Here is a 72,089-nt window from a genome sequence, read left to right as displayed (position 1 = left end):
ACCTAAACTTCCCCTGGAGCAGCTTGAGGCCATTTTCTCTTGACCTATCGCTTGTTACTAGGGAGAAGAGACCAACCCCCGCCTCGCTACAACCTCCTCTCAGGTAGTTGCAGAGAGCGATAAGGTCTCCCCTCAGCCTCCTCTTCTCCAGGTTAAACAATCCCAGCTCCCTCAGCCGCTCCTCATAATACTTGTTCTTTAGACCCTTCACCAACTTTGTTGCCCTTCTCTGGACACGTTCAGCACCTCAACGTCCTTCTTGTAGTGAGGGGCCCAAAACTGAACTGATTCAGCCATGGTGTCAACTTACCTTTGTGCTTGGAGTCATAGGAAAAGTCAGAATATTCAGGAGATTCTTATTCACTTACTTAAAAGAAAAATAAAATAATTGGCTTAAGCAAGTACTCTTGCACCATAGTGTCTCTCTTTGGGGAATAGGAATAGAGAAAGATGGAATTGTGGGTGGGGAATTCTGAGAAGTTTGCATCTATATTTTCTATGCTGCAACCCAAAGACGTTCCCTGGGAAAAATAAACAGAGCACAGATTGATAAACTTCCTACTGTGCCTGCACAGGTACTGTTGCTCATTGCACTCCCTGGGGTGGAAGGCTTTTACTAGAACTGTCTTAAGTAGCCTGAGAAATTAATTTTCCTATAATGGAGACATCTTTAAAAGCATGATCTTGCTGTGCAGTAAATCAATTCATGTGACAGATTTATTTTCTTATTGGTAATTTTCTCAAAGCGTTTTGAGAAAGGAAAAACCCATTGAGATAAAGTAAGGACTGGCTGAAATATCAGAAACAAACAAAAAAAACTCCTACAAAAAAAAGCCACTTTGGAAGTTCAAAAAGTTTGTTAAACTTTTTGGCAGAGTAATTAATCTTCACTGTCAGCTGAGCTGACAACTTCAACCTTTATTTGTATACATCGTCCTTTTTAACTTGTAGGTGATTCCTGATTTCAGAAAGACAGTGTAATAAGGCCAGAATACATCAAAACAAAAGGTATTTTAGGTATTTTCAGGATGTTTCCAGTCCACTAGAGCTTAGAAAACCTGGAGATCTCTTCATCAAGTTTCAGCTATGTGTGACCAGCTACTGAAAACTCTACATGAATCACAGGCTTTTTTTTCCCACTTCTGTTATGTGTTTTCTGTATGATGTCATGAGGGCTGTTTAACCTATCCTTGCTTCCATTTCTTCATTCTTCATTCCCTCCAAAGTGAGATGCCTCATCTGAGTTATCTGGTAAGAAGTTGTGGCTTTCAGAAATATTTGCCGCTTAGTACTATCTGGGTTTTTATTGGTTGATTGGTTTGTTGGGGTTTTTTTGGGGGTGTGGGGGTCGGGGGATGTGTGTTATCTTAAAGGAAGGATGTTTTTATGCAGAGAATCCCTTTCTTTCCAGACAGAAAGACTCCAGAGGAGAGAAAGCTGTATGAATAGCCATCTGGATAAGGTGGGAGGAGAAAGGCAAGTAAAAGAACTGTGGTTGTTAGTCTAGAAATGCAATGAGTAGAATAAACTGGAAGTCTTTAAGTTTATAAAAACATTTCTGTATAAAGCAACTAAATATTTTTCATGTCTACTGAAGGCAGAATAAGAACAAAAACAGCGCAGGAGATTAAATTCAATATTTAGAAAGGCAAGAACTGGAATAAATGAATTGAATTGTCAAAGAACCATTCTGCCTCTAAAAGCAGATGGTTGAGTTTTAGTTATTCTCACTTTGACTTCTGGTTAAATGATATCTCCATATTCTTTTTCCTTTTATGATTCCACCTTTACCAAAATTGGTCTTCTAGTTTTGTTTTGGCAAGACAGTTAAACACAGCATATTTTGGCTAAAAATTTAACCAATATATAGCCCATTCAGAACAAGGGACAGAGTCTGATTTTCTGAATACATATTGCTGGATGCATTTTTTGTAGCTAAACATTCACACTTCAAAACCAAACCTCTGATTTTCACCATTGTTACTTAACAAAACAGACTCACTGGATTGGAGTTTTTCTTGGCACAGAGCTGCATGCAATTAAGAGTTCCACTAGCTGGGTTGTTCCTGCCTGCAAAAATGAATAGTTTCTGTATGAGTTTAAAAAAAAAAAAAAAAAAAAGGAACTTATTCAGCAGTTGAAATATACAATAAAAATGTCACTGCTATCTTTGCTTTAATTATGGAGCTCACATTGTGATTATACTCTATACCAGTTTGTCAGAAAATGAGACTGTAACCATTATTGCTAAGCACTGTAACATCTCTTCTCTTCACTGAATTTGTGTGCCCTCATTTTTATTCAGTCATATTCAAACCATATCCTTTTCTCACAGGTTTGCAATAACTAGGACATTTTTCTAGCTCATTCTGCCTGTTATAAATGAATAGCCTGGAAATTTTCCTTCTCACTCCCATGTTTAAAGGCACAGATGAAGGACAAAAAAAAAACCTCTCTGCTGCCATTGTACAGGAGGCCTTCCACTATTGCAGGGGATCTATACGGTATATTCTGTGCTTGAGCAGTAACCTGATCTAGCAGAGGGTAGTGAGATTGCAGCACATTGACACAAAGGCCTGGAAAGCGAGGAGAGACATGAAAAGCAGATAGGAGAAAGTGATGTTGCCCCTAGTTTTTCTTCCAATCAGAAGGGACCCTGAAACATGTAATCATCATGGTTTGAAAGGACTCCTCCTCTGGTCCAAGGAGATCAGTTTTCAACTGGGTGACCAAGAGTGAGCTATAAACTGAGCTCCACTTGTAGGACTTTCTCATGAGGGTTCCGAAACACCTCATCTGAGGATTACATTGAACTGAAAAGATACATTTTTATTGCAAGTTTACATTTTTCCGTGTGTTTTTTACAGACCTCATGTAGAGTTTTGGCATTTGTAACTGTTGATGTCAAACAACTTTTTCTTTCTGGTCATCTTTTACTATAGTCTGTAGGATTGGTACCTGATTACATAAAATAAAATAAAATAAAATAAAATAAAATAAAATAAAATAAAATAAAATAAAATAAAATAAAATTAAATTAAATTAAATTAAATTAAATTAAATTAAATTAAATTAAATTAAATTAAATTAAATTAAATTAAAACACAACACCAATGAATGCTTTCTAGAAGGCAAATTCATTCTACATCCAACTCTTGCCTGGATCTTGGGCAGCTGCTTCTGAAAATCTCACAAGACTTTACAGTATCTAATTTAGTCTGCATAGAGTAGATAATACAGATCATGTCTTGCTTTTGCCATGCCTAGTAATACTGCTGAGAAATCCTTTCTGAACAACAGTAGGTAGAAGATATTTCCACAGACTTCTGCTGACAGAATGGTTTTCTGTCAGACAATGTAATTAAGACAAGGTCTACATACTTCTCAGAATTGTGCCTATTTTGTTGATCTTTTTCTTTCTTTTTAGACTAAAAAAGTGGAAATAATCCTTAAATTTTAATAGGCTTGAAACATCTTGTTTTGACAATTTCAAAAATACTTTTTCATTTTTCAAGTGTTTTGTTTTGAATGTTTTATGTATGAGAGATTAGGATATAAAACATAGCAAAACAAACCAAAACATTTCAACCCAACAAAAGCAGCACTGTTATCCTCCCTTGAACATTTTATTGGTAAAAATATGAAAGTGTATTGCCCTGTTTCAATTCAGACAAAGACAGACTGGGAAATAATTAAATTCTGTGTAAATGTATATACTTATAACCTGGCCATTCATGCTTATTATCAGAAACTGGCAAATTCTTCTGACTATATTGGACAAATATGGAAAAATGCACTTTATATATTTGTTTAATTTTTATTGAATTCACTAAAACTGAAGAAAAAAGTAGGCTTTTGTTTCAAGTTGAACTAAATGGAAAATCATAATAAATTAATAGTGTCTAATAAAAAAAAAAACAAACTGAACAAACAAAAAAACTCCAAAACCTGCTGTTTTTCCAAGTACTTTGAAGAACTCCATAAAGACATTTACAGATTTTCAGTATCTCTAGTGAGCTAAATTATAAATTGTTTACTTCTTTCATAAAAGGAGTTAATAAATAATCCAGAAATATTTGGTTCTAAAAATTCTGGACAGATATTTCCACTTCTAGAATCAGAATAGAGGCATCCATTTAAGTACCATATTTATAAATAATTACCTGAAGTGATGTGAAATATTTCTTGATTATGCAATAGATGTCTATTTATGTTGACATTGAGAGAAGCCCATATGAGAATATACACTCCTCTGCTGCTGGGCATTTCCCTGCAGATGAAGGATATACAAATTTGAATCCGTTTAAGTCAGAAAAAGAATTAATTCCAAGTACAACACATATGATTTAAATATTATTAGCTTATAGAATGCAAGATGAAACCTTGTTTGCTGATTTTTATAGCTGGTGTCTATGATGTCTTATGACTCTGCTTTGAAAAGCAGAAAAACATTTGACATTTTTGTTTCTCTTGACTACTGTTCCAAATTATTTCCTGGATTTAACTTCACTTTGGAATAATTTCTACCACACTACAGTTGGACTTTTAAGATGTCCTTTTCTAGTTTCCTTCCCCCCCTAAATAAATGAGTCTCTTAAAAAAAAAAGAAAAAAAAAAAAAAGATAATTGCAGCTCTAATGAGAACCACAGAAGTATTCAGAATAGTAACTGTCTTTTATACATGAGGAACCTGAGAAACAAAATAAGTCCCTGCCATTGACAAAGCATTCAATAGTCTAATCTTCACTATGAGCAGAATCTATCAGCTCACCTTGTTCATGGACCTCTTACACCACAGAGGGAAAAAAGCCTTAGCTGTAGTGTCCTCACCAAACAATTAAATCCTCTCATTGTTGTCCCATTATTATATTTGTTCTATGTCATTAATTTTAACGCAGCTGTACACTGGTGTCCTCTTATGCTTGACTTCGTAGCAAACACGGCTTGTTTTGTGCATTGTACTCGATGTAATACAAAGAGATTTCTATTACTATTACTTTCTTTTCTTTCTAGCTTTTTTAACCTACTGGTGACCTGAGTCTTCAGGTTATATTTAGATGTAATTATGTATGTGACTTCTAGTTGTGACTCCAGGGAACTGAGTAATATCCTCTTGGATTTATCTTACCTAACTGTAGACAGGAGACACTTACAGCATCATGTTCCTTTGAATGCATCACCCTGGCCTCTCTTTTACTCCACAGAGAGTGGTAGGAGCTTTATACAGTCTGTTTTATGTATCTATTTTAGGGTGGAAAGATCATCCTCATGACTATAAAGGGACTCTCAGGTAAGTAGGCCAGAGGTATCTTCATGACGGATATCTGTACTTATTCAAACCAACGTCTCCCATAAGGTCTGACTGCAGTTAAGGTGTAGGCACATATTATCTAGATTAAGAGGCCACCTCCTCCTTTTCTGACCACTAGACATTCATTAATGTCCCTTTGCCTGATGGTACTCCTCATCTGTGCTCCTCAGCCTGTTCAATCCAAAATGAACTAGGTTAACTTAAACAATACAAATAGTAGGTCTGTGCTAATGTGTTTCTTTTTGACAGAAATGTGTTGGGGAGCACTCATGAAAACAGCTTGGACTTCAAAGCTCCCATCTAGGTGATAAACTGAACTTTCAACTAAATTGAAAATTTCAAAGAAGTAGCATTTTATTTTTTGATATTTTTTCCATCTTAAAGTTTTTATTTTTTTTAATGATCTTTCAACAAAACACAACTTCCCCAGAGAAAACGGTACTGTACATTACATTTTCTGTCTTCCCTCCCATTATGATTATTTTCTGATATTTTGTCCAGATAAGATTTAATTAATCCAAGGAATAGGTCTCAAAATATCTCCATGGCCTGTCTTCTATGGCTCTCAGAAAATTTCTTCCAGAATACTCAATAAATCTCTTCCCTTAGTTTCTTCAAAATATTGTTATTTCTAGTGGTTTGAATCATCCTATAAAGTTTCTACTTCCTCTTTACATTAAATTCTTTCAAGTACAGGAAACAAAAACTCCCATTTAGAGTTGGGTTTGTGTGGTGTGTTTTGTTTTGTCTTTTTTTTTTCCTAAGGAAGAAGAATATGGTGTCAAGCTGGAGAGGTTTTGTTCAAATAACGAAATTATTCCATTATTCCCAAGTATTCTGTATATAAAAAAAGAGGTGGTCAATGCCCCATCCCTGGAAACATTCAAGGTCAGGTTGGACGGGGCTCTGAGCCATGTGATGTAGTTGAAGGTGTCCCTGCTCACTGCAAGGGGGTTGGACTAGAGACCTTCCACTCAAACTGTTCTATGATTCTATAAATACCTGCCATGGAGCCGTATTTGATACCACAAACCTCTAATCCACTTTTTCTCATGAACTTTCAGGTACATTTAAACAGAAAGTAGCATAAAGAATCTCACGGGGTTCTACTACTCCCCCTGAAATCAGAGGGGTTGGTACTAATGTAAAGGTTGCAGCTTTCCTTCCAAAAGTCCCAAGAAATTGGTATGTGAGGGTTGCATTTCAACCCAGATCTATTTTTGACCCTGAAGTTAGTACTGACATGTATGGCAGTGTTTATTAATAAAACAATAGTCCAATGGTAAACAAGTTTAATACCAGGCATGAATGTTTGATATTCTGTCTTAAATGAAAAACTATATATTGTATAATGAATACTTAATTAGGACTCTGATCTGAATACAAGGACCAGAGCTCCTACCGCTGTGCAGACAAACCAGAATGAAATGAATTACTGTCATGCAGGGGGTGATATTAATGGTGTCCAGCTTTATAAATGAATCCAATTTTAAGCCACTTTAGTTGCTATCACACTGAGAGAGCGTGCAACATGCCTAACATATCATTTCTGTACTAGCAAATGGTAAGATTTAAGCTGAAAACAATTTTGACTTGCAGATGTTTTCCTGCATTGAATATTTCTAATTAGCTGCTGTTACAGCCAGACATCATTAAAAATAAAATTTAAATCTTTTCTCCTTTTTTTTTTTTTTAAAGCCATATATTAATACATGGGCATTGATCTCAACTCTGATTTTCTAAATAGTTGAAATTCTAAGTGTTACTTAGCATAAACCCTTGCTATTTGGCCACTTCTAATCTATCACAGTGCAGTTTTGCTTAGCTGATGATGTGTGCCAAGCAGGACATGTCATACAATTGGTTTTGCAGCTGATAGTAGGTGACCCTCAATAAGAACCTGTGCTTACTACTTCATTGTAGAAATTTTTATATTCCCACTTGAGGGAGCAGCTATGCAAAGTCTCATACCTGTGAATAGCTTAGGTCATGTGAGTTTTTCTTCACTGATTATCCAAAGATTACGTGCTTGTGCAAGCATTTGCTGGATTCAAATATATCATCAGGGTTTTGGTTTAAATGTGTATCCTAACGTCTGACTCATTTAAATCTTCCAGATTGTAGACATTATTTTCACTTGTAAAACAGGTTTTCTCACTTATATAACTGGCATTTCTCTCCACCCCTGCCAGCAAACACTCAGATAAATATATTACAAAAAGGCAGTGTCAGCTTACAGCCAGCTTGAAAGCAAAATTCTTTGGGAATGGTGAACAGCTCAGATGGCTAGTAGCAGTGCAGATGAAACTATTCCCCTTACAGCATAGATCAAACAGGCAAACAGGAGAGCCAAGCAAGGGCATATATTTTAAAGACTTCTGGTGAGCTATTTAGAAATACATAGTGCAGATCTACCTCTGTTCCCCATGAGGTCAGTGCAAATTTCACTACTGACTCTGAGAAAAAGCAGTGTTAATACAAAACTAAACAGTTTCTAAAATCTAATGTCAAATCTGTCTGAGGTTTGTCTCAGCCTCTGGCTACCTCTTTTATTGCAAATGCTGATGTTCAAGTACTCATGCATAGCAGGGATGAGTAGACCGCTTTTCAACCTGACTGAAGGACAAGACCTGAACTCACAGACCTACGATCATAATAAAATACATTGCACACTCTTTCTTTGCCAGAAATCTTTCATTTTCAAAGAAAAATGACAGGGTTAAATAGAAAAAGAAAGGAATTTTCCAATATTTTCTTTTCCAAGTTAAAGAACTTTGTGAAATGGATGAAAATTTCTTAAGAATTTAAGAGCTATTACTAAAGTAATTCTGATTTTTAACACTCTCCACCTTTTTTTTCTCTCAACAAATGTTTTGACAAATAAGAAGTGGATTGGGTTGGGGTTTTTTTGCCGTCAGGTCTGCCTGTGAAAAAATATCACACAGACTGAAAAGAGCTTAATTTGTCTCACTGAAACAAATGAAAAAAAAAAATCATTTCTCTGAGAACTTGATGTTTCTCTCATCTGATTAGTAATAGGAAAGGGAGTTTAATACTTCTAGGTCAACGATTTGAATTGAGGTTAGTTAAGTAGTGTGTGGTAGACTGAAGTTCATTATTACTTTTTGTTATTAATTATGGTTTTTGGTTGACTTATCTGAAATGATTAAGAGCTATATTCAGAGTTTAAATTCCACCTTTGGTCCTGTGCATAACTTTTCCTTCAGCTGCCTCTTTCACATGTTCCCTGTCTCTGAGACTTAGGTGAAATTTTGGCCACTGGAATACAATCCTTTTAAAGGAGACTATAGGATTTCAGTGCCTAAATTCCACTGAAGCTTGAAGAGAAGAATAATCTAAGCTCAAAATTTCCTGAGTCCAGAATTTCTGCCTCAAAAAAATTCTGTGGCTTTGTATAAATCACTCAGGTTACTCTTCTACATTGGAAGCAACTGTGTTTCCTAATTTTGACTAAATGTTGTGAGTTTTAAAACACTAACAATGCTGAAGTATTTAATTATCATTATATGTTTAAAGCGAAAACAGGATTTTCTTTTTTTAATCTGAGTATTACTAGACAAATTGTATAGGACAAATAGGAGCAAGATTCATTTCACATAATTGTAGCCACCCAGAATTTGGACACCTAAACTAAGCAGTTTGTCTTGGCTCCCTCAGTACTGAGTGGAGAGAGACAGATGTCTCCAGGGAATGATTCATCCTGTACGCCTTCTGTCCTATTCCTACTGCAAGTGTCTATATCTCGATATTATCTACAGAGAAAGACTATCCAAAATAAGATAGCTTTTAGAATTTTAAAATTAGGCAAGCTCATCCTGCCCTGTCATTAATGGCCCATTCCAAAAACATCTTGCACCAAGAATACCTGAGGACTGCAAGAAGAAATATTTTCCTTCTATAGTCTCTATCACTCTCCAAAAGGTGACCTCTGATGTGGCGGATAAGCAGGGGAAATTAGCACTTTCATTTGTTTATTTTGTACCAGTGTAGCTGATAAAGAAGCAGCATCTTCCAAAAGAAGAAAATGCATTTTTCTTGAAGCAATAATAGAAAATACAGGACTAACACATGATATCTGGAAAAATCACACAGAGCATAGCTGTGGAACAATGACGGTTTAATCTACATTTAATTTGTGTCACCATTGTATATTGATTATCCATTATCCTCATGCAAATGCCATGACTTATCCATTGAAACAGCTGTGCATTGTTTTTAATTTTAAGTGAATTCTTTTAGTGCTCCATGAAAGGTGTCAGATTAACAGCCCCAGGGACCAAAGGCCTCTGTTTATCCACAGAGCAAATTTGAGTGATAATGATGGATCCACTCAAGCAGCTGCTTCAACCTTTACTTATCTTGAGAGTTTGTTCCACTGCTCACAGGGCCAAAATATCTCCTGCACAAATGAAAACCAAGCAGGCTGTGGGCCCACAGATGGAGAATGAGGGTATTTAAATCCCACTGTCTTCAGTAATGGTATAGTCCTGTGAACTTAAGAGCTCCTGTGTGAAACTGTGGAAAAGGAGGTGTAAAGCAGCATTCTGGGAACAAGTGTAAGGTACAGCCATATTTTGAATATGGCTTGCAGTTCTCTCAGCTTCTAAAAAGATGATATATCAAAGTCAGAAAAAAAATGCAGGAAAAGTGACAATAATGATCTGTGTTTGTGGATGGGTATTGTACAGGAAAAGACTCAATAGCCAACATTTGAAGCTTGGAAAAATGATGATCATGTCAGGTTTTTCACAGAAACTTGTAAAGTCATGTGCAAAATGGAAAAATGAAAGAGAACACTATCTCATTACTCCTTAAAATAGAGAAATCAGGGGGTACACGAGATTTTTGGACAAAAAAAATTTGAAACATATGAAGGTCATTTTCATTCAATACAAAATTAAACTGGATTTCTCATCACCACAGGATGTTTTTGAGGCTTCAAGTAGATGAAAAAAAGCAGTAGACAAATCCAGAAAGAACTGGTCCATGGGAGGCTATTAAATACTGTGCAATGGATGTTAGTTTCACTTCAGGAAGTGCTAACATCATGAGCTGCCAGGAGCTGAGGGAATGTATCAGCAAGAAGTCACTCTATAGTTCTTTTGTCTGTCTTATTCTTTCTCTAAATGTCTTCTTACTGCTCTCTTTTGGCGAGAAGATCCTGCTCTGGAGGATCGTGGTGGGGAGAATCTTTGATCCGGAATCACTGCCTCAGTTATGGTGAAGTCTCTTTTTTTATCCTGGTAGGAAATTACATGGATATCCATGTCCTGACTCTTCTTCTAGGTCTTGATTTTCCTTCTCCATATAAATGAATTTTCTCATTGGAATAAAAAGACTTCATAGTTATTACAGTCCATTAAAGACACTGAAAGGGAGATGGGAAGAGACAAAACTCTATTTTATGCGCCAGCACTACTTTGGGGATGACAAGGTAAGATAAAGGGAAAAGCTTATTCTTGGAGGTTGTTGACTTCTCTGCTTTGTGGTCATGCCCCAGTGTTTGATCACCTCCCATTCTGGTTTTGCTGGGATGTACAACTTTTGATGTGGTTGGTGAAATAAGTCACCTTTGAAATTTCCTTCATTACAATTACAGAAACATTTCTGATTGCAGCATAAGTTATATTGGGCAATGCAAAAGGATACAGGCTTGAAAGCATGGATAAGGAATCTGACTTTGAAATAGGTGCTGATAGGAAGACATTGAAAATATGTGAAGAGAGCAGATAGAAACATACTGTATTTAGTATTACAACTCTCTTGTTTATTATTTTAAACAAATCTCTATGCATGTGTGACTCTATCTGTGGTTTGGGGGAGGAAATAGAAATAAGAAACAGTTCTAATAAGGAAAAGATATGAAGGATTTTTGTATCATCAGCCCACTTACGTTTAGCCTCGAGTCCTTTCCAAGCTGAGTGCTTGGCTAAGGAGATAAGACAATAGCTTCTCCTTTTCAGGCAGTGAGAGCAACAAGACAGGGAAATACGCTGTCTCCATAACTCTGTCATAATCTGTAGAATTCCTGATGTGTTTCCAAATCATCAGACGTGGCAGAATTCCAGGTGGGATGCCTGAGGAGACCCTTGATACTTTCCCCCATTCTGTTCCCTGAATACATCAAGATATTTTCAATTACAGATTAGATTTTCCAGCCCCACATAATCCCTATCTTAAGTATTGACTTTCTGTCTTTATTAAGAGGCTTTCTTGAGGATGGTTAAAAAAAAAAAAAAAAGGCAGGATTAAAGGACATTAATATGGGAGGCTGGATATTCATGCATTCTGCTGTGTTTGGGTCTCTGACAGTCTAGCTACAGTTCAGGTATAAAGATACTAATAGTATTGCAGAAATAATATATTACACTGTAGAATTCTGTAATATATACCTATTATACATCAACCCCCTATAGAAGAATATTTCCTATTCATGAGAGGAACTATCTTTTATGAGGGAAAACAGAATGGGCAACCTTAACTGCAAGCAAACCAGGCAGGTGGGAAAGGCAGCAGATTGATACAGGCAACAAACTTATGGCCTTGAACAAGACAAACAGAGAAAGAGGTAAAGAACATCCTTTACTGACTTAGTGACCTATGCTAGGGAGCAAGCCCTGATCCCTGGCCAGCTGGGTGGACTAGCTCATGTTTCCACTGTCTCTGCTAACTGGACTATAAAACAAAGTGTCCTCACTTCTTTGTGTGGGTTTTTGTTTTGTGATTTTTTTGTTGTTGTTGTTGTTGGTTGGTTGGTTGGGTTTTTTGTTTGGTTTTGGTCAGTTGGGTGCGGTTTTTTTGTGTTTTTGTTTTGCTTTCTTTTGTTGTTGTTGTTGTTGGTTTTTTTTTTTTCCTGGGCAACTGAGCTAAATGCTACACTTGTCACTTAAATCTTGAAACAAAGTAGTATATGCATGGGGTAGGAGCTCTGCCATGGGGTGAAACATGGATCGAAGTGTAGTTGTCCCTTGGAGATCCATTAAACTCTGTGGTCAGCAATAGTGCTTCTTCAAGGCACCTCCTGATGAAGATACACGGCACATCCTATCTGAATGAGATACCTAACTCTAACACATTGCTTTCTGCAGACACACGTATGCACACATCCTATTGCTGGAGGAAAGACAATTATGCAGACAGCATATCACTGTATGTTGCAGGGGGAGGAGAATGTCAGAAAAGGGACTTGAGGTTGCATGATCTGCCTCTCATTTTCCCTCCTTTTCATCAGAAGCACTGCAATGTCATGTCTTAGAACAAAATGGAGACTAAACCACTGCAGAGTGGGACTGGAAATGAAAATAGCACAGCCAAGGAGAGATGTGACTCTGTGAAGCCCATTCAGTCCTGGAGCCTCAGTTGCCTGAGAAGGACTGTCCTTGAGGAAGGAAAAAAAAAAGAAAATAAAGAAAAAAAGAAAGGTCTTAAATTACCCATGGGGGACAAGGCCTCCTTCTATCCCATTTTTTCATCCGTGCTTTTTGTTCAGGAGGCAGGAAATGAATTAAGTCATTCTTCTCCCTCTGCCTTCCTCCTGTGCAATTCTTCCTCATGCTGCCTCCAGGAACCCTCCCACAGTCATCCAGAGGCTGCTGTCCCAAATCTTTATGGTTCACCCTATTGGAACCATTTAGACACCGTTTTCAGCCAGCTTACACCAGACAAGGGCATTTGACCCGTTCTGCTTTCATCAACAAACTATAGGAATTAGGTATCTACTAAGTATCTGAAGGACACATTGCTCAGTCCAGCCATTACTTGTACTCTTTCAAATAGATTACAGATGTCACTAAGCAAGGGAGTAAAAGAAAGGGAATGGTGTTTTAGCAATAATTTCTTTATGTACTGATGCTCTCTGTGCACATAAAACCCACAAGTTTGACAGGAAACCCCTTCACAAGACCCTTTGCCTATGAACTAAAGGCTATCTTTCCCAGTATATTTTAAAAATCATTCCTCTCAACCCACATTTTAGTCTGCATTTAAAAAAAAAAAAGCAACAGAAAACCTAAACTGAAAAACTCAAATCCTTTTTGAAAATTAATGAATCATTGCAAATGACCTTGTTTGCCTTTAAAATATATTAAGGCACTTTTGAGATTGTTGGCTATAACCCTTTTCTTGTTAAACGGTAGTCAGATAAGACATTCTCGACTGAAGCATACCGTGAATCTGGGAAGGTCACCTCATATATACTTTCCATTGCTGATATAGATTCATAGATTTTTAAGTCCAAAAGGGACCTTGTGTAACTCCTCCTGCATAACACAGGTCAGATAACTTTGCTTGATAATTCTGTATCAAATCAAATTGAAAGCATACCAAGGAATGCAGATATTACTTTATTTTCCACTCTGTGACCTCCCTCAACACTACACACGTATGTGTGTGTGTCTCTCTCTTTCCCAAGACTTCCTTAGATCATACAGAGCTCAGAATAACTGCCTATTATAGCTTCGAGTGAAAAGCAGTAAAAGAAAAAAATATTATAGTTAACAGCAGCTGGTCTGAGAGTAAAACAGAGGAATGGAGGCAGTAGGTCACAGGATAGATGTGACAGAGAACAGAAACTAATGAGCAAGCTACTGTATTTCCAAGACCTCCATTCAAATTAAAGCTTACTATACCAGTAGGTCGTAGATGAAAATGAGTTGGGTGGTTCTACCTCGTTCTGGACTCCAGCGGGCATTTGTCAATATTGCCAGGTATTCCCTAATATCAGGACACATTTAGTCTGCCAAGTCTTTTAGGTCAAGTCTAATGTGACTAGTGGGAAACTTTTCAAGTCAGAAGGGATGTGAACAAAAAGTACATGCAATGGGATAGAACAATTTTGGTGAGACTGTCCCAGCTTTTCTATGTTAGATTAGAAAATTTGCCCCATATTCTGTATTTTGGTATTTTACTCCAAGGACTGATGTATTTTTGACAGCAAATGTTCTCATTTTTTCATATTTTTTTAAACCATCTGGTGAAAGATGATACCAATTACGTATATATTTATTTAATTATTTATTTATTTGACTAAATAGAACAAATCAAAATCCCAGATGTTCTCAGAAAATTTGTGAAGAATTACATCATAGACAAATGCAAATGCACTGCACTAATTTGAGGGGTAAGAGAAGGATTCTATTTTCCTCATTCCAAACTTTTCCTCTTACTCCTCCAGGATCTCAAAGACAAACTTTTCTTGTTGGTAATAAGCTTGTCAAAACAGAATACCTAGGTACAGAGCCTTACTACTGCCTAACTGCTGCACTGATATGCCCTGAGGTTAAACATTTTTCTCTATTGGCCCCAGGGCATTTCCGGGCTCCTAATTTTAGCTAAAAATGGTATTAAATTCTCTCCCTCCCCAACAAATAACTAACCAAAAGCACATAAGAAATTAGCTAACCATAGTCACTGAATTGCCTTTCTGATCAAGTCTCTCTTGAATATCCTAGCCCAGGTTATTTATTGAAGCATGCTAAGAAAAAAACTTATTCAGTCCCTTGGAAATTGTCCATGGTTCATTTTTATGCAAAGGCCTCATCTTCTTTGAAGGAGAAAAATTAATTACTAATGAGCATTAAAAAAATCCGAGAAAAATCACTCAGCTTTAGTAACACATTACTGCATCAACTTTGTCTGAGAATTATGAGTAGTTTTCATCAAAGCTTACTCCAACTTTTGATGCTCTTTCTTGATGGTGTGGTAGAACTGTGGTGTTCACACACTTTCATTAATGTCCCTCATAAACATTATTTAATTAATTAATTTTAATTATTTAATTAAGACTTACAACACTCCAGAAGTTAAATAATAATTGGGTTTTTCTCATATTTATCTTTAGCACTGACACTGATTTATTGCTTTGAGAAACTACCAGTTTCTCAAGCCTTTTTTCAGTTCCTTTGGTAGAGGTATTGCCATTTTTATTAGGATACTGCTATGCAGATAAGATTATTTACACTGACTGTTGTACGGAACTAATTTAAAGTGAGTTCTGTACCTGAGAGAGTTAAGTACCTTTAGAGGGCAAGTCAAAGGTGATTTAGTCATCATAGCTCTTTCTCCCATTTACACACTGGTAGGCCTGATGAATACCTCCTTTCTGCTCACACCAGTAAATTAAAGGATGTGCCTGGACACAGGAAAAACATCATCTACACTTCTAAAGAGTTGGACTCAGCCCTGTAGGACATAGCCCCAGGTCATTATGTCCTGAATCTTCCCCTAAATCGAATTTAATACAACAGCCTCAATGACAGAGAACAGTCTCAGGAATAATTTAATTTACTGGTATGGATGGACCTGGGGAGTCCTAGCTGTTTTATGAATATGGTGCTAACGTCAATAAAAATTGGCATCCTCATACCTGGAAAATAACGTCTTATAGACAAAAAAATTAAATAAAATTTGGAGTAGCTTGTGATCTAAAGCCCATCTGGTGGTGAAGAAGTTGGACCCTGTCAGCTGAAGCTGACTCCTATACATTTTCTTCTTTACCATCTCTGACAGCAGTAGCAGGGGAAGTGTTTTAACATTTTGCTGTTCTTTAGGATGAGATTCTAAAGCATGCAGCTGGAGATGAGCCCAAATGTTGAGGGAGTCCTGGTGTCAGCAGGAGAGACTGTGCACAGCTGGGACCATGTTGCAAGGCATAGGAATATGTGTGTTTTATGGAGCAGTCCTTAGTTCCCTGGTGTATCTGTTTGTAGAGATTTTGGAAATGAATGGAGTCATTGCATAGTACTCCTTTACTTCCCTTTGGAAAGACTGAGACCCTGTGAGGAATTACGCTATGCTTGCTGCTTGACTCTCTCTATTAAGTCTGTGGAAGGACCCATCTAACAAAGCTGATATGAGTCATCTGAGTAGTCTCTCATTTGATTAATAAGTACCTTAAAACAGGGTGACTTTCATCAAGATCATATGGGGGACTGGACTAGGTAATACCAATGCAAGTAACCCACCTTTTCAAATCTGAATGGAAATAAAATGAGTAAGTAACACAAGGGTTGCATTCTGAGTGACAGTCTTCTGGTTGTTCTGAGCTTTTGACAGGTTTGGCCTGGACTAACTTCAAGCTGACTGTAGTCAACTCTCTGGCATTTGAAGGTGTGCTCAGATAATGCTGACTGAGACAGCCTCACTCAGTGTAGACAGAATGGTTTGGTTGTGTTTTACCTCCTCTCCCATCATCTCACTCCTTCCATTCTCCTTGTGTCACCTGTGGTGCTTACCTGACTGACTATTCAATAAGTGACTTCAGCACACTAATTCTGCAGAAAATCAACCAACCCTTAATAGCAATTCCAAAATGAAAAATTAAACTGGCTAGTCAAAAGGTGAGAAAGAATATGTCTGACACTATCAGAGAAACACTGTGTGGGAGGAAAAGGAAATGCAGTATGATCCCCTTTGGTGGTTGCAAGTTGTGAAATCAGCTCAGATCTTTCATCTGGAGAATAAACAGGAGGAACTAGAGGTCTGTGTGCAGTTGCAGGGCCACAATCTCATTGCAATAGACATGGTGGGATAACTCATATGACCGGGATGATGCCATGGATGGATACATACCTTTTAGGAAAGACAGGCCAGCAAGGCAAGGTGGGGGAGTTGCTCCTTATGTGAGGAAGCAACTGGAATGTATCGAGCTCTGCCTATGGGTGGAGGAAGAATGAGTCAAGAGCTTATGGGTAAAAATTAAGGGGCAGGCAAAAATGGATGACCCTGTTGTGGGTGTTTGCTACAGGCCACCTGATCAGGAAGAAGTTGTTGATGGCTTCTACAGACAGCTGGAAGTAACCTCACAATCACAGGTCCTGGTCCTCATGAGGCACCTCAACCACCCTGATATCTGCTGAAAAAGCAACACAGCAAGGCACGCACAATCCAGGAGGTTCCTGCAGAGCATCAAGGATAACTTTTTGACACAGGCGGTGGAGGAGCCAATGAGGCAAGATGTGCTGCTGGACCTTATACAGGCAAACAAAGAATGTCTGGTTGAGGATGTAAGGGTTGGGGGTAGCTTTGGCTGCAGTGACCATGAGATGAAGGGCAGCAAGCAAGATTACAACCCTGGACTTCAAGAGAGCTAAATTTGGCCTCTTCAGAGGCCTGCTTGGAGGAATCCCATGGGTTATGGCTCTAGAAGACAGAGGGGTCCAAGAGAGCTGGTCAATATTCAAGTACCACTTGAATGTGGTCAAGGTCGGTGCATCTCTGTGAGGAAGAAGTCAAGCAAAGGAGCCAGGAGACCCACATGGATGAGCAAAGAGCTTCTAGGAGAAACTCAGATGGAAGAAGGAAGTTTACAGTATAGGGAAAAAGGAACTGGCCACTTGGTGAGGCATACAGGAACGTTGTCAGGGTATGCAGAGATGCAATGAGGAAGGCCAAGGGCCACTTGGTACTAAATCTGGCAAGGGATGTCAAGGATAACAAGAAGGGTTTCTTTAAATGCATCAGTAGTAAAAGAAAGACTGGGGAAACTGCGGGCCCACTGCTGGATGTGATGGGTGCCCTGGTGACGCAGGATGCAGAGAAGGCAGAGTTACCAAATGCCTTCTTTGCTTCAGTCTTTACTGCTAAGGCTGGCCCTCCGGCATCCCAGCCCCCAGGAGAGAGAGACAATCTGGAGAAAGGAAGAATTCCCTTTGGTTGAGGAGGATTGGGTTAGAGCTAATTTAGGCAAACTGGATGGTCACAAATCCATGGGCCCTCATGGGCTACTCTCCATTATCTTTGAAAGGTCGTGGAGGACAGGAGAGGTGTTTGAGGTCTGGAGAGTAGCCAATGTCGCTCCAGTCTTCAAAAGGACAAGAAGGAGGACCCGAGGAACTATAGGCCAGTCAGTCTCACCTCTATCCTCAGAAAGGTGATGGAGCAGTTCATCCTGGAGGTCATCTCCAAGCATGTAGAGGAAAAGAAGTTTATCAGAGGTAGTCAACATGGATTCAGCAAGGGGAGATCATGCTTGACCAACCTGATAGCCTTCTATGATGGCGTGACTGTCTGGGTAGATGAAGGGAGACCAGTGGATGTCATTTACCTTGACTTCAGTAAGGCCTTTGACACTGTCTCCCATGACATCCTCATAGGTAAGCTTAGGAAGTGTGAGTTAGATGAATGGACAGTGAAGTGGACAGAGAACTGGCTGAAGGGTAGAGCTCAGAGGGTTATGATCAATGGGGCAGAGTCTGGTTGGAGGCCCCTAACTAGCAGTGTCCCCCAGGGGTCTGTGTTGCATCCGGTCCTGTTCAATATATTAATCAATAACCTGGACAAAGGCACAGAGCATCCCCTCAGCGAGTTTGCTGATGACACCAAGCTGGGAGGAGTGGCTGATATGCCAGAGGGTTGTGCTGCCATCCAATGGGACCTGGACAGGCTGGAGAGCTGGGCTGAGGGGGAACCTCATGAAATTAAACAAGAGCAAGTGCAAGGTCCTGCACCTGGGGAGGAACAACCCCAGGCACCAGCACAGGCTGGGGTGACATGCTGGAAGGCAGCTCTGCTGATAAGGCCCTGGCAATGCTGGTGGGCAGCGAGGTGACCCTGAGCCAGCACTGTGCCCTTGTAGTCAAGAAGGCCAACAGTATCCTGGGGTGCATTAAAAGGAGTGTGGCCAGCAGGTCGAGGGAGATTACCCTCCCCCTCTACTCTTCCCTAGTGAGGCCACATTTGGGGTACTGTGTCCAGTTCTGGGCCCCGCAGTTCAAGAAGGACAGGGAACTGCTCAGGCAAGTCCAGTGGAGAGCTGTGAAGATGATCAGGGGACTGGGTCATCTTCCTTATGAGGAAAGTCTGAGAGACCTGTGTTTCTTTAGCCTGGAGAAGAGAAGACTGAGAGGGGATCCCCCAAAAGGATGGGGCCAGACTCTTTTCAGTGGTGCCCAAGGACAGATCAAGGGGCAATGGGTACAAGTTGGAACACAGGAAGTTCCACCTGAATATGAGAAAAAATTTTCTTATTTTGAGGTGCCAGAGCAGGGGCACAGGCTGCCCAGGGAGGCTGTGGAGTCCCTTCCTTGGAGACATTCACCCCCCGCCTGGACGCGGCCCTGTGCCCCCTGCTCTGGGTGTGCCTGCTCAAGCAGGGGGTTGGACAAGATGATCTCCAGAGGTCCCCTCTAACCCCTACCAATCTGTGATTCTGTGATTTTGTGATTCAACAGCACCTCAGTGGTCTGATGAAGCCAAAATGCCTACAGCTGACTCAGGATTTTCACCATGAGTGTTTTAGGCTATTAAACAATTTTACAATTGTTCTTATCTGGGCTTAGGATTCCTACATGAAGATGGTTTTTCAGTGTTCTGCCTGCTACGTACATGCTTACCTTTCTACATTCTCCTGCTGTGTCTGTCCCTTATGTTAACCTTTTAAAATGAGCTGCTTTGATCCCTAAATCGCATTTAATCATATTTTTATCCTCTTCTGTGGATCAGTGCATCTTCATTCTTGACTCCATATCTAACAGGACATTCAAGAGGAAAAATGAAGTCACAGGAGAATAGTTAAAATTTCTTCTCTTCTGAGGAAGAGACTGCAGAAGCGTCCACAACAGTGGTTTAAAATAAATGTTATTATCAAACTAGTCAATGCTGTAATTCAGATTTTCTCCTTAACTTTAGGAAGATCACTTTGGGCAAAAGCATTCATTTCTGCTAGGAACTTGAGAGTGAAACTACCAACTTAGAGGTGGTAAAGGAACTCCTTAATGTACTAACAGACTCAAGAAAAGTGTTTGTGTTTCCTCAGGACTGGTAGATGTGCGCAAAAGAGCAATAATATGAATATGTGGACTTTACTTACTCATTAGAAGGCAGATGGACAGTCCTGTGGGGTAGATTTTTCTCAACATAAATGGTGATAATCTGCACCTGGGCTGAAGTAACTGATTAGATATACTATTTCTACTGCAGGGTGAAAAATATCATTGTAGTCATTGCAATCCATAGTCATTTTTGTCACTCCCATGCCTTAAAAAAAAAAAAAAAATAATCACTCTTTTTCTCCTTGGAGCAATTTATGCAAAGCATGATGGAAAAAAAAAAGACAGAAAGAGAGGAAGAGAGAGAGAAAGAGAGAGAGAAAGGAAGGAAGGAAGGAAGGAAGGAAGGAAGGAAGGAAGGAAGGAAGGAAGGAAGGAAGGAAGGAAGGAAGGAAGGAAGGAAGGAAGGAAGGAAGGAAGGAAGGAAGGAAGGAAGGAAGGAAGGAAGAAAGAAAGAAAGGAAGAAAGAAAGGAAGAAAGGAAGAAAGAAAGGAAGAAAGAAAGGAAGAAAGAAAGAGAGAAAGGAAGAAAGGAAGAAAGAAAGGAAGAAAGAAAGGAAGAAGGAAAGAAAGAAAGGAAGAAAGAAAGAAAGGAAGAAAGAAAGAAAGGAAGAAAGAAAGGAAGGAAGGAAGGAAGGAAGGAAGGAAGGAAGGAAGGAAGGAAGGAAGGAAGGAAGGAAGGAAGGAAGGAAGGAAGGAAGGAAGGAAGGAAGGAAGGAAGGAAGGAAGGAAGGAAGGAAGGAAGGAAGGAAGGAAGGAAGGAAGGAAGGAAGGAAGAAGACAGAAATAGGCTTGTTTCACAAGTCATGACCTATTAGGCAAGAAAAGAAAAAAGAAAAGTAACTTTAATGGTGTTTGTAGTATGATGGATGAAAATGTGAGAGTAATTGAAAAAAATCGTAACACTGAACGCTGGCAGAGCAAAGTGACAAAGAGAAAAAATGAAAGGGGGTTTGGAAAAAATAGGGTCAGCAACAGGGAAGTTTTAGAATGTTAAATTCTAGTTGAATTATTAGCTCTGGGTGTCCCCGTCCCTTCACTTAAAGTTATTGCAGTCATGAACACTCTGTGCTTTAAAATTAAATATTGATAAATCTAATTGTCTCCTGTGAAGTGGAACCTAGAATTACTGTATCTTAAAGCTATGAAGCAGAGTAGCAGGAGGGAGAAGAATTGGATCCATAGCCTATAAACAATGCTTTTTTAAGACTCCAAAGAAGCCTGTAAGACACATCTTCTCTCAACAACCTTCTCTGTCATATGGCCAGTGAGGACAATCAGAATTACAGTTCACTTCAATGCGTAGCACTTCTTGCTCCCAAGTGATCCCTAGGCATATTAAAGACATTGCTATGCCCCTTCGAAACACACACACAGAGACACTCACTCTCTTCAACAGCCCATCTTCTAAATCTTCCTCTTTTGGGCATGTTTCAAAGAAACCACAAGCCACTTGTGCCTTTGTCCATGCCTTAGACACCTGAAGATGTTGAGTCTGTGTTACAGGACCAAAGGTCTTCACACCTGAATTGTAGTATAAATCCAAGTCAGGCTTTTTCTCAGACTAGCTGTGGCTTGGTGACTGTTTAAGAACCCTCCATGTCTGTTTTCCTATTAGCTGTATGCAGTATTTAGTTGTCAGTATGATCACTGTGAATTCCATGCATCTAGTTTTTCATTACCATAGTGCTAAGTGTCACAACACCCATTTTGGGAGAACATCTTCTTCTCAGTTGTAACTCATGCTGTACTGGGAATTAAGAGCCAAAAACCTTTATAAAATCCTTGAATCTACAAAAGAATGTGGATGCTTCCTTTCTCAGTGTTGCAATATTTACCTTTCGGACCCATTGCCACCCAGCAGAACCTGCAGTCCAGGCTTAGAGACTGGGTTATGTGAAAGTATAAAGGAGGAACAACATACCAAGGGAGTACACAGAGAGATCATCAAAGACAACTTTATGTAGTGACATCTACATAAACCAGCCAATAAAGTACGGGGGGAAAGGGTAAAGGGGACACTTATTTACTTGTGCTTTGGAAACACACTTGATTGTTTCCAAACAACTCTTCTAAAATCAAGGGAACCGTTACACCACCACCACCCCACTGCTTCCCGAAAAAAAAAAAAAAAAGAAAAAAAAAAAGCTGCCTCCCACAGAGAAGAGGAAATAACATATTTACATGAGATTACAAAAGGTTTCTGAAGTTCATAGTAAATTTGTGTCTGTGGAGGGGGGACCCCAGGGGAAAACCTGTTACTTTATGTCCTTCCTGAAGCATAAAATTCAGCAAAAATTCAATAGTGCTGTCAAATGCCAAATAGGCAGGTCGATATGTTAAACAGGAAGTAGTGACACTTCTAAAGAAATAGGCCAAAGCTTACAGCCAGCCTGAAATATAAACTCTAATGATTTCGCACCTTCATTCTTAGTCCACATGTGGAATATCACTCTGGCCGTGTAATGGAAAGTGCAGAATTTACAGCCCTCTCTGATGAGATATTTGAGCGTACATATTCATACTGTAGTTCTTTCACTCTCTTGCAATGCTTGTTATGTTAGCTTCATTCTCATTAGAGATGAATGAAAAGCTAAAACCCTCGCTGACCCTACATCAAATATGTGAATGAGCAAGACAATCAAGTTTCCTGAATTTTGAAATCAGATAAATACATGACCAGCTCTACCTGTTCTTTCTGTTAAACTAGGTATGAAATATGTCCTTGTTTTATATGACATCCTTAAATTAACCCCTTCTGGCTCAAAACTGGCATCTGCAAAACATTTGTTACCCTGTCAGGTTTCATTTTGTTCAGAAAGAATTTAGTTGTTCTGAAAAGTTTGGGGTTTACAAACTTAATTGAGCACATGAAGTACAATGACATCTGTAAGATGAAGGTAAGAATGTTCATTCTTTCTTTTTGGTGATCCCAGGCCTATATTTTATTTATATGGTTAGCTCTACAGGGCAAGTGCTGCTTCTTACAGTGTTTATGCAGCAACCAGCATAGCACTATGGATTAAAATAGAAATAATCAACTATTCCAAACTTCTGTAATATAAAATAACGTCCTCCCATATTCTTTTAAAAGACCTTCCCAAGTCAAGTACTCATCCTAATGTGCCTCAACAATATTAGAACTGGTCCATCTCCATCTCAAAGCCTCAAGATAGGGCAGTAGTCATCTGTATGAGGCCAGTTTAAAGGTAGATATGTCTTGAAACATGGGGTTGTGTTCTCAGGTAAGCATTACACCTTAGCTCTGCAGCTGTTGTTTGCAGTAAAATAGAAACTGTATGACCCCTTCCTCTATGTGCCATGTAGGAGGTTAGTTTTGTAAATATATAATATGCTGCACCAATGCCTTTCTTGAAGCGATGCTGCTAGACTGGATTGTGTTGTCCCAAACATTTGCTACACTAATAGACCTTATAATACACCGGTGTATAGTGCATTGATGCAGATTAACAATATAAAAAGTTAAGCTATGTTTTATATTAGCATTCTTCTTAATGCTAATGTAATGTCGAACCACTAAGGCAGCATTGTTAGAGTGTTAGTACTGTAGATTGTAATGACAAAAGGAATTAGATGGGTTTTCTATGTTAAATCAATCATTAAGTGGTGGTGTAATTATTTGCTGTTAGTAAAGCTCTTTTTTTCCCCCTGTTGTAAAATTGACAGTGTAAGAACGTAATTGCACTGTTTTCATTGCAGCAGGGCTCCTTAGGATTAGAGTTTGGGAGGAAAGATGTGGCACTCCTAATCCTTTTGACATTTCAGGAGGAATGCATGAGTAATATTGCATAGCCATGTAATTAATCAGCCTGGGTATTTGTGGTCGGCAAAGCATGTATTTCTACTTGCATTAGGATGAGAAGGGTGAATGGTGGGTGGGAAAGTTTCTAAATTCTGCCCTTCCACTCTTTTAATTACAGTGGGACATTGTCTCCAATAATTTCCTTTGTCAACTTATGGTGCCTTGCATGCTAAGATCATGGCTAGAGGACTCTCAGTTGAAATATTTTAAATTGGAATAGAGGAGCATGATTGTTAATAAAGCTAGGTTTTATCCTTGATATATCAGCCATCACAAAGAGTTCATGGAAACTAGAATTGGGGGTTCTGTCTGTGATGTTTGAATTTTCTTTGCTTTATGGAGGCTATATTTAGTAGCAACAGAAGCCTGACAGTAAAGAAATACTGTGGTTTCTTTGAGGCATCAGGGGTTGGATGTTTTGTTTCTTTCTTTTGAGGTAAGACTAGCTTTTGTAAGATTATGCAAGGACATGAACATGTCCTTTCCTTCATCCCTTCCTTTATTCCTTCTTTCTCGCTTACTCTTTCCCTTTCTACCCCTCCTTCTCATCATTCCCTCCTCCCTCCTTCCTCCCTCCTCCCTCCTTCCTCCCTTTTTTCTTCCTTCCTCCTATGTTTCTTCTTCCCTTCCTCCCTTCTCGATCATCGCAATTGGCGATGAAATTAAAATCCAAATCTTTAGTTTCTCTCACAAAATAATGCTTATGTTTACTATCCAGAACAGAAATTAGACCTAGTTAAGTCACAATTTTTAATAACAACAGCTCTCCTTGTAATGACAGCAGCAAGTAGCACACAATCATTTTTATGAAGTGGCATAAAAACAGCTTTCTAGAACAATGATAAGATAGAAGATGGAGTTGGGATTACTGAAGACTTGTGTTCACCAAAATGGGAATAAAACAGTAACTCAGAAAGAAACAAAAAACTTGTTATTGCTTTCTACTTTGAAGAGACCTGGCACCACGTGTGCTTTTTTAAAATATGTAAGGTACCATTCTGCAGAGAGAGATATTGCCTCCCACTGAGAGAGGGCAGTGATAACCACCCAGAGATCTACCACCTCTTAAATCTGCAAGATGTGTTTTCTCTTACATTTTGAGGAAATGTGAATAGTATCAGCTGACTTGCTCCTTTACGGGGCTATAAGTTACCACCTTCAGTGGATACAATATTGAAGGCTACAATATAAGAACGGAATCCTCATAATCTTCATCAAAAGAGAAGAGACTACCCTTGTGCAGTGTTAGGCACTACACAGTTTTTGACATAACCAGCGTTTTGACAGGACATTGTCTGGCAATCACATCTGACGTAAACATCAATTAAAGTGTCATAGGTAAGTGTATGATTTGTAGTACGCCAGAGATACAAAAAATGTTGGAAGATTCTATGTTGCATCATGGTCATTAGTGAATTGAAGGATGGGAAAAAATGAGAAAAAAAAAATTAAAAAAAAAGGAAGAGAAGGATCCATTAACCAATTCTACATCTTTATAGCCTGTTTTATTTTAACCACTGACATATTTTCAAGGGGATATTTTAAAATGTGTGTATGAAGGTCCTTTCTGTGTCATATTAAGCTCTGAACTGGACCTCCAACACCCACATCAAGACACCTATTAAACTTCATATAAACTTTGGTTCTCTTATATAAATATGAAGACTTTCTTCTTTGTACTAAGCTTAGATGGTTTTTAGATGCTTTTATGTGCCTGTTTTCAAAATTGTCAAATGGATACTAGCAATAATAATTTGTGTGTCTGGTACCCGTTGATATTTTCAGTATATTTGCTCTAAAGATAAGCAGATGTGGTTTTACTAAATTCTATAAAACTATATGTTTTAAAGAAATAGAATATGAAGGCATCTTGAAAAGGCATGCTGAGCCAGGGTCCTTTTTAACTGGTTCAGAAGGACAACAGACAAACAGTTGGTAACATATTTTTTGTTGTTAATTGGTTATGGTCTCTTATAGTTCTAATCGATAAATTAATTGAGCTGTGTCAGATGTTTTTCCTCACTTTCATTTACTTCAGAAATAAATAACAGCCAACCTACCTACCTCCAATTCAACTTAAACAGCTAAATGGTAGCAAAAATCTGGCAGAAAATCCTTCTTACACTAGCAACAGCTGAGAAAATTCACCCTAGATTGTCACTCACCTTTACTTTCACATATCAAGACCATAACATGGCAAATTTAGTCTGCCTCTTTGTCTGTCTGTCTGTGAATTTCTTTGTTTGTGTTATGAGTGAAGCAACTGATAAAGAATTGCAGTCGTATTCTTTAAAAGGTATTTCTGTTTCTCTCACCTTGTGTACAGCAGTACTTTTAAGGAAGCACTTCAAGGCTCTGTGAGCTTAGGAGGAGAAGGACTGAAGGGCACACTGGGCAAGCAGTAATGAAAACAGCCTCAAAATCTGCAGAACCCATTGCAGTGGTTCCTCGCTTTAACACCTTTGAATGAGTGTTCAGGGTGTTTCATTTCAGGAGTACAGCCATGACTGAGGCTGTTGCAGATGGTCTCAGCACACTCTTTGTCCATTTTGTTGCTATCACTGCATAACATATTTCTAATAAAAAGGCAAAAAACATTGTCAGAGGAAACGGCAGGGAGAGAGCTAAGATATGTATCAGGTGTTGGACATGTATTCCAGTCCTAAATATGCACAGAAATTTTTGACCTGGGACTCCCATGGGCTGGGGAGTGGTGGGGGGAAGAAATTAAAAAAGAGATAATCTAGTGATTCTCCGGACAGATGTCACTGAGTAAAGTGAGAATGATTCTTTGTGTGAAATTCTGGTTTATAACATCTGTGTAATCTTGAACAGTAGAACAAGGCTTCTACAGCTCAAACTGCACAAGGCATTGATTTTGGAATTGCAGTGGAATAGGAAGATGGGCAAACATCCAGATGTTTTCCAAAACAAACCTTTCAGAGAGTCCTATTTTGAAGGTTTTTTAACTATTCCAATTATTCCAATGCAATAATTCTAACTACAGGAATGGAAAGATTCTTATAAAGAAGAATTTTTAATATAATGCCATACATGTAGGTTGTCCATTTATTAAGGGAAGGTCTCTGGGAAGATCTGTTTGTGTTATAGCACTTATACCATCACTGAGCCACAGCAAAGAAGGGAGTTAACTTTTTTTCCATGGCAGGAATACATTAATATAAATAAATGAATACATAAAAACAAGAAACTAAACCACTATAAATTAAAAGGTAACCAAGAATACACTTTAGACTTCCAAGACTTTTTTCACAAACACTGTCAACTGAATCCTAAACACTAACCTACTTCATTTTGTCTGGAACTGAATATATCTATGCTTCAGTCTCTGCAGCTTATCCATGAGAACTTAAATAAGGCATATTGTTTTTATAGCATGTCTGTTTCTACAATGAATGAACTCGTTGTGGTCTGAAGTACCTACACTTAGAAGCTGGGTAGAGAACTGAGCAGTAGTTTGTTCTGAGCTAGAGGATGCTATGAATATGTTGCTAAGAGATCCCAATCTAATTACTTGAGGTTTGGCTATGGCTACAGGAGCTGTATTCTGAGTGATTACCATGACACTGAGTTGTTCATTTCCATTCAGAGACTGAGATTTATCAGTTAGGCATAAGTAGGCCAGTAAATGAGAACAAAAATATGTTATGAGGGCTTAGCATAATGTTGAAATCCAAATCCACCTCTCTGCTTTTGCTTTCTCCTGGTTATCCATGGAAGTTCCCATTCCTGTGCTGAATTAGGCAATGAGACGCTGGGAGAGTTTTACCAGTCAGAGGATGCTAGAACACCAGCTAAGCAGGGGGAACAAGGAACACAGTGCTGCAAGGTGGGAAGATTAGCAAACAACTCAGGAATTCTGAAAATCAAACATGTAAGGATATGTTTACTTCAGTGAGGAAAAAGTATACATTAATCAGTGAAGCAATTCTGCTTTAGTCTAATATGCCTGGGGATAGTTCTTGTTTCAACCAGAGCAAACACTCATTCTTAAAATATAGATGCCTGGGTGAAGTGTTTTCAGTTCCAAGGCAACACATAAGATAACACCTATTATACAACATGTCAGAAAAAACCAACATCTTTTATCAGTCAAGTTAAACTAATGGCTATCATTATTGGGAAGTAATAATCCTCCTTGTTGCATAAAGTATATTCTCAAATGGCACTTCACTGAATAACACAGGAGGAATATTCTAGAGATTTAAATACAGACTGCTTTTCCTTTGGATTAAAGTTCCTAGATACTTTCAGATTCCTAGATAACAGTATTCTGGTATAATTGTGGACACTTCTTTTTAAGTCCATTGAATGGCTAGGTGTCTCTGTGTTTGGCCAATGTTTTCCCAGGAAAGTAGTTGACAATCTAAAACTTGCTCTGTTTTCTTGGGGAATTCTTTTCATTGCTTCCTGCCTCAGTTTCTATATTTGCCAAAGGAATGCCATAGCTGGTTTGTATTTGAGAAGAGAAAATTATTACAGTTAAATCTTTATAGATGGTTATAAGATCTATGGATTAAAAAAAAAATTGCATATGTATTAGTATTTTATAGTTGTTGAAAATCTAATAGTCAGTATTAAGAGATTATTCCTCTGTATTGTGAATGGATGAGAGGACACAGATAATGATTTGCCAATCTAGACAAAAAAAGAGCAAAATAGGCCATTATCTGCATTTTCATCTGATAATAGGATGTCCAGAAAGAGGAAAGAAAATGCAATCAAGTAGGGAACATGGCCTTTTATTTTCATGAACTTTGCTTTGAAACAAAATGGAAGCATTCATCTTATTTTGTTGGTATCAGCCCTCCTCAGTGCTACTAAGAATAGTTAAATATTGCAACTTATCAGGATAACATCAATATCACAACAAGATAAATGTTTCCTTTTTATAATGTAAACCACAGCCACAGGTTCTCCAGTATCCAGAGGAGGTAGGTACAAGCTGAATTAAGCTGCATTAAAACAACTCAATAAATCAAATATTCAAAGCTCTCCAAAACATTTGGAGCTTTGCAATGCATGTAAAAATCACATTTAAAAGTGGTGGCATTGAGCCAGGGTCAGGAAACATATAGGGAGATAGAGGGGAAGTCTTCTGAGCTTATATTCATAATTATTTTAATTGCCAAAGAAACACTTTTGATTATCTTTTTGATAATTAAATTTTGGAAATTGACCTATTTTAAGTGAAAGGCAAGAAAAAATTTCCAACCACCTACATCTGCTCTTTCCTGGATATGAGCCAGTCTTTCAGTGTAACACTAACTCACAATGCAACAGAGAAAGGACAAACATGCCCCCTCTCTTTGCCTGATTAGAGGATGTCTCATAAATGCATTCCCTGGACAAGCTTTATAATAGACTCATCCACTTTGTGTTCAATTGTAAATTCGATACCTACCACTATTAGCTGTTCAATCTGTTGAACTTCATCCTGTTAAACATTTGGTAATAAACAGGACTGGGCACAAACAATAAAAATAATTGTACATATTTCTTTAGAGTATGCATTGCAACTTGGGATTGTAGGTTTGGGGTTTTATTTTTATTATTTTTATTTTATTTCACAGTAACTTCTTGGCAGCACCAGAGGATGAGCAAATAAGTTGTACGATGTGCAAAGGCTGAGTGAACTAGCAAGAGCTGTCACATGTATTCAGGTGCAGTTGTTTAAGGTGAAAATATTCTAAATGCAGAGAGCTGTTACACATGGGGAAAATTTCAGAACTGTTTATCAGCTGGTTTGCTCAGTACTCACTTCAAGCATGGACTCTGCCTAAGCAGCAGAATGCTAACTTAGTGGAAGGTCTGTGCCTTGTTTCTTAACCTTGATGAGCTGGAGCTGCTGTGAAACCCCATTCTTCAGACAGAGCTAGACAGTAGTGCAGAGTTGTACCAAACCAAACTGTATAGCCCAATTCTGCAGCGCTTTCTAAAAGTATAACCTTAAATCCTGCAAAAATCTGTTCCTCATGTGCCCCTTTCCTCAGCAGGCAGCTCACGCTCCTTTCTGCAGCTCTACTAGTGGCCGAGTCGGAGCCACATGAAAAAAACTGCAGAACCAGGTGAGGAGCGGGGAACTCACGGAAAAGAGATAGAGTTGTTTTATGTGCAAACAGCTGCTAGGCCTGTACATAAGCTTCTTGCCTCAGTAAAGCATTCATTTAACTTTAAAGCACATCTCACCCTATTTCACTGTTTGCTTTTTGGACCCGTAGTTCAGAACTCCCTGTGTGCCTTGCATCAGTTGCACCAGGAAATCTCATAACTGCCTGCTAAAATGCCTGTTGATGCACATATAGCTGCCCATTTGCTGCTGCTTTATTGGCAGTCCTGATAACAGTGACGGCGCACACAAATTAGGAATGTAACCACACACTTGTGCTTCTGAGAATCAGCCACTGAAGTTTTCAGCATAAGAACAGGCTTTCTACCAAGAAGAGCTTGTCCAGGCATCCCCTAGTGGGTAAATGTGTTTATCACAGATTCTTTTAGGCTGACTGGTGTTGCCTTTCCGGACTAGGAAGCTTCATCACCTTTTTGAGACACCAGAAGCTTCTTACACACACACACACACAAACACACACACACACACACACTTCATGCGGTATATCCTAAAGCAGACAAACTAATTAAGGAACCTTTTTTTCCTGGAGGAATGGTAGTGATCAGGACATCCAAAAGTTCAGCTTATATCTGTCCCTGTGTATAGCTCTTGCAAAATGACTTTTGAGCCTCAGTTTCTTCTCCTCCAAATAGACTGTTAATAGTCATGGCAGTTGAAAGGGGTTGATTTGCTGATATTTACAGTGCACTGAATACATAAGCCATAACATAAATGCTATCCTTTTATCATTATCAGTCATTAATTTTACTCCTTGAATCTAAAATAAGGTCTGAACAAATAAAGTAACTAGTTTTGATGAAAAACTAGAAACATAGTCTTTTCTCACCAGTGTGGATCAGGACTAGCCCTGAACCTTATACAAAATTTGAAAGGAAAAGAATAAGAATGAAGACTTTGGCTTAATTTAAAATAAATGGGTTGCAGCCCTTTTTACTTTCTTCTAGACTAAGAAAAATAAAACCCTTGATTTATATCCCCAAATCAGGTGATGCTGGAAACCCAGTGAGAGGAATCAATTGTCTATGATTTCCAGTCCCGTTCTCTGGCTGAAGTGTGCTGTGTTTGAGCAGGCGAACTTTGCTGAAATTCACCCGTTGCTGCTGAGACCCAGGGTGGCCTCAGGGAGCCAGGAAGCAGAGCGGATGGCCAGCAGCCCTTTAAGGAAACAGCAGACCGTGTGTCAGTTGTCAGGAAAACATATTCCTCTATTTTCCTACCCCTTGAGTCAGCTATATTTCACAGATCTGGTGTCAATGGAAAAGCTTAATATCAACTGTAGTGGAAATACAGCTTTCCAATTAATTCATGCCCCTGAAATATAACTTTTTTTCTGATTCTTTTTCTGTTTCTGTTTTTTTTTTTTTTCTGTTTCTTTTTCTTATTTTCATTCACTAGGATTGGAAATTGGACCACATGTATGATGGTGCAGCTAGTATTATGTTTGCTATAGCAAGTGTTGAACCAAGCTGTTGTCTTAGGACCTATGTATTGTATGCAACAATAACCAACCAAACGGGATCTGCATCTCACACTGATGTGCTTTTTCACAAGTCAGCAATAGAAAAATAAGTTATCTTATTCATTTGTCTAGATCAGGCTTTTGCAATGAAAATACTGTTATTCCCCATATCACTAGCACTGCTACAGCTGGTGCTGAGATATAAGACAGTTTATTAATTTTTTTTCTTTATAAATACAGAAAAGGGGGATCCTAAGAGAGATGCTTGGAGTGTGCTTTCATGGAAGGGAGGGAATCTGAGTACTTCACAGTTTGTCTGAGCTATTTCTCAATTTAAGTGAGAGGCTCTTTTCCAAGAAAGTTAGCCTTTCAAATAAGGGAGCTACAGTAGTTTGATTTTCTTTTAGGTACATTTCCTTCTTGTGTACCATTGTTGACAGAAATTGTACTTTAACCCATTCTAATGGGCCATATGAGTATGAACAAGTCTGTGGCTTATACTGGTCCTTCATAGGATGCATCTATTTAATGTAGATAGCTGGTTTTGTGCTAAGCATCTTAGGCGCCTTTTATTGCCAACAGGAAGAAATAAGATCATTTCAGATGCTATTTACCTCATCCTAATGCAGTCATCAAAATGAGATCATGTGAGAATTGCACTAGACCTGCCTATTTCTCTTTACTGACAGTAAAGGAAACTTATATACAGTAGTTTAGATCCTGAAACCATCTGGTACCTTGATGGAGCCTGAGTAAATATCAGGCTAAGGATGTTTCTACAAACTACAGTTTAGTCACTAACCACCCCAGCAGTTTGTCCCCCTTTTCTTCTAAGGGAAAAAGTCTCAAGTAGAGGCTTTACTCCCCAAATTCTAAATATGAAAATAACATAAGCAACGTTAATATTGCCTGTGATTATCAGCAAAATATACCTGATTTTACGCCCAACTACAAAACCCTCAGCCTTTACAATCCCTATCTTTACTTACGATAGACTAGACTAGACTAGACTAGACTAGACTAGACTAGACTAGACTAGAATAACTTCAGTTGGAAGGGACCTACAATGATCATCTAATCCAGCTGCCTGGGCAATTCAGGGCTGACCAAAAGTTAAAGCATGTTATTAAGAACATTGTCCAAATGCCTCTTACACACTGACAGGCTTGGGGCATCAACCACCTCTCTAGGAAACCTGTTCTAGTCTTTGACCGCCCTCTTGGTAAAGAAATACCTCCTAACGCCCAGCCTAAACCTCCCCGATGACAGCTTTGAAACATTCCCCATCCTATCACTGGATACTACGGAAAAGGTATCAGCTTGCGCATACATGGCACCTAGTGTGTTTTAAAAGAGAGTTCTAGCTGCATATGCAACAACTTCCTCTGCAGAAATAAGAAGAGTTATACCAGCAGAAGCTTTGGACGACGAGTTCTGTGAGAAGACATTAAGCTACTGTTTCTTATCTTCGAAAGACCAATATTGTCTTAAGTGTGACGGCACATTTTACCTTGGAAATGCTTATTCCTGCAGGAGTGCGTGTGTGCGCATGTGTGTGTGTCTCTATGGGTGTGTGTCCTTGAATTACTTTTTACATTGCACTTCAAGATTTGATGACTCCAAGTGATCCTGCTATTGATTCAATATTAGGGAAACAAAGAGTTATTAAGTGTTAACCTGTTGGTGTATATTTTTGCTCTGTTCATATAAACCAGTAGAGCAAGATCAATTTACTCTCCGGTTGAATTGCTTTTCTTGTGGGCACCTAAAGCATACGTTAGAGAGCAGCTTCCAAGAAACAAATTTATTTTCCTGAAATGATGGTCTTTATTGGCAACATCTAGTTCTTTTAATTTTACAGTTGGTTTACCAGTTATTATCTCTGTTTTCATGAAGCATGAGAAAAATACTAGAACAGTTAAATGTGCTTACCATATAGTTTGTGAATTAGTGGCTCCTTAAAATTGGTAGCAGATGTGGAGTGAAACTGCACCGTCAGTTCTCCTTTCCTTCCCCCCCCTTTCCTCCCTACAAACCCTGGGAAATCATTTGCCTGGCAGAGATTACCAAGGTGCCATCAGCATGTCACATGCAGCTCATGAACCAGCATCAAACATTCATTCTTATGCCTGACCCCCCTGTTTGGCTGTGACAAATTTGAGAAATCTGAAAGTTGAGGAGGCTGGGGAGGAGGAAGGAAGTAAAAACTCTCCTTGTGTTTTTCTTGCCCATTATGCATTTGACGGAATGTGCCTTTTAAATGACTTGTACATCGCTTCTCAGGTGTGCTATGGGCAGAGTGGCAGCAATTGCCTGCGGTGACTAAGTGAGAAGTGACACTCTCTGTCTCTCTGAGGGTTTCTTCAAGTCCAGTTTGGAGCCTTTCATTACATTGCAAGAATCCATTAAGACAGAAACAAGGTTATTCCATGAAATGTTTTTGTGACTAAAGAGGACATCCAGCTCTTTAATCAGTGACAGAACATCTACTCTGACAAGACTGAGTGATACAGTGCGCTTGGCTAGCACCTTTGCAACTGAAGGGGAATATAACTTACAAGGACAGACAGTATTCTCATTAAATTGCCATTGGTTGATTCATCAATGCTCCAGTGGAAATAATTATTCTGTATATGTTTGATGTAAATGTCTATGTCAAATGAAACCTCATTTTGTATTTTGCGGATGTCTGATCCATGATAATTTGGCTAATGCCTTTAGGTCATGAGATAACTGTCTACTCCCTTCAGTTATGACAGGGGCTGTGGTGAGAGTCTAAGAGTGATGAGGGGGAGAGAAATACACACACAGCCATGCAGCCACATATTTATATATAAACAAAAAAAAAATCATTATTATAATGTCAGTATAAGCCACGTGGATTTTATTTGCCCCCATAGAGGTGTGTCAGATTTTGACTAGAACAAACTGAGAGTAATTTCTATGACCTTTGCAAAGTCACCCCAGAATAACTGGCAAGAAAAATCTCATCCCAAAAATATCTTTTGCAGTAAGATACTAGAGAAAGAGCATCTTCCCCAGCATCTTTCACCATGGGGAGAAAGAGGTGCTGTTATATAGTTAGATGTGCCAATACAAAGCTATATAAACACGTATAAGGATACAGATTGATTTTGGAATGAGCCCTGAGCAAAGTGGAAGATGGATGCATAGTGAACTACTGCAGAAATAGCCCAGAAGGATTGAAGTCTCTCTGAATATCTCTAATTTCATTTCTTTCCATTTGTTCCTGGGAGAGAGGAGTTATGCTTCATACTTGTAGCAAATTACTACCCATATAATATTGTCTGATGGAAAATGAGGGAGTAACCAAATAAATGTTCACCTGTTCTCTCTAAGAGAGTAGAAAGCCACTGATTAGCCCCCTTCAGTACTAAGTGAAAGATCCAAGATTTAAATAGATTAGCCTTGGGAGTTCTTACAATGTTGTTGGCTTCTTCATAAGCATATAATCTTAGAAACAATCTAATCTATTGTATGTAAAATTGAGATCCTTAGTCATTTAGATAATTGTTAATGATTAATATACCCTTGATAATACCTGGTTGTATCTTATTTTATGACCAGAACCACTGAAATCAAAGGGACCAATTACTAGATAAGGAAAAACTCAATTGTTCATTAAAATCTTAGGAGTTTAGCCTTTCTTTTTTGTCAGAAAGTCATTAGGAGGAGAGGGCGAAAAGGGAAGGATAAAGATGATGAGGAGTATCAGTTAAGGTGGTTTCTTTTTCTAAACTTTGTTACTTTCATATTCTATTGAAATAATGGAAAATTCTGGGTTTTTTTTAAATCATAATGAAGAAATGGAGAGAGAGAAAATAAAGAGGACACAGAGAGCAGTGATTACTGATAAGCTGTTTTCCTGTCTAAGAGAAATTAGATAAGTAAATGTTTTTCAAATGAGAAAATTATGATTTTTGGTGTTCCAGAGGAAAATGTTATAGTTTAAGAAATTAATCTGTGAAAATTAGGAAAACAAAGGAATCAAAACAGAGAGAAACCAAGAGCACAAGTTTGTATCAAATTTTTCAGCAACAGCTGTAATAATGGAAAGGAGAAAAAAAAGGCAAAGCTTTTCTGAGATAGTTCTGAGACAGTTCACTATGTAGTTGGAATTCTCCTCAGTTCATAAACAGTTTATAAGAAAGCCATGCCAACCTTTAAAAAAATTACCTTGTCTTATAATCCGAGTAGATTGTAATTTTTCTCTAGCCTTAAACATTTTGACATTCTTAAAGCAATGAAAAGATATGTTTCTTAAAGATTGTTGACAGGGAAAAAACAGATCTTACCTCCCACAGGGGTGGGAACTAGATGATGCCAGGCCAAATTCCAGTAGCACACTTGCCCTGTTAACCGTGGGAAGCAGAGTACACTTACTTGGACAGACGTCTGTAGTTATTACTGAATCTATCAGAGCTAATATTGATGCTCTGTTATGCACTGGACACACACCCTTTACGACATGGTGCTGAGCTTCCTTCTCTTCCTTTTAATTATCTGCTGTGGGGTACCCAAAATGTCTGTGGCCCATTTCTTGTAAGCAGAGATGTAGCTGGGCTTTGGAAGAGAAACACAGAGTTCAGGGCTTGATCTTTCTAAGGGCAGCTGCAACAGCAGACTACAAAACCCAAGGATTTTGCTTTATGATATTTCAGAGAAAGGCAATTTCCGTGAATGAGAGGCATAAAAATTGAAAAACTTAAAGTTTCCCTTGACAAAGACTTGGGAATGGAAAAAAGCCCGAGTCAAAAACTCTGCAATGAAGCAGGATCCTTCTTTATGCTTCCATAATCAATGGAGAAGTTTACAATTCAGCACTTAGTAAATAACGTACATGTTAGCCAGGGAAAAGATAGGAATGGATCTTTGAGATAGCTTTTCTTTCTTCGTCTCCAGAGTGATAGTGTATTGTATAGCATAGATAATAGTATTGTATCTTTCATTTAAAGGATGTTGAAGACAGGAGTTCATCCAACTAAAATTATTTAAAGAGTTAGTTTGTTAGCTAGAAAACTATCTCTAGAAATATAGATCCAATGAAAACACACTCCAGTGAAGTTCTAGGAAATTTTAAAATATTTTTAATGTGATACACCTTTTTTTCTTTCTCTTTAAATCATGTGGCATATAATGAGTAAAACCGGTGTATCAGAGGGTGAAGAAGTGGCATTTGTTGAACAGCTCTGATACTTTCGGTAGGAAAAAAGGTGGCAAGGAAGCACAACTTCTTTATCATTACAGAACCAATTATGTCTCCATGCTGTATATGTGTAATGTGTAAAAACAAGCAAAATTCTTGCCTCAGAGAATTTATTACCAAATAAACTATAGACACAGCTAATAGGTAAGCCTTTGTATATCAATTAATAATATAAACATGAATGTTTCTGAATTTTCATGTATAACTGATGGATAGATATTTAGTGGGATAGATAAGTGGCAATATTTATACACACATACCTACAGACACACATATTATGTTAGACTATAGCTTATATCTTTTTCTCAACTCCTAATATCATCTCTGTACCCAAGACAGGGATCTTTGTCAGAGATTTATTCTGCAAATTAAATGAGCTATACCCTCTTCCCTTATTTTAATGTACACTTTATTCTCAGAGCCATTGCTATTTAAATTTGTTCCTTAACACATGCGGTTCACTTTATTTTAGTTTTACTGTGTCTGGACTATTCAAAACTGACACATATAAAAAATAGTGCCGTTTCCCTGAAATAGCAGTGTCTTTGTATGTGCGAAGCTATAAATAAACACTGGCAGTTAAACTTCTGTGCTTTTAAACTTTAGCCTCTTTATCTCTGTCACTGTTAGAGGCCCCTATCTGGTCTGCCTTTCTTTTTTGCTTATGATAGAATGCTTATGCAGCAGTAATCAGTCTTGGAGCCCTACCCTCCCTTCCATTTCTTTCTTTCTCTTTTAATTTCCTATTGCAGGCACCGGTTTCAATAGCGTCTGCTGCAACTTGGCTAACAAATCTTCCAGAACCAGCCTTTCTCTCTCTTCAAGCCCAGAGTGGTTTTTAGTTACAGCCAATTAGTGAATGCACTGTCTTATTCCACTCATTCTGGATTTGCTACAGCCACATCATGGTAAAAAATATGCCACAGTTTTTTCTACTCTGTGGTGCTTTGGAAATGCCACATATCCAAAAAAGGCTTTTGGAAGTGGCTTTTTGGACAATGTCATGTAATAAACTGGCCCATTGCCCTATTTCCAGTTGTCATCAATAGCAAATGCTCAAGGAAGGTGTACAGAAATCAGGAAAATTATTGCTTTTTTCTGTCTTCTTACTGTAGATTTAGCAGTATAGAGGCTTTCGGAGCTAAAGACAATGTGCAGATTGCAGAAATAAGTCTTCTTTAGCACACTGCTTATGAAAGCAGACAAACTTTTGACACCTTCTAGTCATACCGGCAGTGCCTGTATATATGAACACCTTCAAAATTTGGAAAACGGAGGTTAAGTTCAAGACCCTAGGTGAAGTTCAGAACTCCAGTGTTACTGGTTTTACTGGTTGCTGGTTGTTATGCTCAGTTCAATTCCTTCAGACTCAATTGACTGAAATAGATTTTCTTCAAAATCTTCAGAAGTTTGCTGCAGTACGGATTCAATTAAAGTTCTCCCTACTCCCATTCTCCCTGCGTACAGGCTTTATAGACATATCTGTCAATATCAAACATTGCAGAGGAACGTCTTTTTTACATGTATGCATAATAGTTTCTGCTTTGCCTTTCAACTTTCTGTTTAATAATATTAATAATAATGTTAATATGAGTTTCTACTTAGGTTTTCTAACTGACCCTGGTGGGATTTTTAACTCAGATGTTATTAACAACCCAAACAAGTTGAGTCATGACTGAATTTTCTCATGCATAAGTAATAAAGTGCCAGTTGCAATTGCAAACACACTGCTTTTCGAATAATTAAAATACTCTTCAGACAATTCAAGATTACAGATGAGGAGATGTTGTTGCCTGAGCATATGGATTCAATTTCTAGGAAATACTTTAGTATGTAAATAAAACATTGTTCATGTATCATACTTATCAATATGATAGACCTAGCAGTCCTCCTGGTTTTCTTTGGAGAAATGTATTTTTCAACTCAGTCAGCATTCTTTGTATAAGAAATCAATTCTCTCAAACTCACATACCTTTTTAACAATATAATGCACTCCGTACCACACTCAGTCTTACATTCATAAACACGTATACACATATAGAATGAGAGTTATGCTCATCACAAAAAGATTAAATTGAAATTTACTCCCTGGATTTGTCTTTATTCATAAATAAAGCAATTACATTATTACATAAATATCAAGCTATACTTGATTCACTGTTCTTAGGTTTTTCTTTAGAGACATTCTCAATCTCCTCAGTTCTTTCTTGCTCTTCCATTCCCATGTACGATGTAAAAATTCAGATGTATACATGAGCCATAAGTAGTTATAGTGCCCCTTTTTTCCAGGTAATTATTGCCTGAGCATATATTGAATCTTGATATAGCATGGTGCTAGAATATTGTTCTCCCACTATGGAGACCTGAGTTCGGTGGACAATTTGCCTAAGTTGAGGTCCTAAGAAAGCAACCGGGAGCACTGAGCTCAGGTCACTGTTGCAGGTCATGGAGTGGTCAGGGGGAGAAGACATGAGATCAGATGAGGTATGGTAGGATAAATCTGGGAAGGAAGAAAATAAAGATGAGGTAGAAATAGTACTGTTGGGAAGAAAAGTAAAATGTGATTTGGTAGAACAGTTTGGAAGAAGAGTCGGACAACACGAGTAATAAGCTTTTAGAAGTATTTAGGTTGGATTAATGGAGGCAAAGCTAATAGGAAAAAGCTGAGGGTGAGGAGATGACAAATAAGTATTGTATGAAATAAGGAGGATACAGAGAAATGTAGACAAGTGTAATTTAAAATGTAATTTATCAATTTATTTATCTGCATTTCCATTAAGAATAGAATAAATCAGAAACCGATGTCATTGATAAAAGACAGTTCAAGGGAAATTAAAATTTTCTATTTCCCACCCACAAAAACTTATGAAGTGTGTGGTTTCATAAAATATATTTAAGTGATTTTGATAAGTAAATGAAAGATATGTATGTATATTTTTATGAATATTTGGGGGGGGACAAAGGCTTTTTATTTTCTTTGAATGAAAATCCTTCGTAGAAATATTTTTGCCTTACGTTTCTTGCCATCTAGGCGGAACTAAGAAAGGAACATAATTGGCAACAGCAAAATCTCACCCTCTCCAGAGCAACACCAGCACTTGCAATTATTTCACAACTACTGCAGTTCCCCTGCCGTGTGTCATTCTTGACTTAAAGTTATTCAGAAAGGCTATTAAGCACTACATAATTGTGAGCAAATTGGAGGTAATAAAGACAAGATCAACCAACCTGAATGAAGGGCTGGAGGGACTGATTTATGAGGAAAGATGAAAAGAGCGACAGTAAATATGTGTAGGTTGGCCAAATGATAGCTGGGGGTGGAAAGCAGGATAAACATCTACAAGGATTGTGTTTGAAGAATGGTATCATCACCAAGGGCTGGATACATCCAAGGGGTAACCTCACTCTAGTCAACTTCAGTAGTGTTACTTCAGGGATGAATTTGGCCATAAGAAAAAGAATGAGAGAGAATGAAGAGCTGTTAAGGGAAGTCTGAGGGAATATAACTGTGAAAGCCATGGGAAGACTTGGAGCAAAAACAAAATGCAAGCTGCATATCAGGAAAATCTTACCAGTGAGATCTAGAAAGCTAATGAATTAGTTAACGAATGAAAAGCACTTTGAAGATGAAAAATGCTATTCAGCTACAGCTAAGTATAATTATTAAGAGTAGAGCTGAGCAAATAATATGTAGTGAATTATGTATTCAACTAGTTAAGAGTTAGATTTTTAAAGGAATTAGATGCCAATAGGTGGGTGATTCACATAAACTTAGGAGCTACGGTTCCCTAGATGCCCTTGCGGGTCCCATCAGAAACATTTCATTAAATAAAAACATATATATGTGTGTGTATGCACATGTGTGAGCATGTTCAGGCACCTATGCACAAGCACACAAGAAGACAGGAGATTAAGCAATGCTAGTAAGAATGTGAAGGTTTCTTAGACATGGTAGTTGGTATAACAAATTCACAGGATGCCCAGTTCTGCCACTTCACTTCATGGTCTACCTCACTTCCTTTCACTGACTTAGAATTTTCAATGATTCATGGGTTACCTAGCAGAATTAAGGGTCACAAAAGTCTATCCTTGGGTAATCCTTATCAACAATGTGTAAAATCATAGGGTAGAATCAGCTGGTATAAATACATACCTTTGCTGAAATTGAGTTGTATCAGTTTATACCAGTTGAAGATATAGATCATAGCTGTCAAAGCTAAGAGCAATCACTGACCTTACTTAACTTTCCAGAGCTTTCCCCTGCTCCCCATTCCAACCCTACTCTAACCACAACTTTTTCAGAATGTTCTGTCCCTGAAGAGGTCTAAGCCTTCATCCTTGGGGAGCAAAATTCTTTTTTTCTTAAACAGAAAAAAAATCTTAATTCTTTTCAGAACTACTGGTGCAGGAAAAGGCAAAAACAATTATTATTTTCAGCAATTTTAAGAGTTTAATATTAATATTTTGTAAGTTTTCTGGAGCAAGGTCAAATTTCTAGTGTAACACTCTACAGATAATAGCTGTCATCTCAATGGCAGTGTCTTTAGGCCATCATAACTCAGGTAACAACAGTAATGTTTGTGTGACATGTCTGCAAGAAAAACACAGGTCAAAGATGTGACATTAATTAATCAGCAAATGATTTGCCTAATACTGGACAAACATAAGAAAAAAATTATACTAGCAAACAACATACTAAACAACTATTGCTATCAGATGTCTCTTCAGGCACCTACACAGATAAAGACCTGTAAAGTAATACTAACAGTAAAGCAGATAAACACTTGAGATCAAGTATTATTGAGAAGCAAAGTTCAATAGTAATGTGTATGTGTACACATATTTGCACTTAAATATTTATGTGTAAGAGAAACATAGTAAGATTCGTCAGGAATGGTGTGTGTTATGTTATGGCTTTGTGGTCCAATATGGAACTCTTATTCATTTAGTTATTTAGGGAAATTATTTCTAACGAGGGACTTAGAGAATGTGGAACAATTTTTTAGAAATTTATGTCTGATCAATGATACAAACAAAAATAATGCATCTGAATTAATGTGAGAGATGGAAAATAATCTGAACAAATATTAAGCATTTCACATTTATAATCAGCATTACAACCAATATAAGTAAATGAAGCATAAACCATATATCTTGAACTATTATATTCAAATGCTAGCATCTGCATGCTCTGGATATAGTAAAACTTATAATAAATTACTGGAAATAACCAGACAAAATATTCTATTCTTCAGGTACTGTGAATGAGCCAGGCTTAGTTAAAAGAAAGTACATCCTTTAGATTACCATGGGGAATCATTTTGTAATACATTTCTGAAAGAACAGTTACTGAGTGGTAGGGACATACTAAAGAACACAAACAATTTGCTAGGCACCCTCTCTTCCCCAAAAAATATCTGAACAGTTTAAATGGTGTATAAATGCAGCTGACCCTTATTCCACAGTTCACTGTGGATGTGACAGTCCATAGCTCAGAAGAAATGAATGGAAACCAATTTCTTCATTTGTTCAATGCTGTTCATTTTCTTCTTTTAACAGATGGAAAAATCCAGCTGAGCAAGATTGTGTGCATGTATTAATAATAATACATTATTAATAGTATTATTATAGTAATTATTATTAATAACAATGTATTATCAATAATGCATTATTACTAAATAGGTAGTACTACCTACTTTTAAAGCCCTTACTGGACACTGTTTAGCTAAATTATAGTTTGTGTTAGTGATCTGACAGGAAAAGTGTATGCCATAGATGGTCTTAACTCAGAACCACTCTTCTCCCCCTTGAAGGGATTTGAATGCCCCAAATGATACAGAGCTTCAGATCTTCCTGCACACACGTGTCCTAGATTATCATTGTCCCTTCCTCCCAGTCCAGATAAAGTACAAATAATAAATTTTAGATTTAAACACAGTATCAGCATCAAATATCCCATCCGTTTCTATTGATCACAATGATCAACTTTGCAGCGGTGTCTGCATGTTAAGTACAGCAAGTGTCATTAAACACATTGGTGCATATCATCCAGTGTGATTAAGACACCAAGTTGTGCTAAACAGGTGTCCTCTTCTGAGCCTGTTTCGTTCATTCCTTTTCAAAACCCAGGCACAAATCTTACAAAGCATCTACCCAGTAGTATGTAACCTACCTGTGCTGTAGTTATTTCAGGCTACTTACAAACTCCCTTCCTCTCAGCCTCCTATTCTAAGGAAGCCTCCAAACTGGCCACTTGTCAGAGTGATACAAATGTATTTTGACATCAGCAGGACACAGAGACTGGGGTCATTTCCCTTGGCTTTTCCAATTACACAGCTTGCTGCAAGGAGCTGAATCAACCATGAATGTCATTCTGCTCGTACTGGCCGGGAGGGTGCTCTCTGTTCAGCCCTTGGCATTTAACCATGTTGAATTATGAATGTGCTACCAATCTCACTGTTTGCCTTGGAGCTGGAAAGGATGAATCACAGGGACCTTTTCTGAATTAGATTTTAAAGTGGACCATGCAATTTCTCCCACCACCCCCCTCTTTTTTTCTTTTTTTTAAAGCAAAGTTTATTCACAAAGCCCCAGTTATCTCAGGATCAGCCAGATAATAAGAAATAACATTTGTTCACTATAACATCCTGCCATAATACACTGTGCAACTATCAGAATATGTCATGTGTTTTATCTAATATTAGACAAAAGTTGGAAGAGAAGTCAGGGCAAGTTCTGTATAATTAAATGGCTGACATTTCAATATCTCTACCTTTAAAGAAAGAACTGTAGCAAAAGTTGTGTAACAACATTGTACAAGATAAGACATCTCGGACAATGGTAGGGGGGGTAAAGAAGATATTAAAATTTCTTTCATCTATATAATAGGTTGAAATCTGAAAGAACATTCTTTTTTTTTCAGTTCATTTGGTTCTGGCAGAACATATAAGCCCACTCACCCCAACAGTTGATGTCTGGTTATTTCTATGCAGAAAAAATGACAACAGGGCAAACTTCATTAAATATTTTTCCATCCACCACCTTCTCAACCAGCTGGGTAATTTCATTGTGTTTAAAGGGGTGAATCTGAGAAATGAACCCAGAGTCACACAATCTGACATTAAGCAGATTAATTTTTATAGGTCTCCTCAGCTGTAAGCATTGACAGTTAAACAATTCCAAAAGGACACTTTAGATGATAGGTAAAAGAAATCAATATTGAGACATCCCAGTCTCTCTCCGTTGACTATCTAGTGAGTCTAAGGTAATGACATTTAGATATTTAATTTAGACAACTCAGTAATGTGCCTAAAAAAGTCATCTGCGGTGAGTCTAAATATTTTTTTTCAATTTCCAGGCTTTCAACTACTGAAAGAGTTGTTATTGTCCCAAATTGTGATAATTTCTTCAATTAGAGAGTGAGATTAGTGAGATTGTTGTAAATTAAAGCCGTAAACTAATGTAATGGAACTAATCAATTTTTCAGTGAGTAAGAACAACAACTGAAAGTTTCTAACAATTTGGGGGTTAAAGCACTCCAAACAGGGAAGGGATTTCTAATTTGTTACTAGCAGTAGCCAAAAAATGATCCATGAAACACATTCTTTTATATCTGTGGTGTACTATAGTCCTGTGCACCTTTTTTTTTTTTTTTGGAAATCAAGAGATTTTTCTAGAAAAAATAAGGAATCACCTCAAAAAAGATGCTTCTGCTACTCTTCTTTTCCAACCTACCTAGCAAACATCTAACTTCTTGTCCCATCTACAAGTCCCTTGAGCAATTTTTTTAATTAATTTCTGGTTTCCCCTTAGTGCTTCTGATGATCCGAGTCCAATAAAAACTTTTCCTTCCTCTGAAAGTCAGGTATCTTTCAGTGGATTAAATATACTGATGTCTACAAGCGTCTTCTGAAGATTTTGTAAATTTCTAGCTTTTCATATAAATTTAAGAACAACGTGTTGGACGAAGGACAAGAAAGTGGGAGAGGGGAGAAAAAAGCAGAAAGGTAGACAAAACTGTGATTTCCTTTACACATTTGCAAGATGAAGTCTACTTGCTCCTTCTTGAAAAGATTAGACATTTTCCTGGAGTAGAAATAAATGTTCTCATTATTTTCCACCCCTTCCAATTTCCAACTCAGACACATACTTTTCTCCTGTGATAAAACAAAAGCCTATAAAAACTGTGCAGCTTAGCTCTATAAATGACCATAACGTTGCTACACACAAGCACATGAAGAATCAGAATTTATGACATGGATGAGGAAATGCCAGCTATATATTTTTCAGGTCCTCAAAAAAGAAACAAAACAAAACCACATCTTTCTTTCATTTTTTTTTTAGGAAATTATTAGTTTGCCAATGTAGATTTTGAAAAAAAAAAAGACCTTTAAAAATCTGCTTTTTACATTGACATTTTCTTTTCCAACAAATATTTTTCTTTGAAATATTTTTCACAAAACAATGGATCTGCTAAAGCCAGACTAGAATAATTCGCTTATATTATATCAATAAAGATATATAGATAATATCCCATGGAACCCCATATGTATATCTCCCATAGAATAATTGTACTTTATTTTGTATAACTACATTTTTAAAAAAAACAAACAACAAAACCAAAACCTGTAAAACTAAGAAACACACCCAAAATAAATGAAAGCCACCTCTATAAACTGAAAAAAGGGCAAGAAATATGTATTATTAAATCTTAAAATTGAATCATTAATATCTAGGGATTTTTTTTCCTGAGCAAAACAAATGTTACTCAGCTGTCATTCAGCCTTCTACTGTCATGTCATAAAACTATGTCAGAACCTTTGGAAGAATATCCAGCCTCTTCCTATTTGGTGTTATCTTCTTGGAAGAAAGGATGTTAAATACATAAACCCTCATATACGTTTGTTAGTTGAAAGGCATTCTCCATGCTCATTATGTCTCCACAGTATTAACACACCTTAGCAGCTCTACCTACACACAGGATTATATTTTAAGGAGTGCCAAATAAAGTACAACTGGAAATTGGAAGACATGTCTAATTTCTGACCAACCAGTTAGGGATTTTCCTCATGGGAGAGGCTCTCTAAGAGCTAAAGATCAGGACAGCATCCATGCCTCCCAAGATATAGCTGTCAGTCACTCCCACCATGCCATTCTTGTTGTGGTCATGAAGTACAGCCCAAAGTTCAGGCACTACAAAAACAGGACATATGCTAGCTCCTCTGTGATAGGATGAAAGATCCATCTGCTTCCCTTGAGGGCACAAATCAAATCAGCTTCTACTATTCCTCCCAAGAGCATGTTTTGGACCCAACAGATCAGGAAATAAGTAACAAATCCTCCATTCAGAGCTGACAAACATTTCTGTATGTATCTATAAGAAAAATGCCCTTGATGTAACATGTGTCATGCACAGCAGTGAAATGAGGTGAATTCTGAGTATTTGTTTGTCAGCCTCAAATATATTTCACAGTTTTAACATTTACTACTGTTGCTGAATTTTAAGTAGAAGCTTAAAGATGCAGCTTTGCTATTTTAGTCATCTGGGACAATTTATATACAACTTATAATTATTGTGAAGAATCATATCAACACTCAGAGGTAATAATTCTAAAAAAATGGCCAAAAGGTCAAACTGCGAATTCCTTATTTGCACTGGAAAGCACTTATTCACACAAGTAATTTTTCTATTTCTGGGGTAGCTACTTGTCTAAGAAATGACTGTAAGTGTGATTAAGGGTTTTGTAATCTAATATTTAAGAATGTAAACCTAGCCACATTTCTGGATTTTTTTTCCAAAGTTAAGAGTTTGAATATGCCAGAAATCTGACAATGATTGCACATATTTTTCTGTTTTCTTTATCTTTTTTTTACTGTACCTTTTCCTGGATTGTGATCCAGCATGTTGGATTCAATATTAGCAATTGGGCAGTTGCTGGTTAGTATGTTCTGCTGGCTACCCTAACCATTAAAATAAGCTTCTCAAGGTTTCCCATAAAAAAAAAAAAAAAAAAAAATTACTTGCAAAAAAGTATGAAAAATGTGCAAAAAAGTACTTGCAAAAAAGTATGAGAATGAGTCACCATGGACCATGGTGAGTCACAGAAGCAGGATTCCACATCAGCCTGCACCCTCCACCATCACAATCAAAAACAGATATGAAGCCTTAATGACTGAGGACAGCCATGAGCAAGGTCTGCAAAGTCTCCTGCAAGGGGGAACTGTACCAGCAACACACAGTAGATATCGTAAAAAGAAACGACGAGTGCTCGTGGTGGGTGACTCTCTGTTGAAGGGCACTGAGGCACCCATCCGCCGACCTGACAGGGAGTCACGAGTGATATGCCGCCTTCCAGGAGCCAAGGTCCGAGACATGGCTGAGAGGGTGCCACAACTCCTCAAAAGAACAGACTACTACCCATTGCTACTATTTCATGTAGGCATGAACGACACCAAGAGCTGTAACCTGGGTAAAATCAAGGAAGACTTTCGAGCCCTGGGGAAGCAAGTGAAAAACATTGGTACCCAGGTGATCTTCTCTTCTATTTGCCAGTTCAAGGGAAGGGAGCAGCTAGAAAGAGGCGCATAATGTATATCAACTCCTGGCTACGTGGCTGGTGCCACCGTGAGGGGTTTGGCTTTTATGACAATGGGGTGTTCTTCAATGACTACAACATGCTAGGGAGGGGTGGAATTCATCTGTCTAAAAGGGGTAAGGGAATTTTCAGCAGTAGGCTGGCTAATTTGGTGAGGCGGGCTTTAAACTGAAGGACATGGGGGGTGGGAACCGTTGCAAAAATACTCACACCAGTACGTCCAACAGCGGAGTAAGTCTGGCCAAGCAGTGTGGTGACAAATGTTCCTTAGCTATCTCCCAAGAGGTGAAACAGAAGAATAATCCTCTCAAGTGTATGTATACAAATGCATGCAGTCTAGGTAACAAACAGGAGGAACTGGAGCTCCGTGCCCACTCAGAATGGTATGACATCATAGGGGTCCCTGAAACATGGTGGGACAACTCAAACAACTGGAGGATCACAATGGACAGTTACAGGCTCTTTTGTAACGACAGGCAGGGTAGAAGAGGTGGAGGACTTGCACTCTACATCAAGGAACACCTTGAATGTATCGAAGTCAACGATGGTGATTGTGATTGCTCTATCGAATGCCTCTGGGTTAAAGTCAAAGGGGTCATCTCCAAGCAGGACCTCACAGTGGACATCTGCTGTTGATCTCCAAAAATTATGATGATGCCAACAAAGCGATACTTGGGGCACTAAAGCAAGCTTCTGGCCAACAGAACCTGATCCTGATGGATGACTTCTACTACCCAGACATCTGCTGGAAGAACAATACGGCAGCTCGCATGTCATCCACCAAGTTCCTGGAGTGTATGGAGGACTGTTTCCTGATACAAACGTTAGATGTGCCAACCAGGAAGGAGGCGCTGCTGGACTTGCTATTCACAAACCAAGAAAACCTGCTTTGCAATATCTCAGTTAGTGATAGCCTTGGCTGCAGTGACCACAATATTGTGGTGTTCGGGATCCTGCTGACAGTGTTGAAGAAGAGCAAACTTCAGTTCACTCAGGGCTCAGTTGGGAGGGACTTGATGGGAAGCTTCCATGGAAGGTGAAGGAGCTGGTGAATGCTGGGAGTTCTTCAGGAACTCTATTGGAATCACAAAGCCAATTTATCTCCTACAAAGGAAAGGGAAGTAAACAGAGTAAGAGGCCCCCTTGGCTCAAGCATGACCTCCTGGGTCTACTCAAATCCAAAAGGGACGCATACCAGAGATGGAGAAGTGGAGGATTATCCGTTGAGAGCAACAAGAGCATTGCCAGAGCATGCAGAGATGCAGTTAGAAAAGGCAAAGCCCAGCTCAGATTGAAACTGGCTGTAGTTGTCAAAAATAACAAGAAAGGTTTCTTCAGGTATGTCAACCATAAGCAGAAAAAGAAGGAAAACATAGGCCCACTGCTAAACTGAAAAGGAGAGTCAATCACCAACAATGCTGAAAAGGCAGAGGTCCTCAACACTTTCTTCACCTCTGTCTTTCCCAGCACTGTTGGGTTCCGGGCTTTGGGAATGAAATGCTGGTTGATCCAAACACTGACCCACCATCAGTGAAGGAAGAGTTACTACGTGAATTATTACAGGATCTTGACCCCTACAAATCAATGGGCCCTGACGACATCCACCCAAGGGTGTTGAGAGAGCTGGCTGACATCATTGCAAGGCCACTCTCCATAATCGTCGAGAAGTCCTGGAGAACAGGGGATGTCCCAGAGGACTGGAGGAAGGCAAATGTTACCCCTATCTAAAAGAAAGACTCGAGGGAGGATCTGGGTAACTGTAGGCCCATCAGCCTTACTTCAATCCCTGGGGAAGTTATGGAACGAATCCTCCTGAGGGCCATCACAAGTCAAATGAAGCACATGATTGGGAAAAACCAACATGGCTTCACTAAAGGCAGATTGTGCTTCACAAATCTGGTGGCCTTTTAGGACAGAGTGACTTGCCTGGTTGACATGGGGCGGGTGGTGGACATTGTCTACCTGGACTTCTCCAAGGTCTTTGATACGGCCCCCCACAGTCTCCTCCTGGAGAAATTAATGCTTTATGGCCTAGACAATTGGTCTGTGCAGTGGGTGGGGAACTGGCTGACAGGCCGCACCCAAAGGGTGCTGGTAAATAGCTCCTTTTCCAAGTGGCAACCTGTCACTAGTGGAGTCCCCCAGGGATCGATATTGGGCCCAATGTTATTCAACATCTTTATAAGTGATCTGGATAACAGGATCCAGTGTAGCCTGATGAAGTTTGCAGATGATACCAAATTGAGTGGGGAAGTAGACACTCCAGAAAGGAGAGCTGCTCTGCAGGGAGATCTGGAGAGGCTGGAGGAGTGGGCCAGCAAGAACCTTATGAAGTCCAACAAGGAGAAGTGTAAGATCATGCACCTGGGAAAACATAATCCAGGAGTGCAGCACAGACTGGGATCCCCCTGGCTGGAGAGCAGCTCTGTGGAAAGGGACCTGGGGGTCCTGGCGGACAGAAAGCTCAACATGAGCGAACAGTGTGCTGCTGCGGCCAAGAAGGCCAACAGGATGCTGGGTTGCATCAAAAAGGACATCAACAGCAGAGATACAGAAGTCATTATCCTGCTCTACTCAGAGCTTGTCAGGCCACACCTGGAGCGCTGTGTACAGTTCTGGTCCCCGCTCTACAAAAAGGATGTGGCCAGGCTGGAAGGGGTCCAGAGAAGGGCCACCAGGATGATCAGAGGACTGGGAAGCTGCCATACGAGGAAAGGCTGGGAGACCTGGGTTTGTTCAGCCTTGAGAAAAGGAGGCTTAGAGGGGATCTCATTATTATGTAACAGTACTTAAGGGGTAGCTACAAAGAAGATGGAGACTCCCTTTTTACGCAGAGTCACATGGAGAGGACAAGGGGGAATGGACACAACTTGTTTTTGGGGAGATTCCAATGAGACACCAGGGGGAAATTTTTCACAGTGAGGACAGTCACCATTGGAATAATCTCCCCAGGGAAGTGGTTGACTCGGCCACGTTGGACACCTTCAAGAGTCGTCTGGACAGGGTGCTGGGCCATCTTGTGTAGACTGTGCTCTTCCTAGAAAGGTTAGACTAGATGATCCCTGAGGTCCCTTCCAAACTGTGATTCTGTGATTCTGTGAAAAAACTTGTCACTTCTGCTTTGTAACACACCACATTCATTTACTGAGCCTATGTAGATAAATTTAACACTCACACTCACCAAAGCTTAATCTTGAGCATATTGATTCATTCAAGTTTTTTTTTACTTAAAGGACTTTGAAAAAGGAAGTGTGGCTAGGCACACATCTAACATAAATTAAAAAAAATGCATAGAACTAGAAATACAAAACACTTTCTATTACATTTTCTATTTATCTAACTACAATATTATGAAAAAGATGTGTTGCCATTGTACATCTCAGGTTTCATTTAGGTTATATGATTGGATTGCATTTAATTATCTCAGTTTCAAACATTCAATGGTAAGGATTTGTTGTGGTTTAACCCAGCTGGCAACTAACCTCAGTCCCCCCCATAGTGAGATGGGAGAGAGAAACAGAAGAGTTAAAGTGAAAAAACTCATGGGCTGAGATAAAGACAGTTTAACAGGTAAAGGAAAAGCCACACATGCAAGCAAAACGAAACAAGGAATTCATTCACTGCTACCTATCAGCAGGCAGGTGCTCAGCCATCTCCAGGAAAGCAGGGCTCCATCATATGTAACAGTTTTTTGGGAAGACAAAAAGTGATCACTCCAGATGTCCCCTGTCCTTCTTCTTCCCCCAGCTTTATATGCTGAGGATGATGTCATACAGTGTGGAATATCCCTTTGGTCAGTTGGGGGTCAGCTGTCCCAGCTGTGTCCCTCCCAACTCTTTGTGGCCCCCTAGTCCACTCACTGGTGGGGTGGTGTGAGAAGCAGAAATGGCCTTGAAACTGTGTAAGCACTGCTCAGCAATAATGAAAATGTCTCTGTATTATCAACAGTTTCCAGCACAAAGCCAAAGCATAGCCCCATAGTAGCTACTGTGGAGAAATCTAACTATGCCAACAAAAACCACCATAGGATTACTGCTTAAATTCCAGTCTTTGTATCAGCAGTTTGTCTTATTACTATTATTATTATTACTTGTATTTCCTTTAGAATTAAAATTTTGTTCATGGTTTCTTTGTTACTAATCCTGATTAATTATAAATTAAATTTCTTCAGGAAGACCACTGAAATTAGAAAGTCTTTTTAAATTTTTACAGGATTTGACTGAAATTCATCCTTCTGATTGCTTACAATTTTTAAGATGTCATTCATATCTAATGATATAAACATAATAAATATTCTTTCACCTTGACAGAATCTGAATTTGTTTTAGAAATGCTGCACATGAAAGCTCCTGAGCCATGTGAGGAATAATTAGGTCTGTTTACAACCACTGATATTAATTAAACAGTATGTCATATATTAAGTGCTATCTTGAAATGGAAATATTCAACTCATCAAAAAAATAATTGTGGAATTTCTAGAAGCTGTAATAGATTTAGATTAGATTTCATTCATGAGGTTCAACAAGGCCAAGTGCAAGCCCCTGCACCTGGGTCAGGGCAACCCCCTCTATCAATACAGGCTGGGGGATGAAGGGATTGAGAGCAGCCCTGCAGAGAAGGACATGGAGGTACTGATGAACAAAAAGCTGGACATGAGCCAACAATGTGTGCTCACAGCCCAGAAGGCCAACCGTAGCCTGGGCTGCATCAAAAGCAGCGTGACCAGCAGGTTGAGGGAGGCGATTCTGCCCCTCTGCTCCGCTCTGGTGAGGCCCCACCTGCAGTGCTGCGTCCAGCTCTGGAGCCCTCAGCACAGGAAGGACATGGAACTCTTGGACCAAGTTCAGAGGAGGGCCACAAAAATGATCCGAGGGCTGGAGCACCTCTCCTACGAGGACAGGCTGAGAGAGTTGGGGTTGTTCAGCCTGGAGAAGAGAACACTGCGGGGAGACCTTATTGCACCTTTCAGTACTTAAAGGGGGACTATAGGAAGGATGGGGGCAATCTTTTTAACAAGGCCTGTTGTGACAGGGCAAGGGGTAATGGTTTTAAACTGAAGGAGAGTAAATTTAGACTAGATATAAGGAAGAAATTTTTTACTATGAGGGTGGTGAAACCCTGTCCCAGGTTGCCCAGAGACGTGGTCGATGCCCCATCCCTGGAAACATTCAGAGTCAGGTTGGACTGGGCTCTGAGCAACCTGATCTGGTTGAAGATATCCCTGCTCACTGAAGGGAGGTTGGACTACATGAGCTCTAGAAGTCCCTTCCAACCTAAACCATTCTATGATTCTAGTGGCCATGTCACACAAATCTTTTCAAAGTGATTTGTAATCATTTTAAAAAGGGAAATTAAACAGAAAATAGACCTATGAAAATGTAATTATGAATGCGTTAATTCTTGTAAACAGCCAATAAAAATATAAATAACTTACTGGATCAGACTTGTCTACCTCACCAATATTCTGTCTCCAAGAAGAGACACAGAAGAAGAGTTGTACCACCACAATCACCACACACCATCACCAAAGCTCTCTAACACCAGGCTGCAACTGTCTTCAGCACTGCCAACCACAATATTGCTTACATCTGCCTCTGTGCCTTCTATGGTTCTTCTGAACCAGCCCACTCAGGTGCTTAGATCTGTCACTGCTTACAGCCAGCCAAGAAAGCAGATACCATATTGCGATACAGGGTCCTCAGACGGAATACGAATCTGGACTCCATGTGGTGAAGGGGAGTGCCATTCTGATGAAAGGGCCACCTCCTCTAGCACTGTCCATCCTACATTGGGTGTTGCTGCCTGAAACCTTTAAGGGCAAACTTTGGAGCTGGAGGTAACCCTGGATTACCTCAGTACAAAGTACAATATTGTGCCAAAGGTTACCTTGCTACAGCTCAGTCCCTGCTGGAAGATTTTATCCACTCCGATGAGAGGCTCATCACATCTCCCAGGGAATGTTACACTACTAAGAAGCATTCTCTGTTTCCTCTGTAGGATGATGCAGGAGTCTGTGCCCAGATTGCTGCCTTTGCAGCTAGTCTTGACCACAGACTCAAGACATGTTCCCTTAACCCAGGTCCCAGAACAGCCACTCCGTTTGGATTCTGATCAAGGCAACAACTTCTCAGTTTCCTCTATTTGCATCAGCTGGATGAGAAGATCTGTCCTGTTATTTGGAAACACGTAGCAGATTGCATCTCACACAATGTGCTGCAGCATCCAATAGGTCACAGGTCCACCACTCAGTCTGGGCGTCACCCTTTTGACCTCTGACCTCTTTTCAAATGTTATTTGGGACAAAATGAAAATCTGCATGTCAAAGCAGCTGCAGGGATGAGTGGATGACTGTAGTGACTTTCTTTTTTGGAGAGGACACTCATATCAACCAGCTAGTCCATAATCTGGTAAAACTCTGCATCAATTAATAAGTAATTATTCTGTGCCCTGGAATGTCTTGAATAGGTCAGGACACCGGAGTATCTTGTAGCTGAAAAGCTGGAGGGTTTTGTTGAACAACCAGATGCCATGACTGAATCCTCTGAGATAGACATCAACAATTTGCACATTAATAGTAGTCTGAGAATGTATCACAAACAGGGTACTCAATTGAGATAAATGCTTCCTTTTTTTATGCATTCCAGCTGAGTTCAGGCATAAGATAGGTCCTAAACTGTCCAGAAATGTTAAAACAACCCCAAAAATAAATTTTAGCCTTTTTAGAAAATTTTGCCATGACACTTTGGTACTGCTCAAGTCACAGAGCAACACAGTAGCATAACTTTGGATTTGGCCACCTGCATAGATTTTGGTTGTGGGGTGGTTTTTCTTTCTTTCTTTCTACTTTTCTTTCATTTTTTGTTCTTTTTTCCCAGAATATCACTAGCCTCCCATTCTTTTATTTCAGCATGTAATTATTTCTGAACATATGACTCAAAGTCTCATTGACATTCAGTAAAAGTCAAGGGGAATTAGGGTTTGAAATTTACCTTTTAGAAATTTTCCCCAACAGCTACTTATCCCAGAAAGTTTGATAAAAGACTTCACCAATATTCACCAGGAGCTTTCAAGAGCACTATCAACTAGATGTCAGCTCTATAGCTGAAGTAAAATTATTTCAGTGGAGCTACACTGATTTCTGTCAGCTAAGGATCAAGGCCTTAAAACACCAAGCACGTGCTATATTACTAGGAAGGTGACATGTCTGAAATTACCATAAAGATGTATTTAAAAGGCCCTTGAATTCAAGCAGGAATCCATACTGGACTTGTTCACAGAAAGAGTCTAACTTAATGGAGTGAATAAAATGTTACCAAAATTTCACGCAACTTGCAGCATCAACACCAAAAATTTCAAGGTTTCAGTTAGTACCATGAAATATGTATTTCTGTCAGAGTCACTTTGTTTAAACTCTTATTTAATCTCACAACTCTGATTTTGTAAGATCAGCTATGCCACCTTCTTGTGTGAGAGAACATTGTGTGATACTGCTTTTAATAGCTCTGCCAGTGCTACGCTGTGGAAGAAAGCACTACAAAATGTTCTGAATGAGGAATTGCTTGGTGCTTGAGGGAACTGTATGGGTGTATGTGGAAGGGGAAATAAACTCTTTGGGGACACGTAGCTTCTTTAGAAAAAAAATATATTAAAATATCATTATTGCCACTATTGTAAGGCAAATTGGAGTGCAGCTTCATTGGAAACATTGCAAAATAGCTGTGGAAGAAACAAATAAGAAGCTGACATTAATAAGAATATTTGACAAGTGTCTTATCTTTTCATATTTTTAAAAAACAAATATACGCACATATATAACTAGGATAAGGAACATAAGGACTGTAAACATGTTCCTCCAAAAATATAATTTCAGAGGGGTGACTATGGATGTGACTTATGAGCCTCTGAGGAATCTCTGCTCCTGTTGGTCTTATTCCTGTTGGGGGAAAAGGAAGTTGTTTTAGTTTTAGAGATTGTTTCCCTGGAGAAACAGGTGTTAGAACTGTAAAATCAGTTAAAAACATTGTCTGGCTTGGTCTAGATCTGTTTCTTAACTCACACCACCATCACACTTACTGGGCACCCAGAGAAGCAATATTATTGTCTTCATTATTTATGTTAACTAATTAATAAGACATTAGAACCTGGAGTCATCCTACCTAACTTTAAATGATTAACTCAAGTCCTTACTCACCATAGGCTCTGTCCATAATCAATGGAGAGATACTCTGCAAGGAGATGATTAAGAACGTTTAAGTCTTGTAAAAGTAAGCAGCAGACAGACAAAGCAGTCTCTATTGCTACTCCCAGCAAGAAAGACTGGTGACACATCCTGAAAGCTACACATGAGATATATTGTAGGTACTCCAAACAGAATAAGAGTTTCAGCTGAAATTCATGTCTTTTAGATCACAGAATCACAGAATGGCAGAGGTTGGAAGGGACCTCTGGAGATCACCTTGTCCAACCTCCTGCTGGAGCAGGCACACCAAGAGCAGGGGGCACAGGAACACGTCCAGGTGGGGTTTGAATATCTCCAAGGAAGGGACTCCACAGCCTCCCTGGGCAGCCTGTGCCCCTGCTCTGGCACCCACACAGGAAAGGAGATTTTCCTCATATTCAGGTGGAACTTCCTGTTTTCCAGCTTGTGCCCATTGCCCCTTGGCCTGTCACTGGGCACCAATGAAGAGTCCAGCCCCATCCTTTTGACACCACCCTTCAGATATTTATAAGAATTTCTAAAATCCCCTCTCAGTCTTCTCCAGGCTAAAGAAACACAGGTCTCTCAGACTTTCCTCATAAGAAATATGCTCCAGTTCCCTGATCATCTTCACAGCTCTCCACTGGACTTGCCTGAGCAGTTCCCTGTCCTTCTTGAACTGCGGGGCCCAGAACTGTACACAGTACCCCAAATGTGGCCTCACTAGGGAAGAGTAGAGGGGGAGGGTAATCTCCCTCGACCTGCTGGCCACACTCCTTTTAATGCACCCCAGGACACTGTTGGCCTTCTGGGCCACAAGGGCCTGGTGCTGCCTCAGGGTCACCTCACTGCCCACCAGCACTCCCAGGACCTTCTAAGCAGAGCTGCCTTCCAGCATGTCACCCCAGCCTGTGCTGGTGCCTGGGGTTGTTCCTCCCCAGGTGCAGGACCTTGCACTTGCTCTTGTTGAATTTCATGAGGGGTCCCTTGGCCCAGATCTCCACCCTTGTTAATGTCAGATGTTAATGTCGGTCAACTGCTAGACACAAAACATCAGGAAACAAAACATCATTAGTTTTTCTCCACTGTGTTCTTGGAATTTCTTGTCACCGTGACAAGAAGAACACCAACATCGTGAAGGTTACTAACAAAAAAAAACCAAACCAAAACCAAATACACCATTCCCACCACCCCCAAACGAAATCCACAAAAGAAACCTAGAAAGAAATCAAACAAGTGTTTGATTTGAAGGTGAATTTTAAGAGAGGTTGAGATGTTCTGGACCAGAAGAAGACATAACACCAATACAAACAAACAAAACAAAACAAACAAATGAAAAGTGAATGCCAGGAAAAAATATAGTTTTGAGGGCTATTTTGATAGCATATATATGTGTTCAGAATATTAATTTCAGGGCAGCTTACAAGAACAGTCAAAATAACCTTTGCCTGTTTGTATTTAAAATGTGACATACCGTTTTTTTTAAAATAGAATTTATTGAATAAATGAGCTCGACTAGGTATTGACTGCCAGAACAATTAATACTGTCCTTGTTAAGAGCTGTTGATGAGACAGGCCTTGGTTGCACTACATATAGCTCAGCTTAACTGTGCTTACTTATACATCCAAGCTGAACACACTCTCCTCATTCCAAAGATCACTGGGTAAAACTCTACAGTAACTTTATTCAGGAGGTGAAAGCAGACCATGTAACTATCCCTTCTGGTTTTAAAAGCAGTGAATTCCTTCTTCTATGGAAATCAGTAGGCCCTTGCATTATCAACTTAGCATAATTACCTCATACATACAGATTCCATCATATGAACGTAAAAAGGTTGGGAGACCACTGATGATAATTTGAAAACAAAAAAAAAACCCAACACCTTCAACAGTACACTTCAAACATGTAATATTTCTTCTTCTGTCTGCATGTCTTTATAGCTTGCTTTTTTTTCAATATCACAATTAACACAGTGTGCAATACATGTGTAAAAAGGGTTAAAGAGGCTTTTCCTCCCCTGGGCCAGTTTACAAGGAACCAAACAAAAATAAATGAGTCCTTATCAACAGAAGTCACAAACATACTCTGTAAATTAACATACATCAGATGCTGTGAAAAACAGCACATCAGCAATCCAGATCAAACAAGGATAAAGAAAGAGGATTGACAGGCTTTTTGTTATCTTTTAGAGAGGTAATTGCAGGTTTCCATATTGATAATATAATGGAACAGATTCCAGTCTCAATCATTCTCTTAAAATCCAAGGTAACACTGTTGGCTCCAGTGAAGTCATTCTGGATTTACTCAGGTATAAGTGAGAGTAAATATATTTTGACCTGTTTGCAGTTTTCATCTTTTCATTCATTCTAACATATCTACAGTATCTTCTCTAGTACAAATGCTCTCCTTATTTTTAAATTATTAGTACAGAAAAGGTCAAAAGGTGATGTGTGTGGGCTTTGCTGTATAACTGCGTCTTTTAATGTTCATGAGCCGTATTTTCACATGGTGTAAAATGACTTATTTTTATTTAGAATGTATTTCAATGGCTTTGGTCTTGTAAAAACTTCATCTAGCAGTAACACCGCACGTAAATGCTCTCCCACACATCAATGGGATTGTTCGATAGCACACCCTATTCCATCACAAGCATTCATTATATTGGGCTCTAACTTAGCCCAGAGGCACACACTGATAAAAAGCAAAAATGCACCTGAATACCAACATCAGATTTTCAGTTAAACTGTGGCTGTTTAACTGTACTCAGCAAATAGAGTACTTTTGTAAAGAAACAAAGATCATTTGTGTAAGTTGGAGGAAAGATCAGAGAAAACAAAGAAAGCAAATATGATTCAGAAGTTATGCTTTTACAGTTCAGAGCAACCGATTGAGGCAGCAGTAAAGCAAAACAACAGCAACAGCACTTCCACAGTAGTGGACCCATCTGATTGCTCATTAATGCAAGGGAATAATGGGACCTGATAGGACAGGGCAAATCCCTGTTACTGGTCTGGGTAAAGGTAAAATGCTATTCCACTTGGCTTGTTTTCTTTCTTTCAGCACTTTTCCACATACAAACATGTGCCAACTTGAATAGTCCGTAAGTTTTAAATATTTTACAGATCTCATTTTTTTCTCCTTCACTTCAGGGACTAGTTTGTACTTTTAAAATGTGCTTTTCATTCTTATGGGAGGTTTTTTTCCTAGTCATTAAAGTAGGCAACTAAAAGTCAGGATAGCTGGTTTATATTCCCAAATCTATTCCTTTTCAAGTAGTTAATGGCTCTGGCCTTGTTTACCAGGCTGCGGATAGAAATCCTAGTAGTTACCTTCCTCAAAGGGGTTTTGTGAACTGTAAGACTTAATTAATGGTTGCAAAGCAGTTTGAGTACCGTGGATAAATGCTTTCTGCAAATACACAGTAATTGTCATAGAAATAATAGCCTCTTTACCTGGGGTAGATTTTTGCAAACTGTAGGTCTATAAGGTGTGGGTAACATCAGAGCTGTAAATACAAAGCCCATTCAAATTCTTCAGATAAGGTTTTAACCAAGAAATAATGTGGAATAAATCTGGAGTCCAATAAATAAGAGTGAGGTGAATCAGACACTGCATGTCCTCAGGAATCAGATACAGTGTAGTCAGCTCACTGATCTGTATCAACACATTAATGATTTATGTAGCTTTTAATTTACAACACAGACATATCTAAAATAATCAGGTAGAGGCAGGCATTAAAAATTCACTGCATGGGTCATAAAATGATTAGTTATTCAAGTGACTTCAGATTTGTATTTCATTAAGGAATAATTTTAATTTACTTTTAAACAGTTTATATACAGAGATTTAAGAACTCTTGGAAGCTGATTATGCAGAACTCCTACTTTTATGCATTCAATATATTTAAGTACCTTTTTTTCAAGCTGTTTTAATTTGTTTGAAAGCACATGGAAAAAATATGGCTTGATAATTTGAGGGGGGGGAATTCCTTTAATTTACAGAAAATGGTAGATCTATTTTATTTGCATTTTTTATACATGAAAGCTGAAAAAAGATCAAAGGGGAGTCTGCTCTCCCTACTGATCCAGCCTGATTGTATCCCCCTCCCTCTGCTATAACAAGCTCTCAACTTGGAACTGATTGTACGTTGACTGTATTGAAGCAGCTGCATTCCACTCAGCTGCTGGAGAACTGGTTTCCTGCTTCATTGCATGTGTTTATTTTCTACCTCCCTTCTTGATCACATGCTGCAACAATCTGTAAAACAATAACAAGACTAGGGTCAGTTTAAATAGAAATTAATCTTTCTCAAGTTATTTAGCAATTTTCCTTTCCCTTTTCTCCTTTTGTTTTCTTTTTTTTTTCTCTTCTTTACCCTTTTGCAACAAACATTTTTAGATTTCTCTTGCAACTATAAGAACTAACAAAATTATGTCAAAAACACTGTTGTTATCAACCTTGTCGGGGAAGCAGTCTAGCCCATCATGCAGGTAGCCTTTGTGTTCTGTTTTTTTAACTATTTCTTTATTCACTTCCATGTCTTACCCTGGATCCCTGTAGCTTTTAACTTAAACAGATGCCTGTCATGTGGAACTTTATTGAGGGCTTTCTGAAACTCCAGATAAATCATGCTGTATGCATTGACACTGTCAACCTTGTCTGTAACCTTCTCAAAGTCAAAAGAAGTTAGGCAGATTTCTGCTTTTCCATATTCACAGCTTGACTTTATTTTCTGTTGAGGAGATTGCGGGCCATAGTCCCAGCTGATGTAAATTGCGGCATCTCCATGGTAATCAATGGGATTGTGCCGTTTTACACCCTGCCCAGCAAATCTTTGCATTCTCTGACTGAACAAAGTTTCTATTTTTGATGCATACTGTGAAATGCCCAAGTTTAATGATGCAGTGAACATTTACTTAAAATATGAACCCTGAAATGCATAAGTTATCCACGGCAGATTAATGCCCTTGCATCTGTATTTTTCCCTTTTACTCCCAAACTTGCTTAAAATGAGATTTCTATTTCCTGAAAGAAAAAATAAAAACAAAAAACAAAGCCAACAACAAATCACAATTGAAAATTTTGTGGGAGATGTTGGTCCATTCAGAAGGACCTGAATCATCTCGCATTCAAGTCTGGTATGACTCACACTGGATAATGGAGGATATGCATTGCCTATAGCCCCTTTCTAATGTGTCAGATATCTTTCGTGGGAGAGTTCACAGGTTTTATTTTCACAGAAAGGACGCAGAGAATCCCAGATTTTTCAGGTCTCATTGCTTTTATGGTCCTATTTCTGTTTCCACCATCCTTAATTTCCAAGGAAGGAAATTTTCAACTTATCCAAGAGCTTAAATAATAGACGTGTTGAACTTTGATTCTTTTAATGCAGCATAACTATTTACACCATTATTAGGCAAACCCAAACCAGGTAATGATATCGAATAATTGCCTCATAAAATTAAAATTGGCTTCTGGAAATGATCTACATTTTGCTTCTTCTAGGATATTAGTTACAAAAATATTCCCGGCACCTTTTCCTACTTTTTAACCATAAAGGATAACCATTTTTTCCTAAATCCATTCATGCTTTTTCACAACCAAATACAACAATCAGGCACAATTCTTCATCTGTTCTGTTGAGCTTGATCCAAGATAGTCCCATCCTTGGTCTTCCTACGAACAGCACCTTCATTGCCAAGCTTTTGTCCTCACCTGTATCAGCATGAAATCTGATGTTCCTACATGGACATAGTAGCCTCCACTAATGGTTATTGCCTAGCAGAGTTGTATTCTTGAGCCCCTCTCCTTACTGATGGTTCAGAGGTCTTTCCCCCACCTTTTTAATTTTTTTCTTTTTGACCTCTGATTTTGGAACAAAGAAGGTGGGCTGGGAGGAAGGGATTAGTGTATGGAGGTGCAGGAAATATGCTTTACCTATGCCTTACTTTCATAGTCCTGTATATTCCTTAGTGCATCCTTTTGATATTTCTTGTCTTTAGAGACTCATGTAATCCAATACTGACATTCCTGTTGTTCTTACATGAAAGAAAACATTTTTCATTATATTAGCTATCCTTGCTCTTGCCCGGGCTACGTAATCACTTGTGTGGGGAAGGGATATTAGGCCCATTTAGATCATTAAATAAAAACATGTCCTCAAATATCCCTAGAACTCTGAAGGAAGGAAAAATGCTTTCATGGATTTTAGTGTGCTTTCACTGAGACCTGTGCTCAAAAAGAGGGAAGCTGTCCGTAGGTGAACTTCACACAATATATTAAGAATGCTCACTTAGTCCTCAGTAAATCTTTACCTTTGTGTCTCACTGGATTTTTGGAAGGTATCAGATGCAGACTGCTGTGCTTCCTGCTGTCAACATCCATTTAACAAATCAACACTGAAAGAAAAATTTGACCCTCCAAGTACACGTGCTTCTGACTATAGCCTTCACAGACTTGTACTAGAGCATCATCATTAACATATGAAATCCTGTCATTCTGCCTGGGAAAAAAAAAAAACAAAACAAAACAAAACCCCAAAAAACCAGTGTTGTAAATATGGATACCTATTTCTAGCCACAACCCAGAACAACTCTAATCCCTCGAAGAAGTTTAAGAGACACAGTACTGGTCATTAAATGAGAGAAACTTTAGCAACCTTGAACTCCCTCAACATCTTTATTCCTAGTGTTCTTCTATGGAAGGCTCTCAGACATTGGTAATGACCAACAGTCATGACCAATAGCATTAAACTCAGTGCTGGACAAAATCATAGCTTTTTCCATACCCTTTTTCTCTGGGAAAATTATAGTGTTGTAAGATCTGTCTTTCTGCAGGCAATAGTGAAAATATTGAGGTGCTCCTTTTGCTTTGGAAGTGAGACTGTCTACCTGGCATCCTGCAAGGGAAGACACACAATGTCTGAAAAGGTGTCTGCAAGGTATTAAACAGGACCCATCTCAGACATTAACTATTTGCTAGTGCTTTTTCAAAAAGAGACAATTCAAATGTACAAAATCACAGATCCACGCTTGTAACAATTGGCCATTCCCTACAGATAGTTACCCCTTTGGGCTTTTTCACCTTCTAAGCTATCACTGCTCTGCTCTGCTGTTTTAACAGAAACATCTTATGGGAACATACCTATTTAGAAAGAAAATAAAAAAGCATTTGCAGTCTGTATCTTCTCTGTATTGCTAACCGGAGGACAAAGGAAACGAGAGCTGGAAGAAAATGAAGGCCTTAAATGAAGATAAAGGTAACAGAAATTCATTTTAATCAGATGAAATCTTAGGCTTTGCTTCTTAAACTGGGCAAGTTAAAATTCTGATACCAGTAGAAATCAGAAGACTGAAGAAATGGTGCATGACAATCCCAAGTATATGGCAATTTAGTCCTTGAAAGACAAAATCGCGAATCCAGCACTTAATGGAAGTTCCCTCTCTGGGTTCTCTACTAATATATGTGACATTTTAATGTCAGATGATGTGCTTAGTGTAATTATGGTATGCAGTTTCTCCTTGAGTGATGAAAAGCTTACGCTTTTTTGTCCTTCATATACATATTTTCAGACCGCTATGAATTCCACTTTTGGTGTCTTCTCCATATTGATGCAGATTATATCAAGGGTCAGCCTTGAAAATAAATATAAAATATCCACAGATTACTAAGAAACAAATAAAATAACTCAGGACATTACACAGATGTCTTTTAACCCCTGGTATGAGTTTTGGGGATTTTGAAACATTCACAGAGAGGTAAGGCATTAAACAGACCACAGTAACTGGAGTGAGTCGGAGGCTTTCTTTGTACCTTGGGACCACTATACTAGACAGTACTAGAGAGCTAGACTACCTAGGCCTTGGTTTTCTTTTTCAGAACAAGGATAGTTAAAAAAAAACCAACAAAAAAGGCAAAAAAACTCCAGAAAACCCCAAGATGCATCCAAAAAATTCAAAACCAAAAATTCCCCAAAAAAAGCCCCTCACAGATACATCTCTTTACTATTGACCTTAATACATTTGGTTTAGATATTCAAATGAAGATCATAAAGTGTATGAAAGAGCTGAAAACCAGAGAATTGTCATAGGACTAAGGTGTCCTGTTGTCACTTAAGACCAGGAATCAGCAGAAAGGAGACCAGAAGACATTTAGAACCTAGGGAAAGGAGGATGACTAAAATAAATTTTTAAAAAATTAAAAAAAAAAAACAACAAACAAGAAGAAGACGAAGAAGACAACTAAAATCTGCAATTGAATGTTCTAAACAGATTTTTTTACCTGGAAGGATTTTTCTCCTCAAAAAACCAAAGAACACTTGGAAAAATGGATAGGTAAGTGCACATGTTGATAGTAGCAGTCTTGTTGCAAAATAGCTTCTGCATCGGTAAGAAATGTAGTTTTGTTTGTGAAACTGAGTCTCCCATGGACCTATCTCTACTTAAGCACCTTCAGTAGAAGCTGAATGGAATAATTCATCTTTCTTAGATGATGCAGTATTGGCAGTTACAGTCAAACTGATAAAAAAATGGCAGTTTTTCCTTCGTGCTGCTACCTGCAGAAATGTCATTACAAAAGACACTAAACAATTAAACATTCACAGAGATATTTTCAATGAAGCTATGTCATTTTAAGATAGTTGAGGTTCCGGACCTGAATTTTTAATTCCTCCAGGCTTCAGTATGGTTTCTTTTTTGTTTACTTTTTCCTTGATCTTTCTCTTGCTGTCTTTTTTTTTTTCTTCTTCTTTTTTTTTTTTTTCCTGAGGAGAAAATAAGGGATCATATTTTTTTATCAATAAAAAAGAAAAAGGAAGGGGAAAAATACCAAAAGAACAGAATTTGTCTTTATGAAAGAAAATACTGTAGATATTTTGCCAAAAAGGACACATAGTGAAAATAGATTAGTTCATTTGAGCAGTATGTGGAAAATATATATTTCCCGAAGCAGGTGGTGCGAATGAAGAGGATAGGAAGAAAAATGTCTTGCGTAGAAAGTATTCTTCAAAATGTGATTTCTCTCATCAAGTGAGGAGGCAGCAAAACATTGTGCCACTGAGAGCTGCAGTGTTCCCTAGCAGGCTCTCTTTAGAATCTTCATTTATTTAGTTATAAACACAGATTTCTTGGATTTTTTTATCTCTTTATCTTTTTTTATTTTTTTATCTTTTCAGTGAGGAAGTGGATAGAAAGATAAAATGGTATATTAGGTAAGGAGGTAAATGGGAATAGAAAAAAAAAAAAGGAGGATCTGGGGGTGAAGATGGGGCATAACTATGTAACAGGAAAGATATAACCTTGCATCTTTTGAAGAACAGCTTCTATTCAGCAGTCAATACCTCTTTGTTTTTGTCTTTGTCTTTCCCATCCACTATGGATAGCAAAGGTGAGGCAGATACTGCCTTCACCTGGCAAGAGAAGAGTCCAGTATTTCTCTAATCAATATCTGATTTGAAAGAATACAAAAATCTGGGTCAGCCAAAACAGTTCATAAATGTGTTGAATTAACAAATCAATATATCTTGGCTTAGTTTTCTTCTGAGGTGAGGAAATTAGACATTTTGGAGAGAAATCAATGATGATTTATAGTCCAAATCAAATTCTGATTACCATCACATGTATACCAACTGAAATTCTGACCAGGCTCTTATTTACCATCCTACCAACTTTCAATAGATAGTTCACTGACTTTTCATTATATTCTAAAATATTAATATTTAGGTTTTTAGTGTTGCTGTTAAATCAAGACACCAAGCAAATACGTTAAACTAACTTCAATGGAGTTAAAATTTACAGGAAAAAAATGCAGTATGAAATCTTCTTCATATAGGATTAATCTTTATATTTATGTAAATATAGCATTCTTACATCTGTCCATTCTTCACCATCATATACTTGACTGCATGGGAAATAGCAGAAGACAAAAATCCAGTCTCATGGTATTTGCAGAAAAGTACTTATTTTTCCTGGTCCATATATCTCCCAAGTATTGCCAGGCTTGTATAATCCAATCAGGAGGGAAATGCATGGAGAAAGGAGGGATCATCCTCCCCTTTCCACTATGAGTAATACCCTTCCCTTCCTTAGGCGCTGCAGATCTGCCTTAAACTAAGTGCCTGAACCTCTTCTTCCAGTAACTGGGAAGAGGTAAAACTAGTTCAGCTGTTATTGTACTTACAGAGACTTGGAGAGAAATAGGCAAAAACATTGAAAGTCGTCTCTCAGGAGAAAGATGAGCAGAATCAGCATTTCATGTGAAGAAGTACAGTTTTGCTAACATTTTAAAATAGTTCATTAGACTCAAAATATAAGAGAGAAGACTGCCTAGTGGTTAGTGCACTCACTTGGGAAGGAGGGTCATTGATTCAAGTCTGCACTTCAGTGACTAACAGTTGTTTTCCAGTGACTGCTTCATGCAAAATTCAAATGTTTCCTTAGTTCAGGGCTCAGGATTTTTGCCCTCTCAGATGAGCGCTCTAGCCATTGAGAGTTATGTTGTCATAGTTTTCTTATTTATACTCCCTCACTCTGGCTAAAAGACTAATTTTTCCATATTACACAGAACAGCTTTAGTTTCTCCACATTAGGCTGAATGAATTTAAGTGATGTCTTAATTTTGGCTAGCTAAGGTTTTTGATAGCCCTGGGTGTCTCCCGTCTTAGGGTAGAAAAGATTTTCTGGAATAGCTCAGTAATGCAGTTACATGCTGATGAATGGCAATTGACATATTCTTAACACTTGACCGCACAGAGACACCCAGAATTAAAACTTCAGGTGCCAGAGAAACCCAAGTGTTATAAGCTAGAAATCTATATGCTCTAGTGAACTTTAGGGCTACGCAGCAGCTGGACAAAGATTTTAGGAAAGAAAAGATATTCAAAGTTTAGTTAAATTTAGGTATAGTGACAGACATTAATTTGAGGGTTTGAGTTAAAGCAGTTGGGAACTTTCATGACATCTAAGAGGGCTGAAAAAAAATTCACCAGCTTCTAAAGGCTTAGCCATTTTTTGCCTCAAAAAATGCTCAGAAGCAAGGAGATGATCAGGAAGATTTGTTGATAGAAAGCCTTGGGTTTTATAGAAACCTCCCCAGCTTCCCTTTGTTAGGTATTTGAACATGAATAATTAAACACTCTCTAACGGTCATCCTAGATAACTGATTTCCAAGCAGTTGGAAGATGTAACAACAACAAGTATCACAAGAGAAAGGAACTGTTTGCCAGACCAAGATGGAAGTGTCAGCACAATGTTCTTCTACCACTGAATAATCTGTTTTCTATGCTGTGCAGGGCTTGATATTTCTCCACATCAACTGCAGAAAGTTTCTTTGTATATGAAAACGTCAGCAAATGTAAAATGTATGCAGAATTAGAAACCAGGTTGATGAGAACAGAAAGTGTGTTTGGGCGTGGCTACAACTTCCAAATCCACTGTGCAATCGTAAATTTTACATCGCTATTTTTAAATGTTGTTTATGCTCACACATTTTTTTTAATTGGAACTTGACCAGATTGTGCATATTTTATGATGCCGTCACTTTCCAGAATATCATTCACAGTTTCTTTTTTTCTAACATTTACAAAATTTAATGACTTTCCTGCTATAAAAGAGTTAGACATCTGCATTTCTTTTTTAAAATACAATCAGTTTAAGCTGTTTAAAACCAGGAGGGAGGACCATCCTGCTTGATAGTTCACCAGTAAAAATGAGGAAAGATAAAAACAACAACAGGAACAGACACCCCCTACTTCTAGCTTAAGACTTCTGCAAAACAGAATGCACTGTGCTTTTCTGCTTTGAATGAAAAAGCAGTGATAAGAATAACAGTATGGAGCAGGCCAGATTTTTTCCAGTGAAAGAGTATTTATTTTAAAAATGAGATTTCATTGAACTTCATTATTCAAAAATTCTTGGGCCAGATTTCCCAATTCTGAGGGAAACTCTTTTGAATTCCTGGTGAATCTGGATCTCCAGTATTTTTCTAACTCTGGCACTTCAACTGTGGGAAAAATACTGCTCTAGGTTTCTTCCAGCAACTATAGAAGTACTGTTTTACTCACTCATTTGGGGTGACATTATATCGACTGTTGTTAGCAACAAAACAGAAAAGAAGGCTGATCCTACAGAGCAGGTTCTGCGGGCTTCCAGGTCTTTGTAACTTTTAATGAAATTGATTAAGTTTCTGTTACAAGATAACTTTGCAACAAAAGGAGAGCCTGGTGTCTTCCTTTTTCCTACAGTCATTTCCCTTTACTCACTCAAATAATTCTGTTAAATCCAAAGGAAAGCCACCAATGACTGAAAAATCAGAGGCACAAAAGTGATTATTATGAGTGATTAGGCACTTTAAAATAGGTTTTCATGGTGTGGGTGGACATTGTTGTTTGTTTATTTTTTTATTTGCATAGGGTTGAATATTAAACCTAATCCTATAGGTCAACTTCAATCCACAGTATCTCCTGCTGTCCATAAACTGAATGAATACTGCAGAGTAAGTCATCCCCTTGTACCATGTAAGTTTGTGTCGTGGTTTAGCGGCAGCTCAGCCCCACACAGCCGCTCGCTCACTCCCCCACCGGTAGATGGGGGAGAGAATCAGAAGGGTAACGCTCGTGGGTTGGGATAAGAACAGTTTAATAATTAAAATTAAAAGAAACAACAACAGAAATGCAATGTAAAGGAGAACAACGAGAGGCGCAAAGCCCCGGGGGAGGGGGAAGGGAACGAACCGCCGGAACAAACCGCACGCGCCGCAGCCGCTCCCCGCCCGCCGACCCGACGCCGCGCTGGTCCCACGCTGCCGCTGCCCGCCCTCAATATACTGGTCACGGTGTCACATGGTACGGAATGAACCTGCCATTGGCCAGTCGGGGTCAGCCGCCCCCACCACGGCCCCGCCCCTCCCAGCCCCCCCCCCCCCCCACCCCCCCCCCCCCCCGCCACACAGCAAAGCGCGGGAAGCTGGAAAGGAAGCCAACCCCCACAGTGAGGAGAATTAACCCCTTCTCAGCCAAAACCAGCACAGTTTGACTGAGTATGAAGTGGCTGATGTTGAATTAGTAGACAGATATTTTTTAGAACAGCATTCAAAATGTAAAAGCAGTGAGTTTTCTGGGGTCTGTGTTTCTAGGGATAGTTTGCCTTTCCCATATTGCAGTCCAGAGTTCTGCATATGGTACAAAAAGTACTGTACGCAGTTTTAAAATTTGTTTTGCAATTACAACCTTCCCCTGTAATAAAATAAATAATGAAGTGTAGTCTCATCTTGTTTGACCTCCCTTAAGAGGAGAGGAGAAGACGCTCTCTAGTGCTCTCAGCACTGATTTGGTATAAAGAAATTTCCCTGTAACCATGAGTGGATAACTCATACACCTCATGTCTCTACTCCTTATCTATGAAATGGAAGTACTGGCACCTCCAAGTCAAATGTGGAAATTTAGCCTAATAACTGGGCTAAAGAAATATCCAACATATGGTTTATTAAGAATGCCTCTTTAAAATCCCACTCGTCCCCCTGTACAGATCCGGTCACTCAAAAATACATCAGTCACTATCTTGTTTCACTCCTTCAAAAGCATCAGAAATTTATTTTTGAAAAATATTACCTACTAATGTTGTATCAGGTCTAAACATTTTCAGCAAATTATTTTCTTTGTCTTCATTTACATGAGAGTCTGAGCTATCATTTTTTTGTATAATCTTACTATTTCTGATGCTTAGACCAATGTGTCTTTTTATTTTAACAATTGTCCTTTTACCCAGTTGACCTTTCTACAAAGACTTTCTTTGTTCAGATGCATTTCTTATATTTTCTTCTTCTTCTTTTCTTCTTTTTTTTAAATGAACCTAGAGGTAATTGTGTTCATCATTGTATGCTGAATTATAATAGCCACTTTGGAGAATAGTGCTTTGTACAATGGAGACCACTTGATGATGATCTGATATAAAAATAAACCTAGGAGAATAGATTGACTCAGGAACAGTATCCCAGAATATACAGTATAACACTTGTGAGAGAAATTGGACAATGATAATACAAAATATGCCAAAACTGCTTTGACCTGCTGAAGTTCTACTGTGCTACAGCACAACACAGCTCACCTTTTAATTGTCCAGTTTTTAGTAATACAAGGAGTCTGAAAACTGAAAGAAATAGGGAGAAAGAGGGAGTCAGCCTAACTAAGATGATCTGCAATGCAGAAGGCAAAAGAGAAAAATTATTTTACCAAACTGGGGAAAGAGGAATTGTCTATCGGCTTGTCTTTTGTCCCTCGTTAGAAAAGGATTAGAACTGTGCAGCTTCAAAGTACAGAATCTGATTTTGTTTTGTTTGCTACAATCCAACATGAAATTATTCCTACACCAATTTCCCTATTTCAGTCCCAGGTATTGAAGACTATCATTTTCACTTACGGAAGCTTTCAGAAAATCAGTGGTGTTTTAGAAACACTTTTCACAGGGTTATGCTTTGCTTTGCTATGCTTCTTAATAGCTAGGGATTTTAGCCACATGTCTTCCCTTGAAAAAAATCAGGAACTTCTTGACTGGATACTCCCCTAGCTGCATGGTGTGAGTATGACCAAGCAGAAAAGATCCAGACAGGTCCTTCCAGTACCCTTCACACTAACTCTTGCTGTCATTAAGTGTACAAAGTAGCTGCAGTCTGGTACGTTATGGACTCTGAGACCCTAAAAAGGTCATTGATTTGATCACAGGCTGCACAGGTAAAAGCAGGTAGAGCCACAGTGAGCATGGGCAGAACTATCCCGTGATCATAGTCATGTCATGAAGTGGGAGGCAGAGGGGAAGTTATAGCTGTTGTGAAACTGCATTTGCGTATAACTACAAGACAGGATGAAGGGCATCATGGTAAGGATAACCAGTTTTCCATTCTGTTTTCTGACCCTGCTATGCTTTTAACCGTGGAGGAAAATACTGGGAACTCTCGATTCATCTCTTCCCCTGCCCCTTCCCTCCTCTACTAGAGTGCTTAGATCCCATTTCTTAGAGTTTGGAGAGTTTTCTGCCATTGGTCTCAAGTTATGTCATAATGGATATTCCCCTTATGTATAGGGAAGGTTATAATGATCACAGAAGTAATTTGTACCATCTATAAGGTACCATTGGAAATAAATTTCCTTATGGAGATGTGTAAAGACAGACCTTTAAATATTTTTACTTCAGTAGGATCTTGTGCCTTAATGTACCCGAGAGTCTTGGCCTGAAAGATTTTGAGCTTGTTGACACCATGAAGCTCCACCAAGCCAACTGGATTCACAGATGGTGACCCTGCAAAAGCAGTCCTTGCTGAAAGGAACATGGTTGCCTGGGCATAAGGTAACCTGTTTGCTTGGGCAGATGTTGCTGATGGGCACACTGCTGTGATATGTGGTTGTGAGATAGCTGTGGACAGCCTCTATACAGGCAGGATGCAGAGTGATACATGCTTATAGGTAATATATTTCGGACTCCATTTTGAGAGCACTGCCTCAAAGTTCAGACAGTTGTTCTGTGTTTAAGCAGAGGCTGATGTTTTTAGATGTGAATCTCTGGACTGTGTTTGCTGTTGCATGTATGATTCACAAAAGCAGCTGGAGGAAGGCATCAGAAAGAAGAAAAGTCTACATCCATAATAGAAGCATGTGCTTAAGTCACATGTCCTTGGAAATGTTACTTCTCCATTCTGCTGCGAGAGTTTGTGTGTTCCCAGGCATTGCACCGTGTCTCCTCTGCAGGGAGCATAATTGCAATAGAATTAGGCTTTTATATTCACAAAGAAAGGTCAACATATGCCTTTATAAACATTGAAAACATCCTTTTTACACTTTCTGATAATCAAATGTGTTGAAAGAACCGATCAATTGGACATAAACATTTCATGTTCAGCAGTGTATAGTCATGCAGGACAGTGTATAATGAAATGCTCCAAAACAAAGAATGGACAAAAGTACATCCCTATTAAAAGCATAGATTTATTGACTTATCGATGTGTTTAAAAGGTCTCTGCTCTGAAACTAGGCTATATGTAAATAAGAACAATTGAAAGCAAAGGACAAATTCACAGGAAGAATTGAAACTATATGAATCACTCAGGCTTTCTGTAGCTGAACTTAAAAGTTATTTTTAACCTGTGCTTGTCTCTAATCCTGAATTCTTTTGGTACAATAAAATAAGCCTGTTACTACAAAAGCAATTCTACCTAAATTAAAAGACTATGTCTTAACATTCTTGACTGATTTGTTTTTAAATCATAAGCATTTTAAAGGATGGGAATATAAGAATTTCTAACAGCTACTTTTTAAACACTAGAAATAAGGAACAATGTAATACGAATATTTAAAATTAATATTGAATAGAACTATACTCGTTCCTTTTAAAAACCCAAACAAACAAACAAACAAAACAACAACATTCTGCTCTCATTTTAAACGCCTTTCCCTCATTCAAGTAAATAAATTCTTGTTCTTTTCCTTACAAGGTGAACAGCATACTTTACACTCAACTCTGTAGACATTATAATAATATTTCAAGTGTATTATTAT

This window comes from Phalacrocorax aristotelis, chromosome Z (genome assembly GCF_949628215.1).
Source record: "Phalacrocorax aristotelis chromosome Z, bGulAri2.1, whole genome shotgun sequence".
Lineage (NCBI taxonomy): Eukaryota > Metazoa > Chordata > Aves > Suliformes > Phalacrocoracidae > Phalacrocorax > Phalacrocorax aristotelis.
The sequence above is the reverse complement of the archived record's forward strand: the minus strand, read 5'-3'. Positions refer to the sequence as shown.